The sequence below is a fragment of the Carya illinoinensis genome, chromosome 10 (assembly GCF_018687715.1).
Source record: "Carya illinoinensis cultivar Pawnee chromosome 10, C.illinoinensisPawnee_v1, whole genome shotgun sequence".
Lineage (NCBI taxonomy): Eukaryota > Viridiplantae > Streptophyta > Magnoliopsida > Fagales > Juglandaceae > Carya > Carya illinoinensis.
This window is the reverse complement of record NC_056761.1, coordinates 663,405-733,546: the sequence shown is the minus strand read 5'-3', so window position 1 is coordinate 733,546 and position 70,142 is coordinate 663,405. Positions and strand designations below refer to the sequence as shown.

General features: G+C 35.3%; 5 protein-coding genes across 9 annotated transcripts; 4 read left to right on the top strand and 1 right to left on the bottom strand.

Annotated features, from left to right (window-relative positions):
• The first annotated feature begins 9,693 nt into the window (after positions 1 to 9,693).
• LOC122279643 (pleiotropic drug resistance protein 2-like) lies at positions 9,694 to 18,519 on the top strand. The gene is made up of 20 exons (XM_043090393.1): positions 9,694 to 10,631; positions 10,737 to 10,857; positions 10,979 to 11,067; positions 11,361 to 11,445; positions 11,559 to 11,849; positions 11,947 to 12,037; positions 12,253 to 13,153; positions 13,289 to 13,449; positions 13,538 to 13,641; positions 13,786 to 13,951; positions 14,042 to 14,128; positions 14,955 to 15,091; positions 15,232 to 15,564; positions 15,758 to 16,048; positions 16,152 to 16,235; positions 16,610 to 16,743; positions 16,833 to 17,060; positions 17,235 to 17,406; positions 17,578 to 17,832; positions 17,944 to 18,519. The coding sequence occupies exons 1-20, from the start codon at positions 10,273 to 10,275 to the stop codon at positions 18,211 to 18,213; spliced, it is 4,359 nt and encodes a 1,452-aa protein (XP_042946327.1). The 5' UTR covers positions 9,694 to 10,272; the 3' UTR covers positions 18,214 to 18,519.
• A 491-nt stretch (positions 18,520 to 19,010) lies between these two features.
• On the top strand, positions 19,011 to 21,239 carry LOC122279713 (tyrosine-protein phosphatase RLPH2-like). The gene is made up of 4 exons (XM_043090495.1): positions 19,011 to 19,689; positions 20,094 to 20,161; positions 20,504 to 20,683; positions 20,894 to 21,239. The coding sequence occupies exons 1-4, from the start codon at positions 19,116 to 19,118 to the stop codon at positions 21,062 to 21,064; spliced, it is 993 nt and encodes a 330-aa protein (XP_042946429.1). The 5' UTR covers positions 19,011 to 19,115; the 3' UTR covers positions 21,065 to 21,239.
• A 2,767-nt stretch (positions 21,240 to 24,006) lies between these two features.
• LOC122279710 (1,4-alpha-glucan-branching enzyme 2-2, chloroplastic/amyloplastic-like) lies at positions 24,007 to 48,674 on the top strand. 4 transcript variants are annotated; one of them, XM_043090489.1, is made up of 23 exons: positions 24,020 to 24,203; positions 24,351 to 24,534; positions 26,117 to 26,274; positions 27,162 to 27,442; positions 28,395 to 28,493; positions 29,385 to 29,427; positions 31,714 to 31,773; positions 32,323 to 32,403; positions 38,647 to 38,763; positions 39,262 to 39,345; positions 40,268 to 40,389; positions 40,581 to 40,700; positions 42,002 to 42,131; positions 42,297 to 42,407; positions 42,993 to 43,121; positions 43,848 to 43,951; positions 45,273 to 45,417; positions 45,917 to 46,064; positions 46,212 to 46,312; positions 46,502 to 46,579; positions 47,435 to 47,590; positions 48,051 to 48,125; positions 48,224 to 48,674. In XM_043090489.1, the coding sequence occupies exons 2-23, from the start codon at positions 24,408 to 24,410 to the stop codon at positions 48,329 to 48,331; spliced, it is 2,577 nt and encodes an 858-aa protein (XP_042946423.1). In that variant the 5' UTR covers positions 24,020 to 24,203; positions 24,351 to 24,407; the 3' UTR covers positions 48,332 to 48,674. The 4 variants fall into 4 exon arrangements, with proteins under 4 accessions (XP_042946426.1, XP_042946425.1, XP_042946424.1 ...); XM_043090490.1 differs by having other exon boundaries at positions 24,019 to 24,534; positions 26,189 to 26,274; XM_043090491.1 differs by lacking the exons at positions 48,051 to 48,125; positions 48,224 to 48,674 and adding an exon at positions 47,713 to 48,007 and having other exon boundaries at positions 24,010 to 24,534.
• A 405-nt stretch (positions 48,675 to 49,079) lies between these two features.
• Positions 49,080 to 52,741, bottom strand: LOC122279712 (growth-regulating factor 3-like). 2 transcript variants are annotated; one of them, XM_043090493.1, is made up of 4 exons: positions 52,366 to 52,741; positions 52,057 to 52,284; positions 51,059 to 51,401; positions 49,080 to 49,782 (listed from the first exon to the last, which is right to left on the bottom strand). In XM_043090493.1, the coding sequence occupies exons 1-4, from the start codon at positions 52,649 to 52,651 to the stop codon at positions 49,332 to 49,334; spliced, it is 1,308 nt and encodes a 435-aa protein (XP_042946427.1). In that variant the 5' UTR covers positions 52,652 to 52,741; the 3' UTR covers positions 49,080 to 49,331. The 2 variants fall into 2 exon arrangements, with proteins under 2 accessions (XP_042946427.1, XP_042946428.1); XM_043090494.1 differs by having other exon boundaries at positions 52,057 to 52,242.
• Positions 52,742 to 63,701: 10,960 nt separating this feature from the next.
• Positions 63,702 to 65,693, top strand: LOC122280138 (apolipoprotein A-I-like). The gene is made up of 4 exons (XM_043091120.1): positions 63,702 to 64,092; positions 64,873 to 64,983; positions 65,130 to 65,210; positions 65,360 to 65,693. Exons 1-4 carry the CDS (start codon positions 63,856 to 63,858, stop codon positions 65,441 to 65,443), a joined length of 513 nt encoding a protein of 170 aa, XP_042947054.1. The 5' UTR covers positions 63,702 to 63,855; the 3' UTR covers positions 65,444 to 65,693.
• The last annotated feature ends 4,449 nt before the right edge of the window (positions 65,694 to 70,142 follow it).

Sequence of the window (70,142 nt, the reverse complement as noted above, 5' to 3'; positions counted from 1 at the left end):
TGTTGTGCTGTTTATATTGAGTAATGCTAAATAGAAGTTTTAAATAGACAAATTTCATACAAGTTATTTGTAATTCTCACTCTCAGAGCATGTTTTCTCGTATAACGACCGCATTCAAGGGCTTAAATCCGATCGTTTGATTTGCTTTTCAGCACTGGTCAAACACTGGCATGCACTTGTCTCGGTCCTAAAGCTTCCCATGCTTTTTGCTTGCATATTTTCGATTTTCAGGTAGCACACTAATCTTGCCAGCTTTGCATATTGGCATCGGAAAAATCTAGTTGCAAATATAATTATATATTAATATGTGCATTAATGTAATGTGATTGGTTAAAAAATAAATTTTATAAAAAACAATGCTAATTTAAATTTTGAATATGAAAGAATCAGTATTAGTATGCAGAATAATGCACAAATTTACTTATACGTAACAAAATCCATTGACATCACAATCACGTCATTTAGGGTGCAACTTCCTTATTTTGTTATTATTAGTTGTTTTGACTTATTCATCCATCTTAATTCTTATCCTACATCAATTATGTTATCTAATTATTCTCGTTTGCTTAGCATTTTAAGTATCTTTTTATTTTAAATAATGTCAAATATAGTTATGTATTATGCAGGCATTGTATACTTTTTTTTATAAAAATAAAATAAAATAGGATTCATTACTAAAAAATTAATTTTTTTATATAGATTTTATATTTACTTCTTCGTTTTTAATAAGAATATAGTATTTACGGATTCTACGACAGTAAAAATCATTTATGTTTCACATTTTATAGCGATTGCCTATGTTAAAACTAAAATGGAAAGGCACATAAAATGCTCCTCATCGACCATTGTGATTAAATATAATAAAACTGAAAGAAAGAAAAACAGAAAAAGGAAAAGTGGCTTGTCTTCCCATTACGGTGCTTCAAAGTTAAAAAGGAAAATAAAAACAAAACATTATATAATTTCTGTCTGACTATGTCCTTCTTCCTATGCATTTGTCGGCAAAAGAGAGGAATTTCGATTCTCATCCATTAAATTATACATATGATCACAAAAAAACAAATGCAAGAGGTCAGTGCGGGGTAGTGTGGATCGTGGACTCAATCATCCGCCTTCTCACTGGCCAGAAATTCAATGGGTGGGTGGGTTAGAGCATTGGGAATGGCCTTATCATTCCCGGATGCAAATCTAAATTGAAGAGAAATATTTCAAAAAATATCTATATTGGTCTAGTCATATTTTTCAAGTTTGATATTTATACTACAGTAAATATCAGCTCTTCTTTATATTTGAAGAGCTCCTGTATATGAATTAAGAAAATATTTTATCATTTTTTTACCTCACTTTCACTCAATTTATCCCCACCGGAACATATACTTTTTTTTTTTTTCTCTTTTTTGATTTCTTCATCGTGATATTTTTCCCCCACTCTTCTATCACTTCTAAGTTCTTCCCCTTTTTCTATCACCTTACAATTATTTTTTATTGAATAGTTAGGTTGAGAGAAAAAATAATTAAAAAATAATAATTTTATTTTTTAATAATTAATATATGAAGTGTATTTATAAAATATTAAAAAACTTATCAAATATTATTAAAATAGATAATATTATATTATTATTTAGAGTTTAAGATAACTAGTCTAATGTGAACTAATCTATTTAGAAGTCTATATTACAGCTAAAAGACCACATTAAAATTCTATTTCAGACTTGATAATAGTTAGCCCATTGTCAATGCTCAAGTGGCAAAAAAAAAAAACCGAAGGAACCGACCGCTCAGAAAAGAAATACGGGCTTGGTCAATATTGGACTAGACTTGTTAAGGTTCGGTTCAGTAAGTGAGATGAGAATTTTGAGTTTTAAGATAAAATATTAAAAAATTATATTTTAATACTATTATTATTTTGAGATTTAAAAAAGTTAAAAAAAAGTTAAATTATTTATTATTTTGTACGTAGATTTAAAAAAATTATAATGATAAAATGAGAATTTAAAATTTGAGATAAAAATTTTATGGTGTCAAACAAAACCTAAATCACATCTTGTACCCCATCTTTCTGTCAGTTCGAAGGGAAGCCTCAACCCTAAAAGTCAAGGTTTCACTAATTCACTTCAAATCATGTAATATATTTATATAGAGGACCAACATATTTGAATATTTCTACGTGGGTATAATTCTTTTCTTACAAATCATGTAATATATTTATATAGAGGACCAACATATTTGAATATTTCTACGTGGATATTATACTTTTCTTACAGTCGAAGACATATTGCTTGATGCTTTGGTCTAAGGTGGACCGACTATATTATGAAGAAGATGAGGTAGAATTTTATAGCTTTTATAACGATTGATTATTTTTAGTAGATAAATAGTTTTGTGTGCTCAATCCTAGTAGTGAAAACTGACCCATTCGGTGTAGTTTTTGGGTAAAATTGCCGCCGACCAATGAGAGAGAAAATAGTGGAGCCATTGACCTTAACCAGTCGATGGGGATGAGAACAATCGGCCATCGATTCCAGCAGTTCTTTAACGGTTTACGGTCGGTTCTCGATTCCCCCCTAACAGCGTCATTTGTCACATAGAGAGAGAGAGAGAGAGAGAGAGAGAGAGAGAGAGAGAGAGAGAGAATGGAAATGGAAAAGAAAAAGGAAGAAAAATATGATATATTATCTAAACGATGCCGTTTGCCGTTCTATTTATTTGTTTTTGAATCTTATAAATAAAATAACGACATTTGATTTAATAATAAACGACGTTATTTTATTTGTTTTTAAAACATAAATGCAGGAGTAAAACGACATTATTTTATTTAAACAATTAAACTTAAGTGAAATGACATCGTTTCATATTGATATAATTTTTTTAAAAAAAATGTATTATTACATCGGCCGATTCAAGCCTTCGGCAGCTAGTCTGAGTCGGTCACGACCGATTCCACGATTTCTTATACACCCTTACTCAATCCTATTTATTATCTGTCCCATTAAAACAAATGGAGAAAGTGATGTATGGATCGTGTCACCTTACTTTTGACATGGAATGTTTCAATTTCTCTGGCGTTTTATTTTCTTTAATGGGTTGAATTCCCTTGATCTTGATGTTCATGTGTTTTTGGTTCTGTGACTTCCTTCAATGTATGTGAGATGTCTTCAACTATGGTCCATGGATCTGGTTTAATTCTTTAGAATGACTTCAATCATTGTGTGCGGTGCGACTGCTAAACATAAGGAACACCCAACTATTATATAACTACTTGATAAAATATTTTTATTAAATATTTTCTTTTTTTAAAAAATAAAAAAAGAAATTTGTACGCTTTTAAATTAAAAACTATTATCCTTTTTTTATAAAATTTTTAAACAGAAATACTTTGCAACGGTTCATCCAACATTGAGGCATTAACAGCCCTCCAATAACATTTTGCCACATCAGCAATTTCATATAAATTACAATAGGCTCATCACACTATATGATAAAACACATGTTCTCCTCACCCGTTCCTAAATTGATTTGAGCCCCATTCAAAAAACCATCGCATGATACCATCATCAATCTCCCATCACCAATTTCATCACCCGTCAAACACATTCCATGCACCAACCCTCCATCTTCAAATAGTCATCTAAAAAAGCGTTAAACCACCAAAGAAGAGAAAAAGAAATTAAAATACAGTTACAATTTGCATCAAACAGTCCTCTATAAGCTTTCATGTACAGAATACGTTTACAATTTGCAATTTGCTAGTATTAACAAATTTTGTATAATAAAGAACATGATATATAGATACTTGCAAGATGATGTTTGTATAATATATAGAGACTTGCACTCGAAGAAGCAGTAGATGATCCTGGGCATAAAATACATTTACTGCAATTTTGGGCATAAAATACACTTGCAATAAAACACAAGCAAATAAAGATGTTGATCTTGGATATATAAGAATTAGTCAGAAACATGCATGTAGTACTTGATTTGGCCAATCACAAACAAGCAGAGAAGGCGATTTTCATGCACCATGAAGACTTGCAGTGGAGAAAGTCATGTATTGGTTTGGAGAAGATGATACTCTAGAGGAGATTTTCTTTCCTTGTGATAGGAGGCGAATCGATTTGAAAATTTCAAATTTCATGTGTGGCTACATGATAATTAATATAAGATATTTACGTGTCACTCATATATTAAGAGCTATTATTTGAGATATAATGGACTGACTGATTATTAGATTTTTCTCATTTTCAAAAGCTCCGACTACTCTCTCAACGTACCGTCTCTCAAATTCTCAAGCTAACAGCCTTAGCCATTTTTCAAGATATTAAAAAAAAAAAAAAACACAAAAAACAAAACAAAACTGAAGTCTGTTTTTCAGGGCTTTAACAACTACATCGTAATTTTTAAAAAGCATCCATGACGGTCTTTCAATGTCCTCTATAATTGCGGCACTGAAAACCACGAGGGGTCACCTCGTCGACTCAATTTAAGAAGCCTTGAGTTTAAATTATACATTAAAGAAAAAAGATAGAAAAGTCCAAAATATATATATTATTTTAATGAAACGTGAAAGATTCCTTGAAAATTTATAAATATTTTTATCAATAATTTCGGGAATCTTAAGATTAATTAATATTAATAATTTTGGTCGTATTTGGGATACTTACATCTGGGATCTACCTACGTTGTTTATTTAATTTGACAAATAATCCTTTATATAATGAATTAATCAGAAAAGATTAATCCTATAATATATATATTTTTTATCTATCAGTATCAATATAAAAAATACATGGTAATTTCTTAACTTAGATAATTTTTAATTTGAAAAACAAAATGATAATTAAATATATGTTTTGACTTTAGTGGCAGCGTATTGAATCAATTACTTGATACCTTTCTATCATGAATCCGTCAAATTGGACAGATTTTTATTATTATTTTATTTTATTGACAAAGTCGATATGTAAAATATATCTTTTATAATATTTTATTATTATTATATTTTCTAAGCCTAGCTACGCACAGTACCATATATAGAACGAGAATGGCTTTTTTCTCACTTAAGTTTCATTGACTGAGGTGATTGGCTTGTTATTTTTACTATTACCATTTGAGCACCATCAAAATAGACTGTTAGAAGGGTCGTTGACTTTATTATATATTCTTCCTCTTACGTATGTATTTGTTGCTTACTAGCTACCTACTAGCATTGTGTCACGCATGCATGTATATTGTCTTTTTCTTGTGATTATTTTTACCCATTTTTCATGCATTCCAATATATATATATATATTAGCGTTTTGGCACTGTAGTACTGAGATTAATTACTATATATGTCCAAGAACTGATCATCAGTTCAGACCCTTGAACTCGAAGTACGTACGTACTGAGACTGTACTTGCACTTGGCACTATTTTACAATTGAATAATGTTAGATATAGTGATCAGTAATATAAGAGAACTAATATTTGTTTTTTTATATGTATTTTTAAAATCATAATTTTTAAATATTAATTTTAAATATAAAGAAAAACTCTCACATTTGATTATGCATTTTTGAATCAAATAACAATAAAATATTTTTATTTTTTTAATTATTATTTTTATATATTTTATAATTAACACAATGTGTTCAAAAATATAAATTTCATATATCTAAATATTACTAATTTTATATATCAAAATGACTACTTTTATCAATAAATATTAATATATATTAAAAAAACACTTTGTATCATTAACTTAATATATCAAAATCATATTAATACAAATTTCACAAAATTGATTTTAATGGGTAGGAGAGAGAAAAAATAGTAAAATAATGTTTGAAGAGTGAATTGTGGTTCTTCAAACTTGAATAAATACTATTCATAATTCTTTAAAATTTTGAAAATACATAATCTAATATAGACTAATTTAGAGAGATATTATTCAAATATGAAGATAAATATGAAGATATATAGGCCATTGCCAATGCTCTAATCGTCGCATAATTTTTTAAAAAATAGTAAAATTTATTATTAAAAATTTAATTTTTATGTAAATTTTATATTTATTTATTTTTTAAAAAAATACGCAACACTAACATATTTTATATTATAAATAGAAAAATTTTACTCATTATCACATATTATATATTATTATTTTTATTCTTTTAACAAATATATGATATGTGAATGATGAGTAAGAAAATTATTTTAATTTAAGATGAATAAAATAAAAAAATTAAGAATAAAATAAAAATAAATATAATGTATAGATGATTATAAAATTTTATAAATTATTCTAAAATATAGATATATGGTTGTCACTAATGCAGCCTACATAGCTAGCTAGGAGAAAGCCAGGGCCTAATATTCTTTGTAGTTTTAAAGAGATTAAGTATGGATAAGGAAAATATTTTAATTAAGAAAAAATTATATAAAAGTAATTATATAAATTGATGTGATTTAATATAATTTATTAAATAAATTTATTTTTATTATAAATAAATTTAATAGATTAGATAAAATTATATTAATTTATATAATTATTTTATAGATGTAACAATACTCAATAGATAATCCATTAAATATCCATTTAATTTATATATTATTAATTAACAATGACTCCCCTCGGTACTCATCGATCGAGGTTGAACTTGAAGCAAGCAAGCTTTCGGCCTCAGTATTCATCGTGGCATTATTAAATATTGGAAAATTTTATGTGCAGTAATTTTGCAGACTCTTTTGTACACTCCAGTGATATAATTGGTTGTATATTAAAAAAAATTAATCCAACCAATTATATCAGTGAAGTGCACAAAAAATATATAAAAATAACTGTATATAACATTACTCTTAAATATTGATACGTACGTTACCACGTGAACTCTACGGTCAACTCAAGCCGATCACTTCATATAATATTATATATGCCAATACGACAACTAAATAATAATTATATAGACCCAAGATGTGGGATTGAGTCAAGAAAATGTTGCGAATATTGTGTTTTATTTTTTTAAATATAACACGATCGATGAGTGCGATTAAAGTTTCGTTTAAACTAAATTAATTGAATGAATTAAGTAAATGTACGTTGAATGTAGAACATGATCATGCCTCGTTTCATTTTATTTTTAATTGTATGTTCCCAATTGACGAGCTTTTCTTTAAACACACCCAAACCATCATACAATATATATATATATATATATATATATTTATATGTAAGTTTCCCTCCCGCATATTCCATAGGATCAGTTAATAACAAAGACCTTTACCAGACATTATAAGAATTAAGTAGTAGTGATCATATTGTTTAAGTAGCTACATGATTGAATCAAAAAATAGTTTTTAGAGCCCAAATGTATTGACTTTAACTGTTTGTTTTAATTAGTAATGGTCGTACAACGTATATTAATGTTGTTTATATGAGTAAATATATGAGTGGACCGATTCTTGATACACTCTCCACATTAAACGACACTATCTTCTCGATTGATAACACAAATATGAAATATAATATGAGTTGTGTTATACACAATTCCTTTTATGTATTTTTTTAATATTTTATTAATATAATTGGTTAAATTAATTATTTTTTATTAAAAAAATAACTCAACTAATCACATCAATAAAATGTATAAAAAATATACAAAAATGATTAGACATAAAATTTTTAATATAAGATAATATATATGGTGGACAACCTCAGCTACCAAAAAAATGCTTATACGTCAAGAATAGTATACAGTTTTTTTCTTTCAATTTGGACTACCAAAGAAATGCTTATACGTCACGAATAGTATACAGTTCTTTTCTTTCAATTTGCTCTGCCAAAACATACGTCTTAATTATACGTGTATGATCAATATTAAACTATGTATTAGGTGGTGGGTCGCAGTTAATTAAAATCTTATTCGAAATTATAATGAATTGAAATACTAATTTAAATCCCAAATAATCTTAAAAAGTATTCAAAAATACAAAAAAAAAAAAAAAAAAAGGAAGAAAAACGGCGCGACCCATTGGCTTGGTGGCTCTTTCAAGAGTCTGACAGTATATACTATACAGGACCAGAGCGCGATCGATTGAGTTGAGCCGATGATGCGGATGTGTTCCGTGTTGGCAGCGTATTTTCAACACCAACAGTGACCAATATTAAACACGCACATGACGGTCTTTCTAGAAACACAATACTAAAATGTTAATAAGAAAAATGGAAGTTCTAGATCTTTGGACAGGTGTAATAATTAATGCTCCTTTATAAATGAATAATGATATATATATAAATTTAAAATTTATTATAAATTTGTTATTAAAAAAATAAATCATATTAAAAAACATAAAAAATATGTGATGATTTGTACGTGAGAGAATGAGTAGTAAAATTCTATAAAATAATATAGAAATTCGTTTTTATTTTTATTTTTAATGAAATCCACATTTTTTTTAAAAATCAAAAATTATACTCACCTTTACGAAATATAGAAGCCAAAAAGTTAATTTTAATAAATGAAAATATTTTTTTAAGATAGAATTTACCGTTTGTTCAAAATATAAAATTAATAGAATTTTACAGTCGCTTGCGATGCGAGAGATGCTTCTAAAAATTTGCGTGAGAGTGAGGGAGAGAGGCGAAAGAGACGGTTGGGTTGATATCTAATCCTATAAGAATATTAGTAGTGGGTTTAATAAATTTGAACTAAAATTTAATTAAAAAATTTATTTTTATAAAATTTAGTTAGTTATTTTTTACAATATTAAATAATAAGTTCAACAAATCTTTTACTATTTTATTAAAATATTAATTTTAAACTTTTTATATATTTTAATTCTAATTATAATTTAAATATGATTATATTAAATATTAATTAATCTTCTAATCTAGTTAGCCGATTTTTAATTATTATAAATGAAAGTAAGTATATAACGTTATTTTATTTGAAAAAAATTAAAACAATTATAACAAAAATTCAAATTGGGCAACATACGGTAGATAATTGGTGGAATTGGGCAATAGACGGCAGAGAATAATATTTGGCTACGCAGGAGAGAGACGGTAATAGCAGGAGGAAGTAATATTTTACTTTAAAAATAATATTTGACTAGTATTTTTTCTTCAATAAATTTGACCAACTATCTAGTTAATAACCAAATTTATTGTAGATTTATTGAGTCTATTATAACATAATATTTCACATTTTAATTATTTTTTAACTATAATTTAATTTTATTGAATTTATTATTAATGCTCTAAATCATCGTTGAACAGTAACCACATCGGGAGGTGCAACCCAAAAAGAGAGGAGGCCACCACGAGGTTACTATCGACGTGGAGGAGAGGTGGCTTGTTTGCATTTCAAATACTGTGTTAAAAGTAGAAGAAAAATAAAAACAAAATAAAGCCACGTGGAGGCTTGGTAGTAGAGTGGTAGTAGAGAAAAAGTAAGGTTAATCATTTTCTAATTAATAATGTGAAAAAATGATAAAGTTACCTCTTATTAACAACTTGTATACAGTTATTTAATAAAATTATATTAATTTTATTTTGACTTTTTTTATTCGATGTATTAAAATATAATAAAAAGATTATTATATTTAAAATTGTTTATAAGTTGTGAACAGGATGTGACCAAGTCACGCGGCTAAACCGACGAGCCGCAGAGCTTGCTTTGAGGAGAGAGTGATCAGATACAGTGAGAGAAGCTTGCGTTGTGTTGCATGGATTCAAACTGAGAGAGAGAGAGAGAGAGAGAGAGAGCGACCTAGCAGCGCGCGCTCCATCAAGTTATTAACCTCATCTCTGCGTTGACCCCCAGCTCGATGAGTTGATTTTTCGAGTTCCTTAATAAAATACCCTCCTCCTCTCCTTCCTTTCTCACCATAGTTTGTCCTCCACCACCCTTCCGTCCATTTCGTCCACCATTTCCGTCTTTCTTCCACCACTTTCTCCAAAAAAGCAACTCTGAAATAGCTTCGGGAAGAAATCTAGAGAGAGAGAGAGGTTTGGTGCATGGATAGGGAGCCAGTTAATTTCGGTAGCAAGTGAAGCTCTAAGAAAGACAAAAATATTTCACGATCGTCGGCGTCGTCGGGGGAGTTTGGTTCTGCGCACAATAGATCCAGTACTTCTGAACGAACAAAGATTTCAGAAAAAACTCGAATAAAACAAACATAAACGCTATTGTCTACATTCACTCGTATAGTTGGCGTGATTCTACTACGTATCGTAAAGCCCCCTAGGACAATAAGAGCTTAGCTTTAGGGTGACGAAAGTAGATCGCTCGTAATGGCGTCGGCTTTGGCTGGAGACGATCTCGCCCGGTCAACGAGCAGCCGGAGGAGCTGGAAATCGGCCAGCTTCCGGGAGGTGTGGGCCCCGCCGCCGGACGTGTTCAACCGGAGCGGGAGGCAGGAGAGTGACGAGGAGGAGCTTCGATGGGCCGCCATTGAGCGGCTACCGACCTACGATCGGCTAAGGAAGGGGATGCTCAGGCAGGTCCTTGACAATGGCAGAGTTGTGCAGAATGAGGTGGACGTCGCCCATCTTGGGATCCAGGACAAGAAGCAGTTAATGGAGAGCATACTCAAGGTTGCGGAGGACGACAACGAGAATTTCCTTAGGAGACTCAGGGACAGGACTGACAGGTTCGAACTCTCTCTCTCTCTCTCTCTCTCTCTCTCTTTTTCGTTTGTTTGGTTTAAGGTTTAATTAAGGTCTAATTTGGTGGGTTTGGCTTGGACTTCTTGCAGGGTGGGGATTGAGATTCCTAGAATTGAAGTTCGGTATGAGCATTTATCGGTGGAGGGGGATGTGTATGTTGGAAGCCGATCGCTTCCCACTCTTCTTAATGTCACCTTGAACACAATTGAGGTATATTTTCGATTTTCCTTTTCGTAATTCAACCTCTTTATTCAGTTTGTTAAACACTGTGATCAAGCTTTTGCCGATAATTGTTTCTGATTTTATGTTCAACTTGTAATGGTGACAACAGAGTATCCTCGGGTTAGTTCACCTCGCTCCATCCAAGAAAAGAAAAATTCAGATACTTCAGGATGTTAGTGGAATCGTCAAACCATCAAGGTATCTTTTTGAAATGGCTGTTGATTTCAGCTCTCTCTCTCTCTATCTCTCTCTCTGTTTTTTCAAATATGATATGGGAGTGAACTTGCCAAGATAATGTTTGTGGATATAAAGCAAACAGCCATGATGGAAAAATTAACAGCCTTTCGGAAATAAATTTCATGCCTATATATTGAGCCTGCTGCCGCCAACCCCCCCCCCCCCCCCGGGGGCTTTTTTTCTTTTTTGTTAATAGCTAGTGTTAGATAAAGACAGAAGTAGATTGCTCTTATCAACTGATATGGTGATTCCAGGATGACTCTACTTCTGGGTCCTCCAGGCGCAGGGAAAACAACATTGTTGCTTGCACTTGCTGGGAAACTTGACAAGGATCTAAGGGTTTGTGTTCTTTCCGATTCTCTTGCTATTTTTATATGTATCTCAGTTTGCATAAATCCTCTGTATTCTAGAATAATTTTTTTAACCCAGAAATTAAATTGAATTCGATACAGGAATCTGGGAGAGTCACCTACTGTGGTCATGAATTGAATGAATTTATTCCACAAAGGACTTGTGCGTATATCAGTCAGCACGATCTACACCATGGAGAAATGACGGTGAGAGAGACACTGGATTTCTCTGGACGTTGTCTAGGGGTTGGCACAAGATATGAAATGTTGGTAGAACTCTCAAGAAGAGAGAAAGAAGCGGGAATTAAACCAGATCCTGAGATCGATGCATTCATGAAGGCCACAGCTATGTCAGGCCAAAAAACTAGTTTGGTAACGGATTATATTCTTAAGGTTCGCAGTCTCTCTCTCATGTTGCCACATCTATTTTTGCTTTTGTTCATTTAAGAATCCAATTTAAGATAGCTGACGTCTTTAGAATCTTTAACAGATACTTGGATTGGATATCTGTGCCGATATTATGGTTGGAGATGAGATGAGGAGAGGTATCTCAGGTGGGCAGAAGAAGCGTGTGACAACCGGTATGTTTTCCTTGGCAATGCTAAGTTTTTTATAATGGAAATATTGTTATTATTCTTAGACATAGGATAGGTGTATCCAGTTCAAGTACCTGTTGCTTATATAAGACTACATATTGTTCCAAATCGAAATAGTCAAAGTATTGTTGTCCATAACATCAACAGTGCACCAATCCGATTGATTGTTTAATTTGTTTTATTATTATCACTGGGTGCAGGGGAGATGTTGGTTGGACCAGCAAAGGCTCTTTTTATGGATGAAATATCGACGGGGTTAGACAGTTCTACCACTTTCCAGATATGCAAGTTCATGAGGCAAATGGTTCACATTATGGAAGTGACCATGGTTATTTCTCTTCTACAGCCAGCACCAGAGACATTTGATCTTTTTGATGATATCATCCTTCTTTCAGAAGGTCAGGTAGTCTACCAAGGTCCAAAAGAAAATGTCCTTGAATTCTTTGAGTACATGGGATTCAAATGCCCAGAAAGGAAAGGGGTCGCTGACTTCTTGCAAGAAGTAACGTCCAAGAAGGATCAAGAACAATATTGGTTCAAGAAGAACCAACCTTACAGATACATCTCAGTTCCTGATTTTGCGCAAGCCTTTGGCTCTTTCCACATTGGCCAACAGCTTGCAGCTGATCTTAGTGTTCCGTATGACAGATCTAGAACCCACCCAGCTGCATTGGTCACAGAGACATATGGTATTTCAAACTGGGAACTATTCAAGGCTTGCTTTTCAAGGGAGTGGCTGCTAATGAAGCGTAATTCTTTTGTGTACATATTCAAGACTACCCAGATAACAATCATGTCCATAATTGCCTTTACAGTGTTTCTTAGGACAGAAATGCCAGTGGGAACTGTAACAAATGGAGGAAAGTTTTTTGGAGCACTGTTCTTCAGTCTAATTAACGTGATGTTCAATGGGATGGCAGAGCTGGCAATGACTGTTTTCAGACTTCCTGTCTTCTATAAACAGAGGGATGTTTTGTTCTATCCTGCATGGGCTTTTGGCTTACCCATTTGGGTTCTCAGGATCCCTCTATCGTTCGTGGAATCAGCAATATGGATTGTTCTTACATACTATACAATTGGATTTGCTCCGTCTGCTAGCAGGTAAATAGGTTTTTAATCTCCTCTATGGAAAATCGATTCCCCACTTGGCACTTACTAGATGTTGGAATTTGTTCTTCAAACTCACGTATATTTACTTGTTTTTTCGTTGACCCATCTCTTCCTTTATTGCTTTAGGTTCTTCCGACAGTTCTTGGCATTCTTTGGCATACATCAAATGGCATTGTCCCTCTTTCGGTTCATTGCTGCACTTGGGAGAACACAAGTTGTTGCAAATACACTGGGCACCTTCACCTTGCTGATGGTTTTTGTGCTTGGAGGGTTCATTGTTGCCAAAAGTAATTCATCTCTTCCAGTCTAGCTGTTAGTGTACTTCAAGCGTTAATTTACATGATAGAAAATTTGAATCTTCATTTCCTTGTGCAGATGACATTGAGCCATGGATGATATGGGGCTATTATATTTCTCCTATGATGTATGGACAGAATGCCATAGTTATGAATGAGTTTCTTGATGAAAGATGGGGTGCAGTAAGATACTTTCGTTGTTTAATTATCTTAACTCGTTGAATACCGAATTGCATCTACGTTTCATACATGAATATGAAAATATAAGCTTGAATTAGGCATTTTCGACATCATATGAAAATCATATCAAGTTTTTCTGTGTTGCAGCCCAATACAGACCCCCATATCAATGCTACTACCGTTGGACGAGTCCTGCTCAAGTCCAGAGGCTTCTTTACTGAGGACTATTGGTTTTGGATTTGTATCGGAGCACTTTTTGGATTTTCTCTTCTCTTCAACGTGTTATTTATTGCAGCATTGACTTTCCTAAATCGTAAGTTATCTCGTCCCATTTCTACTCGCTGTTTCATTTGTAAAATGAAACTTTGGAGTGACAAAACCTTTTGTGGAAAATAAATTTCAGCTTTGGGTGATTCAAAAGCTGTCGTCGTGGGTGAAGATAATAGCAGGAAGAATAACAACACATCTGCTAGACAGCATAGAACAGAAGGTTTAATCCTTTACCTTTCCTCTTCTAATACATGATCCCCTTATTCCACAGCTTCTGCTGGAATTCAGTCAAAGTTAGCTCATAAAATAACTAATCGTTAAATGAGAGAGAGAGAGAGATCTTAAAGTGCTTGTGGCAGTTTTGACATTTCACCGCCTCTCTGTGCAAAATACAGTTTGCTATGCGAGTAGTTGTAACAACTTTGAGCAAGAGAGCTGGTAGGGTTACATGCATTAACATAACGTTTGAACTGGAGAAAACCAGATGGTATAGGGGTAGCCCAACATGAGCCAAGATTAGGCCAAGGACTTTACATTGACTCTTATCTTATTTGTTGGAATAGAACAATCTTTCGAACTTTGAGGAATTTCCTACCTGTGTCATTTATCCATCTCTTCCCCAGTTCTCCTAAAAGGAAGAAAGTTCAAGAAAAAAAAGGCCTTTGATTATGCCCAAGACATATTTGAGAAGAAAGCAAAAGACATAAAGGTTGTTAGCTAACGGAAAATCTGAATCTGATTGGATACGAAGTGAATTTCCAGGGCACTGCAAAATCTTCAGGAGAAAAAAAGCTTACATGTTTATTTTGGTTAGAGAAATGATATTTGCAGTCGTGGTTATGCAAGCGTCGTGCAGTCTCTTTGAAAAAAGTGAATTAATACGGGACCCATATGAAAAAAAAAACTAACTTTTTTAATCGTGGATCCCACTATTTTTCAAAGCGATTGCACGGTATTTATATACTCCACGACTGTACGTAGCATTATAGTTTTGGTTAAGTGACGTTATCTTCTTTTATACGCTGACATATTGTGAAACGTCACAGGTATTGATATGGCTGTGAGAGGCTCTTCAGAAATTATTGGTGCTTCAGATGATGCCCAAAGAAGAGGAATGGTTTTACCCTTCCAACCCCTTTCAATTGCATTTAACCATGTCAATTACCACGTGGATATGCCTGCTGTAAGTACCTCATTTTTAATCATTTCATGCTCTGACAATATTGATTGAAGTTTTCTCTAATATTTTTTAAATTCTTTTCATTCCTATCAAAATTACTTTTTCTCCAAACGGTGATGTAAAAGATTGGCCTTTCATACCAGGAAATGAAGACTCAAGGGGTTGAAGAAGATCGTCTTCAATTGTTACGGGATGTTAGTGGTGCTTTCAGACCAGGGATATTGACGGCACTTGTGGGTGTCAGTGGTGCTGGGAAGACAACCCTTATGGATGTGTTAGCAGGAAGAAAGACCGGTGGCTACATTGAAGGAACCATTACCATATCTGGTTATCCTAAAAACCAATCAACATTTGCCCGGGTCAGTGGTTACTGTGAACAGAATGACATTCATTCACCGCATGTTACTGTCTACGAATCTCTCCTATATTCAGCTTGGCTTCGTCTCTCTTCAGATGTAAAGACACAAACAAGAAAGGTATGTTGCATGGTTGTCTAGTTAACATTAATCTCTTTCTAGACCATTATGCACAATCATTTTTTTTTTTCTAATCACCAGAAGATTGGAATCCTAGTGTTTAAGGATCCAAGTTTGCTTACCCAAAAGAAAAAGGATCCAAGTTTGGAGTGCTTTCTTCAAATTTTTTTAAAAATTTCTAAATGTGGTATAGATGTTTGTGGAAGAAGTTATGGAGTTGGTTGAGCTTAAACCACTAAGAGATGCTCTAGTCGGCCTTCCTGGAGTAGATGGTCTTTCAACAGAACAAAGGAAGAGGCTAACAATAGCTGTTGAGCTGGTTGCTAATCCTTCTATCATCTTCATGGATGAACCCACATCTGGTCTGGATGCCAGAGCTGCTGCTATTGTTATGCGTACAGTGAGAAATACAGTTGATACTGGGAGAACTGTTGTATGCACAATCCACCAGCCTAGCATAGACATTTTTGAAGCTTTTGATGAGGTACTGCCCCCATTTCTTCACGTTGTCGTTAAAAGTTATTTATTTCTTTATTTTCTATGCATGATGTAATATATTTTCTACTTTGACATTGTGCTTGTTGCAGCTATTGCTAATGAAAAGAGGAGGACAAGTAATTTATGCTGGACCTCTGGGTCGCCATTCTCACCAGCTAGTAGAATATTTTGAGGTATCTGTTTCATGTGTTTTTTTATGTTTTCTTACCTTATTAATCAAGTGATAGAGTTAGTCGGTATGTCTGATGCCTATATATAAGCTCTTCATTTCCGCCTTCCACGAATTCCTAACAAAGTCTTGGCTTCAGGAATCTAAGTGGTATAAACTAGGAAGTTTATATATATATATATATATATATGTATGTATATGTATGTATATTATTTTTCGGATGAGTGAGTGGTTTCAAGGGGAGAAGAATGGGGATGGGGGCATTCGAATCACTGACCTCCATTTCACGAGACATGCAATAACCGATTATAATACCTCTTTAGAGTTGACTGACAAGTGTTTTGCTAGCCTGTGGCTAATTTCTATAAACTATGACAGGCTGTCCCAGGGGTCACTAAGATCAAGGATGGTTATAATCCTGCTACATGGATGCTTGAAGTCAGTGCTCCTGCAGTCGAGGCTCAACTTGATGTGGATTTTGCTGAAGTTTATGCCAACTCCTCACTTTATCAGTGAGTTATAATGAGTTATTTTGATAATTATTGCTTTCTGATTTTGCTGGGATTTTATGTTTCTGATTCATCTCTTGACACTCTTTCAGGAGGAATCAGGAACTCATCAAAAAGCTAAGCACTCCAACACAAGGCTCTAAGGACCTCTACTTTCCAACCGAATACTCCCAACCTTTCCCTGTTCAGTGCAAAGCTTGTTTCTGGAAACAACATTGGTCTTATTGGAGAAATCCTCAGTACAATGCCATCCGGTTCTTCATGACAATAGTCATTGGTGCATTATTTGGTCTCATCTTCTGGAACAAAGGAGGCAAGATGTAAGTCATTTTGTTGTTATATATTTAATTATCTAGACTTCTATCCTTTGGAAGGGTGCATGAAATATGAACCGGAGGTCAGAAAATTGATCTATTCAAGTGCTAGGAGCACCCCTGGTTTATCTGCAAGTTTTTTAAGTATCAGAAATCAACTCTGATTATTTTGTAAAACAGGGCCAAACAACAAGATCTGATGAATCTTTTGGGAGCCATGTATGCTGCTGTGCTTTTCCTTGGAGCCACCAATGCTTCTTCGGTGCAGTCAATTGTTGCCATTGAAAGAACTGTTTTCTACCGTGAAAGAGCAGCTGGAATGTATTCTCCACTGCCTTATGCATTTGCTCAGGTAACTTTAATTCAGTTCATCTCTTTTCTGATTGGACTGTAATTCTGAACTGACACACACACAAAATATCTTGCAGTAAAGAAAACTTAACTATGTTCTTTAAAGATATGGTTCAAGCAATGAAACTCTATTAAATCATACTTTGACCAAAAATCTGTTGAAATTATGCAGGTCTCCGTAGAGGCAATTTATGTTGCAGTTCAAACTATTGCATACACTCTTCTTCTTTACTCCATGATCGGATTTGAGTGGAAGGCAAACAAATTCTTGTGGTTCTACTACTACATATTCATGTGCTTTGTCTACTTCACACTCTATGGAATGATGATTGTTGCACTGACACCAGGACATCAAATTGCTGCGATTTGTATGTCATTCTTCCTCAGTTTCTGGAACTTGTTCTCTGGTTTTCTCATTCCCAGGCCGGTATGTGTTTTTTCAAACCCAAGATATGTTGCATATTGCACAACTTTTCACGGAACTTCGAATCTCTCTTTGCATATGGAACTCACGGTTACCTACACATTGCCATTGCAGCTAATCCCTATTTGGTGGAGGTGGTACTACTGGGCTTCTCCAGTGGCTTGGACACTATATGGCCTTGTGACCTCTCAAGTGGGTGACAAAGACTCCGTCCTTGAGGTACCTGGAGTTGGTGAGGTACCGTTGAAGCTATTCCTTAAACAAAGCTTGGGTTTTGATTATAACTTCCTTCCAGCCGTTGCCGTGGCTCATCTTGGTTGGGTTCTCCTCTTCTTCTCTGTATTTGCCTACGGCATCAAGTTCCTCAACTTCCAAAGAAGATAATCAGCTTCACTTAACTCATGCTCTGGTCTCGGAATTGCTTAAATAGGATAGAATTTGTGTAAGTAGTTATTGAAGGGGAATTTTTATTTTTCTTTCTCTGTATTTTCTTCTTGTTAATTTTTTTTTTTCATCTCGTGTATTTTCATTCTTTCCGTCGTGGTTCTCCATAAAAGCAGATGTTATCCTGCAGTAAAATCCAGGCAACCAAGATGTTTGTAAATGAGATCTTGTTTAACGCTTTCATGAAGACCCAATATATTATTTTCGCACCCAAAAACTTCAGCATTGATTGCTTGACCTAAGTTATACCTTTTCTCTTTGCATGGTGCATATTCTCTTTGCAAAACTAAATAAGAGTGAGAAGTCGATAATTATACAATTTTATTCTCTCTTAATGGTGATTATACAATTTTGTTATTGATTTTGAAGTTTTGTGTAGCTAATCACATTAATAAAGTACGTAAAAAATTTACAAAAATTACTGTACATATAATTTTTGTTATTCATGCTTTGTGATGTATAAATGATTTTCAAAACATTATTTTATAGGAATATAAAGATAAAGAAAATAAAATAGTGATAAATGAAGAAATAAGATATATTGAATTTAGAAATTTTAAAACTTGATACATTAATTTTTAAGAGTTGATATATGAATTTAGGAATTCTAAGAATGATACATAAATGAACTAAAATTCTAAGAGGTGAAACGAAATAATTATAACAGAAATAATGTATGCATTTATAATATACAAATATATGGTATAACAATTGGAAAGAAAAAAAAACCCTCATCTCCAACACCACCTCAACGTCGGGTATCTGTACAGACCCAATCCCGAAAGAACACAAACCTTTAAATACACGCACGTACGAAAATTTCATAAAAGAAAAGTAAACAAATGACAGACCTAAAATCAGAACCCAACTTCAGCTGCTCCTCCTCCTCCTCCTCTACCACCACCACGACCAGCAGCAAGCCCAGAGTGGTGTGCTGCATAGGCGACATCCACGGCTACATCAAGAAGCTCCAAAACCTCTGGTCCAACCTCGAGTCCCTCATCGACCCGCAAGAATTCCGGACTGCCCTCGTCATCTTCCTCGGAGACTACTGCGACCGCGGGCCCCACACCCGCCAGGTCATCGACTTCCTCCTCTGCTTGCCCTCCCGTTACCCCGACCAGACCCATGTGTTTCTCTCCGGAAACCACGACCTCGCTTTCGCAGCGTTCGTCGGAGTCTTGCCTCGGCCTCCGAGGTTCGAGTTCTCCGAGGCGTGGAAGGAGTACGAGGGCAATGAGGAGAGAGAAGGGTGGTTTAAGGGTGACGGGTACGAGTGTATGCACCTGCAAGGGAGGAGGTGGGGTGGAACTATTAAGGTTAGGTTTAACGCGGCTAAGGGGACAGAGTATAAGGGCTCGATCTACGATGCTGGGCCCACTTTCGAGTCCTATGGCGTTCCTCACGGATCTGCTGGTACGATCTGTTCCATTCTTGTTTGGGTTTCATTCTGTTTATTGGAAGGTATATCTGATTTGATTGGTCGCGGTACTCTGGAGTTTAATTTGTTTAATCCATTCTTGGTTACTCAATTGCGAATGCGAGTGATTATGGTTCATAGTTGTTCATATTTTCAATATGATTTTTCTTGCTGTTGTTTCGTGTTTGACTAGTTATGATTTCGAGCTATCCATGGACAATTGGGATACTGGGCTTGATGGACTGCGAATGGCGATTCGTAGTTATTTATTCTGTGGTTTATTGGTTCTATTTTTAGATATTCAATGGTAATCGATGCTCGTATTCGATTAGCGGTCGCGTGTTAATCAGTCCTGTTGCTGTCTTATTGGGTTAAGTTTCTGAACTTCAATTGTGCACAGATTTGGTTAAGGCAGTTCCTGACGAGCACAAGAAGTTTCTTGCTGACCTGGTTTGGGTTCACGAAGAGGTCAGGCTTGTTTGGGTTCCCCTTTTCTTGTTCTTCAAAACACCTGATGAGCGCCGGCAATATATGATGTAACCATGAGAAGGGTTTTTTTTCTTTGCCCCAATCAAAGATTTCTTATAGCCACACACATTGGGGTGGGACTGTGGAGAAACACTGTGCGCTATTCGATCAAAATCTATTTTAAGAACCGCTTCCAACTTCACAAAAAAATCTCATTTATATCCCAAGAAAAATGTTCAAGACTAATCTTGGCAATTGATTATATAGTGGAGTGAATTATGGGAGCAACTTGCTGAATTAGTGGGTTTTGCTGTCTTGGTGATGTGCGTTCTATTTTTTCAGGATGATGTTTGTTTGGAAACTGAGAATGGAATCCTACACTGTAAGTTGATTGCTGTGCATGCTGGTTTGGAGAGAGACAAAAACATCAAAGAGCAGCTGGATTTCTTGAGAGCCCGAGACACCCGGGTTCCTAAGGTAGAGGCTCTTAGCGGGAGGAAAACTGTATGGAATATCCCAAAGGTGATGGTTCTCAGTTTCTTTTTCCTATCTACTCAAACAAGACTTTCTCCTGCTGCTAATTTCTTCTAGGATAGAGGTTACTTTGCTCAGTCATTCCTGATTATACAGAACGTTGTTTTTGCAGCTTTATTGAGATATAAATTATGGTGTTAGAATCCTTGATATGAAGTATAACTGAAGTCTAGATATTTGGCATTTGGTATCTCACAGGAACTGACTGAGAATCCAACCATTGTGGTAAGTGGTCACCATGGAAAACTCTACGTTGAAGGCCTTAGGCTGATCATTGACGAAGGTGGTGGATATGAGGAAAAGCCAGTGGCTGCAATCGTGCTCCCCTCAATGAAGATTGTCCGTGACACCGATATTTTGGCAAATTAGTCCTCAGGTTTATGGTAAACGGTCATAATGCAGTATCTATATGCTTTCTTTCTAAATTTGGCAGAGCATAAGATCGAAAATGGAGGTCACTCCTCATCATTAGCTGATGGATGCTGGTTATAGAGACGCAAGGATTTAATGTTATAATGGAATTGGTGGAATAAGTTGAATATTAGATATAGTCATCACAGATACATATATTTATATATAAAAAAAAAAAAAGTCATCACAGATACATCAGAAAGTAAAAAAAGAAAAAGAAAAAAAGATACATCAGAAAGAAAGAAAAATGCCATTGATCATTCTTTTGATCATCATCTTCTCAACGTCTACTTGGAATGAAAGACAATTATAAATCCACTTTGTTTAAGAGCAAAGATGTTATAAGTAATGTAATTATGAATCTCATGGAGAGTTTGATCCTAGCTCAGAATGTCCGTGCTTGTTCGGATAGATATCACGTTTGGTTAAACAAATGAGATGAGATGAGATGTTTTAAATAGTTATGAATAAAATATTGTTATAATATAATTTTTGAATATTAATTTTGTATTGAGATTTGAAAAAGTTAAATTGTTTATTATATTTTGTATGAAAATTTAAAAAAATTGTAATAATGAGTTGAGATGAGATGAGATGAGATGGGATTTTTAGTTTTGATTAACCAAACAAGGTCGAAACTGTTCTATTCACTAAAGTTTTTATTTGTGGGCCTATTTCCTACTCATCGGGCGAATCCAGAAAATTGAAGTTGGAGGCAAAATTATAAAAATGTTTTCTTTGGGGGAAAAATATATTTTTATAGAATTTTCCTTATATAAAAATCTTTAAAAAATAAAATTTTTATACTCTTTAATTTTAATTCATGACCAAGAAAATAATCAACATTAGTAGTGCAGCACATAACTTTTCTCAGTAAGTTTTTCCATCCTGGTACTCTCTCTCATATTCCTTTGTCTATGCAGATTGCAGAATGCTAGGTCTGCCCTGTCTCTCTAATGTAATAGACTTTTGCTACCCCCTCTATTATTTTAGAAGGCAATTCACAGATATTGTACAGAAAAAAATGTTAGATGCAAGCACCAGGTGTAATCGGCTTGCAAGCGGCGTGTCTACGTCATTTAGTAAAACGGTGTGTTTTTCATCTATTTTTTCTCGCTCTCAGTTTCCTCCCTTCCTCCCTCCCTCCATTTCCATCTCCGTCTGACCTCTCCATCTCATTTCCTCCTCCCTCTTCCTCTCCATATCGAAATCCATCCATTTCCATCTCCTCAGAACTATCTCCTCAGAACCAGTTCTTTTATTTCCCTCCTCTCTTTGCTTCTCTCAAGTTCGTGCTTGCCATTCTCCTCAGATCCCATTTCCTCTATTTCTCTCCTCAAATCCATCGAAGGCTAGCTCTCCCTTTCTCCTCCCTCCGAAAAATTCTCTGTGTCCCCCTGTTATCTTCCCCAACTCCCTTTGAAGACCAGAAAGTGAGAAAGGGGCATTCGTTTCAATTTATTTTTGTTTCCTTCGAAATCTCCTTCCCCTTCATCCCGAACCCCGAATCGTTTTCGTCTGTCTTCAACAAAGCGAAGGTTGCGATGGTTGTCTTGGTCATCAAATTCCAGGTCTTCAAGCTTCATCTCGCAGTAATACTTTGGCGCTCGTCGTGATCCATGGGGGTAGAGTGGTTGTGGGCGGTGGGATTTTTTCTGATAATGAAATGTGAAGAATCGGGACGTTTGAAACCCTAGCCTCTTCTTCCCCCATCTTCTCTCTCAACTACGGTTCACAAAATTAAAGTAAATTTTGAAACCTTGAAACATAGTCCACGGAGTGGCTCCTCTTTTGGAGTTGTCCTCCGCTAGAATAGGCGCCTCCAAAGAATGGGAAGAAGATGGAATGGGCAACATGAACATCTTAAAAACTCGGGCAACAGCTTAAAGCTTCAATTAATTCAATTAAGTTGGACAACATGAACACCTTAAAGTTTCAACGATTCCAATAAAATCTATTAGAAAGCTATGGCCTCCAAACAATCTTCTCTGCTATTAATCAAAGCCAACTGACATCGTGTAATAGTTTTCAGATAATTAAAAAAAACACACAAAACCCTTTAGTTGAGAAGCTGCGAGCGAGCGATGGAGAGAGATAATGGAGAGCGAGTTGGTCGAGCTTTGCATCGAGGCGGCGTGCCAGAGCAGAGAGAGCGTGGAGAAATGGCGGAGACAGAGGCAGAGCCTCGAGCGATTGCCCTCTCAGCTCGCGGACCCTTTAGTTGAGAAGCTGCTTTTCGGAGAAGCTGCAACGAGGCTACTTCTCGATGCCTATAACTTGGATTGAAAGGGAAGAAGGCTGCGATGAGGTTAGTTGAGACTTGGCTTTTGTTCTCTTTGAACGAAATGGAAAGTAGATGGCAAACATGGACTTTAGAGAATAGCAAGTGTGTGAGATATTTATTTATTTTTAATAGATGCTGACGTCAGCCGATTGCACGACGACTGTACGTAGCAAAGCCCTTGTACAAAATAGGTTAGGGAGGTGAGTTATAACTTATATGCTTGCAAACATGGACGAAATTGGACCGACGTTATAAGGAGAAGGCCATTTTTTTTTTCTTTTTTAACAGTTCATAAGTGTGCATTGCGTAACGTCCGTACTATCATTTCCATAAGGATTTTTATTCGGTCATGATTCAACATTGAATGGGTTTTACTCCATTTTCTTTTTCTATTTATTACTCAAATTAAGTTTCCTATCATTATTAATAAAGTACGTATATATTAATCAGAGAATTTAGTGAAAATCATTGTATTAACATGATTACTTTAATATAGTGATTGGTATCTTATCTTATCCTCTCATAAGATTATTCACCAATCACCCAAAAGATCCTTTTTTCTTTTTTCAAAAAATGGGGATATGAATCTGCCGTTTAGGGCGCCTCTTGATTTTGACGGGGATGGTATATTCATATGTGGATGTTATGCTCCATCAAGAGTAGGAGAACTGTTTTTTTTCCCGAAAGAAAAGGAGGGGGGAACCCCACGGCCTTTCGTTTCTGATCTGCAACGACACCAGAGGTGCATCTGGTAGCCCACGATATACCGTGGTCTGCAAAATCCAAACGATGGACGACGCAAGATCAACCTCGGTAGGTCCCACCCCATACAATCCTCTACTTCACATGTAGCACCTTCTCCATGCACATGCGCCACTCTCTCTCTCTCTCTTCACGCTTCTCTCGGTGCCCGCGACTCAAAAAACACTCACCAGTACTCTCGGTTTCTCTGTGGCTCAGTGCATAGCCTAGACACTTCTCTCGGTTTTCAAAGCTCTCAACAAAAATACTAGCAAAATGGTCTACTCAATCTCGGCGATGCGATCCCCGTCCGTTCCATCGGTGTGCAACTGGTGTCGATCCACCTCCAATGGCATTCGCAATACTAATATCTCCCTCTTGCTGAAGAAGGAACCGTTTTATCGTAATACAACTGTCTCTATCAATCTTTTTTATGTTCTTGCTTTCGAGTTTCTTTCTTTCGTTCTCTGTTCTGTTTGCCTTACTGCTTGATCCTTTGATGCTTTGAGCTCTGGCGTCTTGATTTGTTTGCTTATATAAACAACTTTCATACAACTTTATAACAAATGCAAGGAGTATATTCTAGTTGCCATAGTGATATTGAAAATGATACTGTATTTCATTTATGACGGTGACATGCAAGTACGGGGAAGTCTTCCTTTTGATTGGAGGGTAGGTTGCTACAAATAGTAACTTCGATAATTATGTATGTACTATGTACGATTGGATTCTGATTTCTCTTGTGTCTTCTATGTTCAATCTCGAGCATTTTTTCACTGTAGATTGAGGCATTTTCGGTCCATGAGAGCTCTGTTTGAAAAGAGAGAGAGTTAACGAAATGAAAAGAAAGAGAATTAAAATACAACGGACTTATTGGTCCAAATCCTTATAGCTATTGGCAAATAGTAATCGCAGTATAGAAAGAACGATATGCGATTATTACGTAGCTTAAGGTGTAACAGGCAGTGCAGGAGCTCGCGCACTAGTGGCTGAATCCGACTTTTGGACGGTTCGTGCTACTCTCAGCAATACGCAAGTGTTTATTTATAACGTATATAATACATACGGACGCGCATATATATACTTCAAAATATGTATATATATGTATATATAATTTATATATACATACACAAATTTGTTCTACAGACTTCGAAATATATAGAACAAATTTGTTGTAGGTACCAAATCGTGATTATGAAGGACCATTATTACCTCTCAATGATATAATTTTTTCCTACTTGTAGAAACTTCTTTTCCTAAATTAGAATATGCACGGAACCTCTTTATTAAGGAGCTTTAGAGTTAGGTACTTTCTTCGAGTGACAAATCAAGGCTGCAAAGGTGTATGATCCAACATTCTAGGCACCCGGTAATTGGAAATGAGGTTTTAGGCTCAACCTTGGTGGTTACACTGGCGTGAAATTATACTTGTGGAGATGTTAACTGAGTAGAAATCCGAAGGATAATATTGTTAATGGTAAAGGTGCAAGTTGCAACTTGTCAAGCTTGTTATTTCAACCTCAACAGAAATTTGGAAAGTTTGAAGTTGCTCCAAAAGCTGGCGGGAACTCCATGGACATTTAAATTGAAGAACATGCGCATGAGATGACCTAGATTCACACCGAATGCCGGATATGGCATCATTCTCATTCCTTTGGTTTTTAAGCTGGGTAGTTACATCTTCCGGTTGTCTTGAGTTATTGAGATTTTGTTAAATTAGGATAAATAAGGGACAGTTCTCAGATGTGCATTCTTAACGGCTGCATGCAGTGCTTCTTCTTCATGGTTGGTTTCCACTAAAATTGATATTTTTTACTTTTTGACCTGTAAAATTGAATAGTTAGTATTGATCAATTTAAATTCTGAATGCATTATGTTGGGGCTCATGTTGTATTTTCTATATTTATTTTCAGATGATGATTTTCAAATATTGCTACTGTTTCCTCCTATCATAAATATAAATCTAATTTGATGAGTGTTTATAGGGAAGGTCTTTGCCCGAATGTCTTCTCCTGATTCTGATTCCTCATCTTTAAATGTTGCCACATCTAATAAAGTCCTAGTTCCTGGCGGCCAGGGAGATGGTTCTTTATCCTTGACAGATCAGTTGGAAAACCCGGAAACAGGTCTGGAAGATCACCTGGTATGTGAGTACATGCCCAGATGTACAATAAAGGCATATTATGTGCATACATCTACCTTTATGGTGGCAAAATTTTCCTGTGCTTGTGTTTTTAATGTCTTATACATGCTGTAGAAATAACGAGAGACTAGTTTTTTACTTTGTGAACGATAATGACAAATTTTTAAGGGATTGATATGGAGTACTCTTCCTCTATGTACAATGTATACTATTTTGAGTGAGAGAAACAGCAGTATTTTTAATATTGTTATGGTTTTTAAAATTAAGCATAGTGTTTATTCTTAATGCAATTCTTGCGGACATATTCATATTTGTGAATAAATCCAGTAGTTCATTCTCAAACCCATCACATGATACTCCCCACAAAATTATGAAACGCATAGTGTTCCGTTAAATCCAAGCTGATGACTCCTGTAATCAAGAGACAAGAGGACTAGAATTTAAAGGCTCATAAAACCTGGGATCTTCCCCCGTATAGATGATTAAATAGGAAGAAGCAGGATTTTCTGTAGCGTCCACATCAGCCTGCCACATGCTGTGTGTCTCACTGATGGGTGCTACAAGTTCTAGCAGAGAGTTTGAACCACCCATACCCAAATCCTCCCCAACAGAGTCTTCTCCTATACATGTTAATTTCTTTTTTATTTTAAAATCACCAACTGGTTATTCTCGCTGGTGGCCATTAAGGCTAAGTACTTTGAGTTATCTGCAAAGTAGCAGATACGGATTCTTGGTATTACAGAAAAGCTTAGAGGTTTCATTAGATCGGTGATTATGGTCATTTTTCTCTGAATGCCTTCTTTGCTTTAAAATTCTCAAAGCAGAATTGGTTTGTTGACAATCTTTACGTGCTTGAGTTAATTTTCTTCTGTCTCCTAATTATCTAGGTATTGCATGATGTAAATGATCCAACTATTGAACATGAAAAGAAGCTTGAGGATGAAGAAAAGTTTGTTGAACCACCCAGTAGATGCCATGAGATTGATAATGAGCAAGATTCTGCTTCTTCAACATTTGCAGGTGAGGCAGCATCTGCTCCTATTGATGGGACAGAAAGTATAGAAGAGGATGAAGCTAGAACAAGAACCATTCCCCCACCTGGCACTGGGCAAAGGATATATGAAATAGACCCACTTCTGAACAATTATCGCGAACATCTTGACTACCGGTGAGATGCATTTTGATCTTCTGCTTATACAAGTAATACACTGAGACAGAATGTCTGAGCTACTAAGTGGCTAAAGGGTGCATAATTAGTTGCTTCAGGTCATGAACATTGTGGCTGCAGTTATCAACTTTCTGTTGATGCCTATGTGTGTTTCTTTTGTTATATCTTGCTGGATTTTCTTGCAGTTGTGTCAATGTGTTCCTGAAAAGGTGTTAATGTTCACATGGAGTTATTGCAGTTTGTCATTCGTTTTGAGAACTTGTTAATGTAGATAGAGACTTGATTCAATTTTAAACTGAATAGGAGTATCCATAGAACTCATGCTGAAGCATCAGACTTAGGTTATGTGAAGAGTCCTTGCATTTGTGATCTTGTTCATAGACAATTAAGCATGTCAACCGTGAACCTTTAAAGCAGTATCAAGAGAAGACATTTTTAACTAGATATTCTGATTTAATTTAGCTTTTTGGAGCCCCAACTTAACTTCCTCCTTTTACTCTATTCATTCACCAGAATGGAAGCTAGATTTAATCTCACCTCTTCTCAGTCACCTGATTATATTGCTAGCCATTTACCTTTTGTGTTGTTGGTTTCTCCTGCACTAGCTTTAACAGCTTAAGTGGTGAGGTAGGTCAAACCGTATTCAGAATTTTTTTTTTTAAGGGTCAAACACAGATGGCTAATCACTCTCCATGATAACCCAAAGCTGTGAATAATGATGATTATTCTTCATTTAAAAGTGTGACTCATAGATTGTGTGGTTTGTATAAGTAAATACTTGAGGGTTATTCTTACCTAATGGTTTTTTTGTTATTAATTTTAGTTGATTAAACAGTTCTTTGTTTATGTTTCTTTTGTTTTCCCCCTAAATTCTTGACATGCTCAATAATGTCCAAGGCAGTTGTAAAACTTCAATATATATTGTATGCCAATATATTTTTTTCAACTACAGTTATGGACAGTACAAAAGACTGCGTGACACAATTGACAAATATGAAGGTGGTTTGGAGGTATTTTCTCGTGGTTATGAGAAATTTGGTTTCACTCGCAGGTATTACTAGATGACCATTTTGGAAGGTTGATTTTTTTTCTCAATTCTGTATGCCCTGAATTCAATTGTTTTCATATTGTGCACATTTCTCTTAGTTGTTTGTGATCTGTTATTACTTGTATTATATTTTTCATCTTCGTGGAAGAAGGGAAGAATAAGAAAGTATTAGTATTTTTTTTCTTCAATTGATCAGAAGATTAAGCAAACATTTTGCCGAGGTAGAGAAGAGCATAGAAAATCCTATGATGTGGCTTATTATTTGTATTACAAACCTCCTTTTCTGGTGTTACGAATTTATTGTCCTTTAGTTCATTGTTAAAATTCTCATTAGCTTGCTTAAAAGATTGTTGATTAGGACTATCAATTCATCGTTGCGTAGACTTATTTAAGCATGATTAGTATTTTTTAAATGCATCTTACCTTTGCTCAACACTCCCTGATTAAAAGACCATTTGAGTATTTATTTCCAAGTGCTGGGAATGCAACATATGTTTGGCTCTGAAATAAAAGAAAATGGTACGTGAGGTTGCTCCATGAACCTTCGTGTGATTGATTTTGATTTGCATAGGAGGGGTGGAGCTCATAATTCAAATTCATCTTGGGTTTTTGATAGATTAGCATGCTTCTTCTAGGTTAAACAAAAGATTGGTAAGCAGACCAATTTATTCTGCATGTGAGTGACCTTTGGCAGAAAGTATATCTATCAAATTGATACCCTCTTTTCCTCGTCACGGCATAGCTCTTTCATATATAGTTTATATACTCCTAAATTCAATTGCGTACATCTTGTGGATTAATATGTGCACCTAGTCAGAAACTGCTACCGTCTCTCTCTCTCTTTTAGTAAAGTATTATTTCAGTTGATGATTATAATATCAAATGCTTTTCCAGTGCCACAGGCATAACTTATCGAGAGTGGGCACCAGGAGCTAAGGTTTGTTTGACCTCAGTTCTGTTTTAGGGAGATTTTGTTTTTCTACTATTTTTACTTTTACTAAAGATTTATTTCCTTTTTTTATATATTTGATTGAAGGTTTTATTAAAAAAACATACAAAAAGGTGGAGCCCTAATACAGAGGAAGTGTACAAGAGAAAAACCTTACTATAAATAAAAAAAGAGTTGCGAACCTGCTCAAAAGAACAGGATACTGAAAAATAAAGTTTTAAGCTGGAACCAGGTTCTGCCTAGTCTAAGTACCGGTATTACAAGAAGTATGGGTGCAGGCATCCCTACCATGCTCATGACTGCAGTCAAAGATATGGATGAACCGATGGAAAATTTTATCAAATGTAATTTGGAGTAGTGTATCCATCCTTTTATTAGAAAAAAGGGGGTAACATTATTGAGATGATTGAAGTCAAAACTTCTAAGATCTCTATGCACGTATTACCTGCAATTCAGAATGGGTTATTTAGCAATTATACAAAAGGGCATCCAAATATCCAAGTAAAATTTGAGCGTAGGTTGGCTGGTTGGAAAAGGTTATATTTATCCAAAGGGGGGCGGCTCACTCTTATTAAGAGCACTTTCTCAAATCTTCCTACGTACTATTTGTCTCTATTCCCTCTTCCTGCTAGCATTGCATGTAGAATGGAAAAACTTCAACGTGATTTTTTATGGAGTGGAATAGGAGAGGAGTTTAAGTTTCATTTAGTGGGCTGGGATAAGGTGTGCATTTCCTTGAGAGATGGCGGATTGGGGGTTAGGAATGTGAGGATTCTTAATAGGTCTTTATTAGGAAAATGGCTTTGGCGATATAACAATGAGAGTGGAGCCTTATGGAAAGGGGTGATAGATTTGAAATATGGTTGTGAAATGGGGAGTTGGTGTACAAAAGAGGGAAGGGGGTCCTATGGAGTGGGGTTGTGGAAGTTCATACGGAAAGGATGAGATTCTTTTGCTAGTAATACTCGATTGAGCTTGGGGGATGGAAGAAGGATACGCTTTTGGAAGGATTGTTGGGTGGGTGACACAGTGTTGCAGGAGGCTTATCCCGCTATTTACAGTATTGCAAGGGATCCAGATGCCATGGTAGCTGATTTGAGGGTAACTATACAAGGTTCACAAGAGTGGAATATCAGCCTAAATAGGGAGGTACACGATTGGGAAGTGAACATGCTGGTGGATTTTTTTAATTTGCTATATAACATTCCTATTGCTGCCACAACTGAAGATGTGATGATTTGGAGACCTTCGAGGAAAGGAAAATTCACAGTACGCTCGTTTTATAATTCTATTACTGGGCAACAAGGACATTCTTTCCCCTGGAAGAACATTTGGAGGACTAAAGCACCAACAAAGGCTGCCTTTTTTGTTTGGACAGCAGCCTTAGGCAAGATACTGACTAATGATAATCTGAGGAGAAGAGGCCTTGTTATCACGGACTGGTGTTGTATGTGTCAGAAGAGTGGGAAAACGGTGGATCATCTACTTTTACACTGTGAGTATGCTAGAGACATGTGGAACTACCTTTTCAGCAAGATGGAAATAGCATGGGTGATGCCAGGCCGGGTGGTTGATCTTCTGGCATGCTAGAGAGGTATTACTGGGACACCACAGATTGCAGCTGTTTGGAAAATGACCCCTATTTGTATTCTTTGGTGTATTTGGAGTGAACGTAATGAGAGACTCTTTGAGGACCATGAACGTTCCTTGGAAGAGTTTAGGAGTTTCTTTTGGAAGACTCTATTTATGTGGGCTATTGGGTTGGATTTAAATGGGCTTAGTTTTCATGATTTTCTTGTAACTGTTACTAGTTCTTAAAAAGGTGTATGCTTTTGTATACCTCTAGTGTACTTGGGCTATGCCTATCCTTTTATCAATGAAATATCATATTACTTATCAAAAAAAAAAAAATATCCAAGTAAAGGGGAGAGAGTTAGAAATCAAGCTCTAAAGTTGAATCATGAAGTCTAAGAAGGAACCTGAGGCAAAAGAATAAGAATAAAAACTGAATGAAATATGGGCCTTGAGGACCCATTTTGAGCGTTATTTTGATAATTTGGATGAGCATGTTAAAAGTAGCTTGGCTTTTTTAACATTTTTCACAATGTAATTTGGGGAGGCTTGTGTGAAGATATTTATGATAGAAGATCTTCATAGTCATAAATATCAAATGCCTTTCCATAACTAGTGGTTCTTGAGCAGCATATTGAAGTGTTAGCTTATTGTTTTCTCCTCTTACTTACATATCATGTCGTCATTAAATGCATTTTGCAGTCAGCAGCCTTGATTGGGGATTTTAACAATTGGAATCCTAATGCTGATATTATGACCCAGGTATTATTCCTTTCTTCTTCTTCTTCTTTTCACTCATTAGTAGGAGGTTGGAACAACCTATATTTACATTATCTAGGGAATCCAACCACAATATTTATATTTACATTTTCACTCCTTTCTTCTTATTATTTTTTATTTTATTTTGTTCTTGTTAAAATGATTGAGTTGTTCTACTTATCATACACCACATATTTGTTATAGAAAAATTGAAAAACAGATTAAAATAGGTGTGGTGTGTGGCGTCTGGAGATGATAAGTAGAATTATTTGGTATTTATATATAGGATTTTTAATAAATGCAGTTGGGTAGGATTGGGCATTCCACCTTCCAACCTGATAGCAGTCGAAAGGAAACTTCCTCTTCTGAAAACTGAGCCTTGGGGAGGGAGGGGAGAAAGAATTGAGGGCCAGTAACCATGTTTTAAAATCAATTGACTTTTATGTTTGCTCGCATAACTCTTCTGTTCTCTTCTAGTGTGCATATTTTTTTCCTTCTTTGTTTCCATTTTTGTTTATGTACCCCTTGCAAACTCATTAGTTATATGAACAGAACGAGTTTGGCATTTGGGAGATCTTTTTGCCAAATAATGCTGATGGTTCTCCACCAATTCCACATGGTTCTCGAGTGAAGGTAACATTCTTCTGTAATGAATCTGCTCAGTTGAATTTTGATGATTCAATATAGTGAGTATTTAATGCTCTTTGAACTTTTTCCCTATAAATATTTTTTTTCTTTTCTGAATTGACAGTATGTAGTTAGAAATTGGTTATGACCTATGTAGAGTGGATCTTTCTTAGCATACATGTAGGTTTCTATGTGTCTGTTTGGCTTGTTATTTGTGCAAAATCTTACCAGATGAGATGATGCTATGTGTCTTATAAAGGCTACTCCCCAGCACAGTGAGTTTTGAGTATCACATGAAACCTGGAAAATTATCCCCTATCAAGAAACAGTTTTGAAAATATTATGTGTTTTCTGCTATGATGGATGGCAAATTAGAAATGTTGAAAGCCGTCGTGATTGAATCAAAATCCTTTGAGGTGGTAAGGGATGGCCGTTGGGTGTCTTTTACTGAAAGAGGTTGGAAGTTTGTTAAAAACATGTGTTTGGAATTGGCAATGGCACGTTGGTTCTCGTTGCCTTGGAGGATTGTTTGAAGGGTGGGAGAAAGGAATTTTATACAGCTCATTGCAAGGGAGATAGGGGCTTTATAGCGCAGAGGTGCTCAAACTACCATGGTGCTTTCATGGCTTTGGTAGAGTACAAAAGGGGTGGTTGCCGCAACTACATCTTTATACCAGAGGACAGAGATGGTAAGGAAGTTGATAGAGGTGTTGAAGGAGGTTGGTAGAGAGGGTTGCAATACTTGACCGGCACCTTCTGCAACGATTGTTGATGCTTCTACACGGTCTTACAGGGATGCTCTGCAACAACCAAGGGTCCTTGTCCAAAACCGTGAACCTGCTAGGCTGGGCATAGTCTTTGATAGACTGAAGGGAGCTGCTGCCACTTCTGTAGGGGCTCTGAATCGAGAGGGGAGTGGCAGGGGACCTGCTGGGCTAAATAAGGAAATGATGCTTTAGGCACTGAGTGATGTACAGAAGGCAAGTGGAGGATTTGCAACTTAATATAAGTTGGTTGCAACGGTTTGTAGAGGAGGAAGAAAGGGTTGGGCTAGGCTTGGGCTTGGGAGATGGGTTAAGTGATGGGAATGATAGGGGGCCCAGGAAGGTAGACTTGTCAATAGGGAGGGAGAGGGCTCAATTGGTCTTAATGTGGTGTTGGGCTCAAACTTAGTTGGACCCAGTTCTAATGGGCCTTTCAAGCAGGCCACATGAGTGGGTTTCAACTTGATGGGCATGAGCCCGGTAGCGTAAGGCCTCAACCCGTTACCAATAAGTCCCAACCCATCGGGTATAATCAAATTTGGAAAATCCATAAGGAAGGTAGACCCACTTCCAACGATAAAATCATAGCCCCATCGGTGAACACATCGGAGGCACCACACCCAGCGCCAGTGACTTAGACAACGTCGATGACCCAGACAACGCCGGCGATGGTGGTGGAACAGGTTCTACTGTTGCGAGAAGAGGAGAAAGCTGTGTTTCGGCCTCCGAGCGCTTTTTTCCCTGATTCGTGTTCACAGACTTTGTTGACACACACCATAGAAGTACCACCTCCTCTGGTGGAGGTTTCTCATGGCTCTGTCGTGCATCTTGAGATGTTATCGGTGGATGGGAATGAGAGGGTGGAGGACAGCTTTGAGGAGGTCTCTTTGAGGCACTCAGATGGTCCTGTTGTGCATCTTGAGCTGCTCTCAGAGGAGGGGGTTGAGAGGAGGGTGGAGGACACTTTGGTGGAGTTTTCCCCAAGGCACACGAAGGGCAGTGTTGATGTTGTGATAGTCCCTAACACCCAAGTATCTACTCCTCCTTATGATGGGCATAAAAACGTGGGCACAATGGTAGAATGGGAGGGTGGAGTGCAGTTTGGGGGGGATGGGTTTCTTGTTGATGGGGATCCAATTCCTTTAAGCTGTCTATCATCGAATGAATTCGAGGTTTCTGATTGGGTGTTTTGAAAGGTTAAGGATATTCAACATGTTGTGGGTATGGAGTGTGAGGAGCAATTTTTGGCTCTTTTCACGTCCATTGAGGCAGGTCATTCTCAGTCCAAGAAATCTGGAACTAAGAAACAGAGGGAGCTCAAGAGACTTAAATGGTCATTGAATGGGGGTAACTCAAGCCGTGAAAGGTCCAGAGGGAAGGGGATAGCGATTCCTTTATGAAGCCGAAAATCGTGTCTTGGAATGTTCATGGGCTGAATGAAGATAATAAGCGACTGCGCATCAAAAACTTGCTTCAGGGTTGGAGGGCGGACATTGTTTGTTTACAAGAAACCAAACTCAAATTGGTGATTAGAAAATTAGTGAGAAGCGTGTGGGGCTGCCCTTATGTAGATTGGGTTTATCTGGCTTCGAACGGGGCTTCGAGTGGTATCCTTGTGATGTGGGATAAAAGGGTGGTGGAAAGAGTGGAGGACTTTGTAGGGGAATTTACTGTGGCATGTTCCTTCAAGATGGTGGAGGATAATTTCTTGTGGGCTTTTGCAGGTATTTGTGGACCGAATGTTGACAGCACCAGGAGAATATTGTGGGAAGAACTCGCTGGTATTTACAGCTGGTGGGACCTTCCATGGTGCATTGGTGGCGACTTTAATGTCACAAGGTTCCCTAGTGAAAGATCAGGAGATAGTCATTTACGCCCAGCAATGATTGAATTTTCAGAATGTATCTTTGACTTGAATTTGGTGGATCTTCTGCTTATAGGTGGGCCCTTTACCTAGTCCAATAGCCAGACGTGGTCTCAGCTGGACAGATTTCTAATATCACCGGATTGGGAAATTCATTTTCCGGAGGTGTGTCAAAAGAGGTTGCCGCGCCTATGCTCGGATCATTTTCCCATATTACTGGATGATGGCGGTATTCAAGGAGGGCTAAGGTACTTTAAATTCGAAAATATGTGGCTTAAGAGTGAAGGCTTTTCCTACATACTTGCAAGTAAGCTAAAGGCTTTAAAGAATGATCTAAAGCTTTGGAACTTACAAACTTTTGGTGATATAGGGGAACAAAAGAAAGCATTATTGGAGGAGTTACAGAATCTTGAGAGGACAAATGAGAATAGAATCCTTGCCACAGTTGAAAATGCTAGAAAAGCTGAATTGGCATCAAAGTTGGAGAGAGTGATTTCCTTAGAGGAAATCTCTTGGCAGCAGGAGTCAAGAGCACTTTGGTTGAAAGAAGGGGATCGAAACACAAAATTCTTCCATAGAGTGGCTAACTCTCATAAGAGAAACAATACTATTGAAATGATGAAAATCAATGGTATAGAATGCACGGAGGCTCCAGTGATCTGGGAACATGTGGTAAATTTCTTTGAACACGTATTTACAGAACAAGAGGGGTGGAGACCAAAAGTAGATGGATTGAGTTTCGACTCTATTGAGCCCCAGACGGCGGCTTGGTTGGAAAGAGCTTTTGAGGAAATTGAGGTATATGAGGTGGTAAGAAGAATGGGGAAAGATAAAGCACCAGGTCCAAATGGATTTTCTATGAGATTCTTTCAAACATGTTGGGAGGTAGTGAAAGGGGAAATTATGAATGTGTTCTAGGAATTGTTCTTGGCTGAAAAATTCAAGAAAAGCATGAATGCCATTTTTATTGCTTTGATCCCGAAGAAGCCTCAAGCGTCAGAAGTGAAGGACTTGAGACCTATTAGCCTCATTAATGGGGTGTATAAAATCATCTCCAAGGCGCTTGCCAACCGGTTAGGGGAGGCCATGGGTAAGATAATTTCGAAGCCACAAAATGCTTTTGTAAAGGGTTGTCAAATTTTGGATTCTGTTCTAATAGCCAATGAGTGCCTGGATAGTAGATTAAAGTCTAGTAATGCAGGTATCATTTGTAAGCTAGTTATGGAAAAGGCATACGATCATGTAAACTGAGATTTCCTTCTTTACTTGTTGAAGAGATGTGGTTTTGGGGAAAAATGGTGTTCATGGATTAGATGGTGCATTTTGATGACAAGATTTTCTGTGCTGATTAATGGCAGCCCGGAGGGTTTTTTCAGTAGCTCTCGTGGCCTAAGACAGGGTGATCCCCTATCCCCACTTCTCTTTGTTGTTGTCATGGAGGCTTTGAGTAGGATGACAGCGGCGATGGTGAGAAATGGTTTTATGGCTAGATTCTTAGTTGTAGACCCATATAGGGGTCTGATCAAGATCTCCATTTACTTTTTGTAAATGACACTCTTAATTTTCTGCGAGGAAGAGCAAGATCAGATTAGGACACTGAAGGCACTCCTCTTATGCTTTGAAGCATCAGGGCTAAGAGTGAACTTTGATAAGTCAGAATTAGTACTAGTTGGGAATGTAAGTATCACCCGGCAGTTGGCCAGCTTACTTGGATGTAAGGTGGCTTCCCTTCCTATGACTTATCTGGGATTACCGTTGGGAGTTGCCTCACTAGCCTTATCTATTTGGGATACAATTATTGAAAAGATAGAGCGAAGATTGACAATGTGGAAGAGATTGTACTTGTCTAAAGGAGGCCAGGTGACTCTAATCAAGAGTACGCTCTCTAACTTACCAACTTATTTCTTGTCTATTTTTCCAATTCCAGCTTGTGTGGCAGCCCGGATTAAAAAACTCTGTCGTGATTTCTTATGGGGTGGGATGGGGGACGAACACAAGTTTCATTTAATCAGCTGGGATAAGGTTTGCAGGCCAACTCCGTCAGGTGGGTTGGGGATTAAGAACTTGAGAGCGTTTAATCGGGCCCTTTTGGGGAAGTGGCTTTGGAGATAAAATATGGAACCATAAGCTCTTTGGAAATTGGTGGTTGATTACAAACATGGTAGCTTATGGGTGGGTTGGTGTACTAGAGAGGGGAATGAGACATACGGAGTGGGGGTTTGGAAACACATAAGACGAGGGTGGGGGGAGTTTACTTGCCACACTAAATTTGTGGTGGGAGAGGGTACTCGTATAAAATTTTGGAGGGACATTTGGTGCGGGGAGGCTCTAAAAGACTCATTTCCATCCGTTTTTCGAGTGGCCTGTGACCAAGAAGCTTCAGTGGCAGATCTTATAGTTCATTCAGAAGACCAAGTCCAATGGAATGTCACATTTAGTAGAGCAGCCCAAGAATGGGAAATAGACAGTTTGAGGCTTTTTTTAGCCTTGTGTATTTTGTTAGACTACATGGTTTGCGAGCCGATGAGTTGTGGTGGACACCTGCTGGTAAGGGTATCTTCTCGGTTCGCTATTTCTATAAATCTCTTACACTTCTACTTGATTCTCACTTCCCCATGGAGAAGTTTGTGGAGGAATAAGGCGCCCCCCAAAGCACTCTTCTTCACTTGGATAGCGGTCCTAGGTAAGATCTTGACAATCGATAATCTGCAAAAGCGCCGGGTAATTATGTCAGATTGGTGTTGTATGTGCAAAAAAATTGGCGAAATAGTGGATCACCTCTTGCTACATTGTAAGATTAGCTAGAGCCGTGTGGAGCGAAGTGTTCAGTCGATTACATTTAAACTGAGTAATGCCTGCTACAGTGGTTGAGCTATTGGCCAGCTGGACAATTCTGGGTGGTGCTCCACAAATCAAAGCAGTGTGGAAGATGGTCCCCATTTGCATTATGTGGTGCATATGGTGTGAGCATAATGAGAGGACATTTGAAGATAAGGAGCGGTCTTTAGAGGAACTTCAATCATTGTTTTTCCGCACTTTATTCCTTTAGGCCATTGTTATAGATTTTAATGGCCTAAATTTCATGAATTCCTTGCTTCTAATATTACGAACAGGTTTATCTCTTGTATACCATCTTGTGTACTTGGGCTTTGCCTATTCTTATTAATACTACCGTTTACTTAATATATATATATATATATATTACGTTTTCAACATACAGATATGTATAACAACAACATGGAAGATTGAAACAATCAAAGCAAACACCATGATTCTTTAGTCAGTGCCTGAACTAATATCTTACATTACTTTTCTTTCTTTCTTTTTTCTTTTTTTATTTTTGATATTTCAAGTTTTTAGATAAATGACCATTGTTCATAGCAGCTAGCTTAAGCATTTTGTTATTGTGCCACCTCTCAGATAGCCTTAACCGTTCTACTTACAAGTTCCATAACTCCAAATATGGGACTGGCATTTCACACGGCAGTTTCCAGCTCAAAAACTTAGCTGGCAATACTACCATCTCAGTGACTCCTAACCACTATTTATTAGTAGTTATTTGAATAATTTTCTTTTTAAATGGAAGTGCTGTAAAATAACTATCTTAATCTTGAACTGTAGATCCGCATGGATACTCCATCTGGCATCAAGGATTCCATTCCTGCTTGGATCAAGTTCTCTGTACAGGCTCCAGGTGAAATCCCATACAATGGCATATACTATGACCCGCCAGAAGAGGTTTGGTTCTGCGATGTTTTCTTTCCTTCTTTGTTTGACTTAAAAAACAGCAAAATTCAGAATTTGAAATTTCGAAGTGCTGATAAATTTTGGGCATTTTGATTGGTGAAACATTTCTTCACCTTTTGAACAAAAATGATAGTTTTGAGGAATCCAGGTAAAATAGACACAGCAACAATAATCTGCAGTAATTTGGATAGCATTTAATAAGGTTCCAGAGCATTGGAACCTAATATGATTTTCAACAACTGTTATAGTGGCTCCTGAGTCCTGAGTATCGATGCCAATCATTCTAACTGGAAGTATGTCAATAATTAACACAACTCATCAGCTTAGTTGCCTTGTAGGCTGTATAATATCCATTCATGGTGAATGCTTGTTTTAATATTAACAGAATTCATATGTTAAACTGACTTGAATGTGCGTAGTGCACTCGAGTACGTTTAACATTTCTACCACTTATTCTTGGGTTTAAATTCTCTTGTTCACTTCTTACAGGAAAAGTATGTATTTAAGCATCCTCGGCCCAAGAAACCGAAGTCAATTAGGATATATGAGTCACATGTCGGAATGAGTAGTACGGTGGGCATCTCCCCATTTTCTCTAGCTTGTAATAAATTGTTATTCATCTCTAAGATGCTATTGTATGTAATAATGTCGTGATTTTAGAGCACTTTGGGAAGTTGCTTTCTACTAAAAGAATTATATTGAAGCTAATAGCATAGTATCCTAGAGCAATCTTACTCTCATGTACAAAGCTTAGATACAGCTTATCCAGATTATATGATTGACCAATCAATAACTTATAGTGCATAAAAACGTTTGTTTACAGTCTTTGATAAATACGTTTTTTTTCCTATAGGAGAGTCTTGATCCAACATACAGAGGGTATGTACTGGGACATTGAAATATATAAAGTGCTGCTCCAAGACTATGCCAAGAAATGATTTTCAATTATGATTGCGGCACTATTACTTCAACTTGAAAGTTAAAACTCCATTCCCAGAAGCATATTCTTATTACATTTATGTTAAAACATATAAGCGGTGCCACTACTAAAAATAAAATCTTCTTGTTCTGTGTAGTTATGGGCTAACATCAATGCACCAAATGTTTTGAATTCTTCATAGAAATAAAATTACCCAAAGAAATATTCTAATATTCTCTTACTAATCAACCAATATATGAAATTCTTCAAATGTTGATCCTTTCTTAATAACCATGATCATTGTTGCCCATTATTTCTGGCTCAAATGGTACTTCTATGGAGTGGAGGCAAGGTCGTTGGTGTGCAAGCCACTCTGTGGTGAAATGAAGAACTATGTTCTGTGTCCTTTTTGGTTAAGAAGCCACAATCTATTGCATGTATTAAGGTTTTAGCAACTGATACATAGAATATTGTGACTAGACTTTCCTGCACATCTTCCTTTTTCTTCCACTTGGATAGTCTTTCTTTTGTAATTTTCTTTTATGTTTCTCACAACCTTGTCAACTGCAAATGTAGGAGCCAAAAATAAACACATATGCCAACTTCAGAGATGATGTGCTGCCACGCATCAAAAGACTTGGTTATAATGCTGTTCAGATCATGGCTATTCAAGAGCATTCATATTATGCTAGCTTTGGGTAATATTCTTGTAGCTTCAACATTATGACCTCATTTTTTCCTCTTTGTTTGTTGGCTCTCCAGCATATGCTTTCATTATAGTACCGTGGATGGGTAGATGTGATCCCTCTATATTTTGGTGTTAGTGAATCATGTTCTCTTAGTTGCAAGATTATTGACAGATATACCTGAATTTTTTCATATGCTGCAGGTACCATGTCACGAACTTTTTTGCCCCTAGCAGTCGGTGCGGAACACCTGACGATCTCAAGTCTCTAATAGATCGGGCCCATGAACTAGGTCTGCTTGTTCTTATGGATATCGTACATAGGTAATGTGGGATTATAAGGCTAGTACCGTTTGCTAATAACATCTCTATGTTGTTCATGCTATTGCATTTTGATGAGTGATGTGCTTTTATGGTGCTTTAACCCATACTAACACTAGTATAAACTTATAAATTCGGAGACCCATACAACTACATGAAAATTGATTAAAAAAACATATATGTGCGCATAGGAACAACTCATTTATTGAAGGACTCATTCAGCCAACCTTGGGTAGCTTGGACCAAGGTCTTGTTGAGTTGAGCTGTAGATTTGTGTCTTCTAGTGAGGTTGAATGTTGTTAATAATAGTTTGAGGATGAAACCACATACTGCTTAGATGCTGTAATGTCATTTATGCTGCTTAGATGCTGTAATGTCATTTATGCTTGATTTTCAAATTTATCCTTATTTTTAATTGTTTTCATCTGATAAAAAAATATTTTAGAAAATAATAAATTGAGAAAACCTTTACTTACTGGCTTTTTTAGGGTATTCAGATGTCATGTTTCCTCAATTTTAACATATTGATTTCTGACATCTTTGACAGAATCGATATATCAAATTACAAACTTTTATGGCTTTTCCCTATCTGATGCTTTTCAATCTGAGTTGGACTTCACCGTCTTTTCTTTGACGTGGCTCAGAAATTGTTCCTGATGGCATGCGGTGCCTATTCTTTGAAAAATCCACATATTCATAACAATAATCTAAGGAAGTTTGAATGGGAGAGTTAGATAATAAATGCCCCTTTTTGTCTTTTTTAAATTGTGGATATATGTCATGAGACAAGAAAAAGGGAATCAAGAAACTCATAACAGCGCAAGCAAGTTTACTTTTACTGATCTCTACTAACTATTTATGAAAAGTTCTTATTACAAAAAAAAAAAAAAAAAAACTATTTGTGAAAGGCAGAGGTTGAGCTAGTCTCGGTCATTTATCTCATATCTTATATCGTCAAATTCATCCTCAGAATGTCTTCCGTAATAGCTCATTCAATATCTGCTATATACTCAATCTCATGTTTTCTTCTCCCATTCCCTAACTTCTCTGGGTGATGCAAAAAAAAAAAAAAGGTGTAAATGAAAGTAGCTTTCAAGTTCCCCAGCGTGTTGTATGATGAAAATAGTGTTTCGCAATTGTTGGTCAGTTTGATGTGCTACCGTACTCTTGACTCTGATACTTTAGGTATCATTAATTTTGTGATATGCATCCCAGTCAACTTTCTTTTTCCCTCATGTTATGTTCCATGTATGTGACATCACTTCTGGCCTTCTTATGTTTGCCTGCATATTGAATGAATCCAGCCATGCATCAAATAATGTGTTAGATGGGCTGAACATGTTTGATGGAACTGATAGTCATTACTTCCACTCTGGGTCACGTGGATATCATTGGATGTGGGATTCTCGCCTCTTCAACTACGGAAGCTGGGAAGTAGGTGCTTTTTCATCGTACTTTATATTAAATAATAATGATGAATTTTAATTGCTTTTTCAGCATACTTCTTCATAGTGTATATATATATAATGATGAATTTTGCTTTTATTTTTTCATACTATCCTATAGCTAACGGGGATTAGATTGCTCTTCTTAATATAGGTACTAAGGTTTCTGCTATCAAACGCAAGATGGTGGTTAGAAGAATATAGGTTTGACGGGTTCAGATTTGATGGTGTGACATCAATGATGTACACGCACCATGGACTGCAGGTATTATCTATATGCTTCAGTGATGTACCTTTGTGTTTCTTGTTGTGATATGATGAGCTGGTTACATGCTTTAAGAACAATTTTCATGCTTCAAAAATAATGTCTAACTACCAAGGGGGACATACAACATAAATAACGGAAATAATTTGTAAGGGATCTATTTGTACATGTTAAATCACCACTTGTCTCAAAAGTCTAAACTAATGGGAATATGCGAATTTAATCATCTAATCATTTTTTAACACACCCTCATGCATAGGTCAAACCCCGCATTAGTAATTTGACCTAACACATAGAATATTTGATTTAAACGAAAAGTACAGAGTGGAATCAGGGATCGAACTCAAGACCTTTGCTCTAATACCATGTTAAATCATTACTAGTTTTATGAGCTTAATCTGAGCAAAATAGTTCATAGTATATTTTAATAATACTTTTTGAACTACATTTGACTACCCCTAAAAATTAGCTATACATTCAGTTGTTGATAGATCCCAAAGTACGGATTGCATAGTGTACATATCTTATTGGTGTTCTATTATCATTAGTTTACCTGACAGTACCTTTCTTCTGTTCTTACCTTAGGTAGCTTTTACTGGAAACTATAGTGAGTATTTTGGATTCACAACTGATGTAGATGCTGTGATTTACCTGATGCTGGTCAATGATGTCATTCATGGACTTTTTCCTGAAGCTGTTAGCATTGGTGAAGATGTATGTCATCCAATATGAATTATATTAAGCACCTTTTTCTGAAAGTCATTTTTCTCCCTTGGAAGTGTCTGATGCGGATTTACCAGTTTCCTTATATTTTACCTAAGACCATCTTGTACAGAGAGCAGTTAGTGTATATCTTACCTAACCATGAATTCTCAAAATTTCTAGTAGCTTGCACAGTCATCTTGATGAAGCCTACAGCTCAAAAGTAACTGCTCCATATGAATTGTCTCACTTCAGACCTTTACTTCCATTTAGTAAAAAGTGCTTGTTTACTATGTTCAACTGTGAATATTCATCTTAGTGATGCAAATTTTTTCTTTATACAACTTTTCCTGGTATAATTGATTGCTTTGAATGTCCATTTCATCATAATTCCTTTTGTATCCTCTTAATGGTTAATGGTTGGCATCTGCTCTCTGTACAAGGAGGATAGTGATTTGGTTTGGTAAGGAGATTTGAATTGGGCGAATCTGAACTCTTTCGTAATGGGAATATGAGTACATTTTGTAGTAGTCCTTAACGACCAATTTCACCTTTTATGGGTATGTTGGGATGGTGAAAATGAGCCAAATGATGCAGAAAGGGAGAATAGTCTGAAGAACAGAAAAGTGGAAGGATACAAGTAGAAATTATGACTCTGAAGTCTCAACTTGATAAGATGAGACTGTTAGTCCTTCTCACTGGCTGTTCTGCTTAGCTTGAAAATTCTGTTCTCTACAGGTCAGTGGAATGCCAACATTCTGCATTCCTGTTGAAGATGGTGGTGTGGGCTTTGATTACCGCCTTCACATGGCGATTGCTGATAAATGGATTGAGCTTCTCAAGTACGTTGCTATAAGTAACCAGGAATTTGTCTTTGTAGATTTGTCTTCATTTATTTTTTGAGTCATAATTCATATTCAAGTTGAGAAGATTCTACTTAACCTTCAAGCTAGAATTCCTTTACAATCAATTGCCATCAATTAACGTCAGAGGGCATGAAAAAGTAGGAATAAGAAAACGAGGAAGAGACTCAGTACCACTATGAAGCACAGGCACGGAAGCAAAACTTGCTTATGGTGATTGATGTGCTGATATAAAAAGTCCCAAAGATAAAGACACTTGTGGGCCCAGTGTTCATATGTAGATTTACTTGCAAATCTATCATATGTTTGAGACATGCATCTTGTTCCTCCATCTCTTAGTGCATACTTTACCATATCTATATATCACTTTTGCTGCTTAAAACTTTGCCTCGGTATTTTTTATATGCCATTGTATAATTTGTGCTCAATTTAAATCCTTTCATTATAAAAATGAGAGGCAGACACGTGCTAATCCCTTCAATTACGTCTACTGTTTGATAATAATGTATCCTAGGAGGGTTGGAGAGGTATCCAGGAAATTAAGCATGTCCTCCTAACAGTGGACAGAGAGCTAGGAAGTGTCAAAGATCTACAGAAGAGCGTAGAAGTTTTAGTGTGCGTAAGCATCAATTCTACATAAGGTTTCTTGTGTTGGTGAAGGCGGAAGATTGTAAGGTAATCGAGTGGGATAAGCCCCCCAAATCTGTAACGTATATGGTGGTCTGGAATTTACTTCACTATTCTTGTGATTTTTAGATATAGTCACAAACTTCCTTCAAACACGTCAACATGGAGTCCCCAGTCAGTAGAAGATAGAAACAAAGTTTTATAAATGTGATGTGGGTTCTGGTGCTGTGAAATTTGTTAATACACATCTCTGAGTTTGGAAGGATGCAGGTTGGTCGTGCATGAAAAGAAATGCACCAGAGCATGGATCAGCAACACTTGTTGCCTAATGTTCAGTTTTTTTGTGGGAAGCTAACATCAAATCGTGCCCTCTCTCTAGCACTCTCAATTGATTCCTCTCTAAAAATAGCCTATATTTTTTCCTTTTTAAATGTCCAAATATAATTGCTCTGGCTCAAAAGTCTGATTTTTGTTTTCTTTCTCAAAATGACATTTTTCTTTTACATTATTACAAGTGATTTCATGTACTTGTTCACTTTCAAATAAAAGGTAAGCCAAAAATCAGAAAGCTAGCAATAAAGCAAGCAGAGGGAGAATACAACTTCTGTGGGACATGGGGATTATATGACTTAGCAAATGTTTTTTTGTGGCCTTATTATGGATATGTTTGCAGGAAGAGGGATGAGGACTGGAAAGTGGGTGATATTGTTTACACGCTCACCAACAGAAGGTGGTTGGAAAAGTGCATTGCTTATGCAGAAAGTCATGACCAAGCTCTTGTTGGTGATAAGACAATTGCATTCTGGTTGATGGACAAGGTAAGCTCTTACATGTACCATTCATAATGATTTCCTTCTAAAATTGTATTGATGCAATTTTAAAGAAAAATCTTTTTTTTTTTTTTTCTTCTATATGAGCTTTCTACATGTGAAGATCGGTACCTTGTGCAGCTATGCCTAAATGAGAGCATTATCTGGTAACATATGTTAAGTAAAATAATGTCATATATCTGCGATTTTTGGTTGTTTATCTTGACATAATTAATACAGGAAATTTAATTCCAAGTTAACATTTGAACAATATATTAATTACCATGTTGATTTTTTTTTTTTTTTAAGAAATAAATCAGGCTTGGTGATTGCATGCCATTCTGGTATATAATATTGTTAGTTATTTTTACAGTATTTTTGAAGAAATTTATATGATAAACACAAAAGGTTAGGAGATTTTATTTGTATGGTTAAAGCTTTGTTGCTCATATACTGGTGCATCAATACGTTCCCATGCTCATTCCAATCTTCTTGATCTCTGTTTCAGGACATGTACGAATTCATGGCTTTAGACAGACCAGCAACTCCCCTTATTGATCGTGGAATAGCATTGCACAAAATGATCAGGCTGATTACTATGGGACTGGGTGGAGAGGGATATTTGAATTTTATGGGAAATGAATTTGGACATCCTGGTAACTAAAAGTCAATGTCTTTGTACTCTTCTCAATTTATTTTATGATTCCTCTTTTTGTTTATGACTGTTAAATTGAATCAATGTCGGTTTTCATTGCTCTCAACAGATGTAGATGTGATACTATTTTTTCATTTTCCTTTTTCAGAGTGGATTGATTTTCCTAGGGGTGATCAACATCTTCATGGTGGTAAAGTAATTCCTGGGAACAATTTCAGTTTTGATAAATGCAGGCGAAGATTTGATCTTGTAAGTTCCTTTTTGATATGCCTATCATCGGTTATCACTTACCTCTAAGCATCAGTTTTTGGTTAACTGAGATTCATTCAAGTCACAGTAACACTCTGCAGTGAAATATGCACTTGCTTACGTTCTTCTTTTTGTGTTAAATGTAACTTGATATATATTACGTTTGCGCTTATTGATTATATGCACCAGGGGGATGCAGATTATCTAAGATATCATGGAATGCAAGAATTTGATCAGGCAATGCAGCATCTAGAAGAAACTCATGGTGTAAGTTCTTTCTTTGCTTAAATATAAAGCTGTATTCAGTTGCAGAGGTCCTAATTGTGTATTTGTCTATCTACTTGCCTGTGTTGATTCTTATGTTAGGTAAGCTTGTGAAACCCCAATAATATCTTGTGAGAAGTAAGAAGCCTGAGATGATGCTTTGTGTGATATTATCTATTGACTGCTGTTTCGAATCTTGGTCAAAAGTCCCAAAACCACTTTACTCCAGCTCTAACAGCACTTGCTCCCCCTACAAGAATAGGATGAAGGTTGAGGTTGCATTTCAAGAGCCACTGAGTGCACATGAAACTTACCGATAAAAAAATCTATTGTCCTTATTATCTGTTTCATATGAAAATTAAGATTTTGCTTGGTTCCACTGAAATGATTAGAAGAAGGGAGGGCAAATGGAGAAAAAAAAAGAAAAAGAGCGCCTTTGGAATCCTTGGATTCCTGGAATTTGTGACACGCTAGAACATTTAAGGCTTTTGGTATTTATTCCATGTCCCTTTATCATTATTGTGGTGATTTATTCATTTAGCTATCACTTTAACTTTGCCCTTATCAAATCTAATTTCGCATATCCAGAAAGAGTTATTTGTCACCCAAATCAGGTGATTTGGTTTCTTGCGGGGCAAAGGTTTATTACGGGAAGTAGTCTGTGGGATATAGTTCTTAATACATAGATTTACATGATTTTAACTGTTCTGAAGTAATTGGTTATTGTATGCCAGATTTGCATAATTTTTCATTGGTATTTGAGAGCTGCTTTCCCTGCAGATCTATGCTACTCGTGGCATTAAGTGGTCCTTTTATTTTCAGAATGGAAAATGATTCAGTGGTTGACTGTTGATGCAGTTCATGACTTCTGAGCACCAATATGTGTCACGAAAGGATGAAGGAGATAGGATTATAGTCTTCGAAAGGGGGAACCTTGTCTTTGTCTTTAATTTTCATTGGAGCAACAGCTATTCAGACTACCGAGTGGGCTGCTTGAAGCCAGGAAAATATAAGGTATCATATTTGTACCTTTTCACTCGGCGGGTGTTTTTTATGGCTTAAAGAATGTGAACCTAAAAACTAGATACCTTTCTGGTGGTCATTGCTATTGGATTTTTTGAAAGCTGCATCTTCAGGCACCCAAGATCTTGGCAACAATTTAAATTAGAAAATATTGGCGATGGTGGTAATGCGTTGGAAAAGGAGCAGGCAAGACAGTTTGTGCACAATTGGAGATGCGAACCATTACCATTTTGAGCGGACAATTGAACTTTGCAAATGCATGGGCATGTAGAGCGCATATCTGTCCATGACGGCCTCTGTTTTGTGTTTTTTCAATTTTATTTTATTTATTTTATTTTTTATTTTTTATTTTGCATTTAGAGCATACTTCAATTTTCTGTTTCCTTCTCAAAGGATGATTTTTTTTCTTTTAAAAATAAATAAATAAGCCATGCTGCATCCCTTCTTGCAGATTGTTTTGGATTCAGACGACCACTTGTTTGGAGGCTTTAGTAGGATTGATCACCGTGCCGAGTACTTCAGCTCTGTAAGAAACTTCTCTCAGGACGCAAATTTAGTTCCACGTTTTTCTGGCTTTCGCCCGTGGTGACCAAGGGTATTGAACTTTGATGGATGCCTATGCAGGACGGGTGGTATGATGATCGGCCCCATTCTTTCCTAGTATATGCACCATGTCGAACAGCGGTGGTCTATGCTCTAGCAGACGATGGACTGGAGACTGTCAAACGCTGATTTGATTTCAATCAACCTTTTCCCCATGCAATGTTTGTCTTGCTGCACTCTTGGATATGGCCCTAATACCTAATGGCTACTAGAAGCATTTCGATCCCTGTAAATTTCATCCAAGCTTGCAGAGACGATACATGAACAGGAGTAGACGTAGAACTTTCAGCACACAATTGCATATCATTCCGGAGCACAAGGTAGACCAATCCTAGGATCATATATGCGGCATTCTGTATGTATTATAAGTTGGGATCAATAAGAAGAAAAAATAAAGCAAAAAACTATATCAATCACACACGAGCACAAGACTTGTGTTGTTCGGCAACGTGTCACATCCACAGCTTCATAAGATGTTATTCTTATTAAAGTCTAATATACTATAAAGCAATACAATATGAGCGCCCTTACAAAAGTACAATATGTGTGGCGAAATCCTAACTAGGATAATTAGTACATAAACCCTAATTACATGTCGGGTCGGATCGAACTAGTTCAAAAACTAAATCGAGTTTAAAATTTTGAATATGGACAAGCCTTGTTAAAAATCCACCAAGAAAATTGCAACAAATTATTGTTAAGTTAATCATCAAATCGGATTTAAACAAAAACTAGGCTGCACACCTTAAAAACCCAACATTATCTCGTAAGCTAAAGCTGAATTATTGTACGCGCCGTGGATGTCAGCAAGACTTTAAATATGGCACTAAACACTAATAATGTTAATGCTCTGATCTTTATAACGAGGCAATATATCTGGTCGGAATAGGTGCATGTATATTTATATCCTCGAAATAGCTATATATCTGGTCTGATCTGCAACAGCGGCTGATCCCAGAGGATTTTGCATGCCCCGGGATCATGGCCCAGGTTCCATCTCACTCATTTTCTTTGGGATCTGAGACAAGAGATGGTACCAATTTTCTTGCAGTTAAAACAATCAAACACAAAGTTCTACGCAACTTATACAAGAGCGAGTTATCACAAGGACGTAAAGACTCGATCAAATTCAGGTGCCAACAACGCTAGCCTGAGAGGCAGATGCACGGGGCAGTTGATGAAGAACACTCGTTGGCGATGATTTGGACGTTGAAGATCTCAATGCTTCTGCTAGCGGACCCCCCATGGAAGTCACATGATTTGTTGCCCATCCAGCAGCAGCCCAATCCATATGTAGTTGCCCTGGCTCTGCATTGCCATCCCGGGAGCCTGGCTCCTCTCCAACGCCAGTAGACAATTTCAACGACACGTCCGACGATGGATTTCCGGGCGTTGAAAGGGAGTGGCAGGTGGCAGAGTTCATGGGACTCGCATTGCTTCCAGCATTATCGTATTCTTGAAGTGATCGCGGCCAGTCATCGAAAAAAGGGCGCAGGATATGGCTATCAGATCTACCATCTGCAGATTCCTCATTTTGGGCTTCAAAGAGGCCCTTGTTATCAGTTTTGGACCCTGCGAAACTACGGACGAAAGTACATGATTGGGCAAAAAATCAAGCCGAGGACAACATAAATAAAGACAAAGCTTGGACGACACAACAACGTCTATTCAAAAGCAATGGTTGGCGTCTTTTTATACGGAATCTCTTCCTCAGACATGTTTTGCCAGGCCTTTATTGCGTCCTGTTGTAGAGAATAGCACATGGCTAAAAATCCGGCATTGATATCCCACCAAATCCAATTGTACAATCTAATATGTATATTAATACATTTATCTCTTTCGTTTTATTTAATTTATTAACGTGCTCTTTTGAAGCGTTTGTTAAATGGATGATAAGTGACTGACCAAATCTGAACCCTTGAAGTTAATTAATGCCGAGCTGATTAAATCACGTAAGAAGCTCGTGCTTCCTTCAGAAGGTTTATAAGCTAAGTTGCTGGATTGGTTACACGTGTTGGCATCTCTTGTAGCATATATATATATATATAGCTATACGGTGTAAACCCTAATTCAATTTCATTTTTGTACATATCGGCCGTTCGAGAGACAAGCATATGAGAGAGACAACAGAGAGGGAAATTAGGGTTTCGGGAGTTTCCTTATAGAGAGATGAAATCTGAGTGATTTCTGTGAGAGTTTTGTAACTCTAAGTGTATTGAGGCTTCTCTGTAAAGTATTGTTCATTAATAAAGAGCTTTGAGGCCCATTTCTGTCGTAGACGTAGACCATTAAGATCGAACCACGTATATTAGTGTGTTCTTTCTTTGCTTTCATATCCTTTATTGTTTATATCTGTTTCTTGTGACTTTTTTGTGATTTTCTTTGATAGATATTCATCAGTTTGTTAATCTGTATAACATACTGTTTAATATCGTGGTGAATATTGGTAATCTGGTCATCTATTAGTATACTGCTGTTTTTAGGGTTGTGATTGATATCAAACTGAGGTTATTGTGATTATTATTGTGATTATTACGTTTTTGTTTGGATCTAAAACAGAGTGTTTATCTTTAAATCAAAGAGAAAGGTTTTATAAAATAAAACATTTGATTCTTTTATCATAATAACATTAAACCTTTTGTAACTGTAAAAGGATTATTTTATAACATACAATATAGAAAGAAGATCTTTAAAGGAAAAGCTGTGTTATTATCCAACTGTTTATATAGTAATTTATGATGGCGATATATAATACGCTTTGGTATCTTATAATTGATGCTCCATCCTAATTAAGTTTTTGGAAAATCATGTAAATATAATAATTAAACCCAAAAGAAACAAAGATTATTTATCTACCTTGGATTAAGCTGGAGGAGATCAATACTGGAAGGGGATGGTCCTGAAAGTGCAAAATGGATTGCACCAGCCACCGTTTCCAAGGGCAGAGCGGCAATGGGAGTGGTGGCTTTGAGAGTCTCACCACCACTAAAAGCTGCGGTAGCAGAGTTAGTGGTAGTGATGGATGTGGGGATTTCCACAGGCTTTCTTGAACGGTTTCGGCCTCGATGCACGTGGCGCTCACAGTACTTCTGACCAGCCACCACTTCCCTCGAGCACCGCCATTTTTTGCCGTCCGTTCTCCGGCAACGCCCGGGCTCTGGATCCAGGGCTGCTCTTCCCCAGTACCGTGATTGCAGCACTGATACAAAATGTTCAACCACAGATAAAGTTATGCAACAGAGGCAATTATTTATATATATACATATATATTAGACATGCATACAGCAAACAATTAATATGTAACCATGGCTACACATTTCAGTAGCAAATCACGAATGAGATAGATTTAATAAAATCAGAAAGTACTTGTCAAATACGGTAGTTCTTGCTTCTGTAATAATTCATGCAGCCGATCCCGAACAGTTCGAGAAAAATCATGACCGAGGAAGGGAAGAAAAATATATAATTTTCGCTACGCCCGGGCAACATGTCGAAGCACCGAGCATGGTATTGTAATCTTATGCAAAAGTGTTGAAAAGGAATGAATGAAATAAGAATAAATAAATAAATAATAGTCCAAAAGCATTCAAATAACATCGTATTAATTTATAATTTTTTAGAGTTTCGTTACCTATAAATAAAATTGCATATTAATTTTTATGTAAATACTAATTTTTTTATATTTAAAATTTAAATTAACATTATTTTTAATAAAATTTATTTTTTATCTAATTATATTATATTAATATATATATTAATACACAATTATTCTTACTAAATTTTTGCTTCTTTCTATCCTTATTGGCATAAAAATACTGCCTTGTAAAGTACGAAAAAGGATACGAAGAACTTACTAGTAGGCTGATAATGTGGGTAATGCTGAAGAGAGTGATGCAGGAAATATGGAGTATGAAGAAGGCTCTTCTTTATTGGCTGGAGAAGTTCAGGAGGAACAGCAGCACCTGCCACCAGGTACCTGAATATCAAAGCCTGCTGCTCAAGCTCCTGCCACTGAGCCAAGCTAAAATAGCTACCTATCCCTAGCAGACAAATAAAAACAGACCCAAAAAAGATCACAGGGGCTAAACACATCAAACCAAATTAAAAGGAGAAAGGTAATTGAGTAGAAAGGCCAGGAAAGAAGAGGGGGAAATTAATCTTACTGGGAAATCTGGTTGCACCTAACTCTGAATCAGGAAATGTTGACAGGGAGCTGATTTTGCTGTTGTGTTCGGGTGCAAACAAAGGGAGAGCAGAGCCAGATGGACGTGGCTGTTGTTGATGGTGCCCAAGGAAGGGTTTTGGTACCGTTGCAGAAGGTTGTTTCTGTAACTCAGGCTGATTTCTCAGTTCCTTCAGATGGAAGTCCATGGAAAGAGAGGGGAGATGATGTTTTAGCTGCTTCTGGTTTGGTCGGTTTAAATACTCGTTTTTTGGTGTGTTGGGCATTTTAACAGAGTTTATAAAAGTATTCGTAGAGGTTGCCGTGGGTTCTTTTATATCTTTAGCAGATACCTCGGAGAGAGTTCAAAAAAAAAAAAAAAGATACCTCGGAGAGAGAGAGGGAGAGCGCTCCTGACAGGAAAGCCTGCAAAGTTTGTTTAACACCTGGAGAGAAGCCTAGGGCACTTGAGCAAAACACAGTCAGACGAGACAGTTGAGAGAAAAAGAAAACTAGAATATAATTAAAAACTGGAACAACTAGATAATTAGAGAGAGAGAACAGGAGGAAATCATCTGCAATCTGGGTAGAACTTAGAAGAGAGGAGAAAAATTAACGAGTGCACATGAGAGTGAAAAGAGATCCTGAATTATTTTTCTGTTTGCCTTAAAACTTTCCATTTATACATGTAATGAATATTAACCATGGCGCAGGAACGTGATGTCAGACTCATATTGCACTTCCATTGCAGCCGACGTTACAGTTCGATCGAATCGAATTATGACGAAGGGACTCTAATTTCGACGTAATATTTTATATTTACCGATATATTCTGTTCTTATTCAAAAGCTAATTATAAACCTTATCCCTTGTACTGACTGATCTCTGTGTTCTTTGGTTTTCTCCCCTTCTTAACATGTTTTTTGTTTTTGTGCTGTTGACTGTCATTTCAAACCCATCACATGATGCCTACATCCCCTATGATGTAATTGTCTTTAGGCTTTGTTTTCGAGGTTAATTTTAAATAAGAAAAAATATGACTGTAAGTATAGTTATACATTAACGTGATGAGATTGATTAAAAAGTAGATTTTATTAAAAATAATGTTAATTTAAATTTTAAGTATGAATAAATTAGTAATGATATATAGATTAATATGCAATTGTGTTTATATGTAGCAAAACTCTTTAAATAATATATTAATCTCTAAATAATAAATTTAAATATAAATAAATTAATATATTAAAAAAAAATCTATCCACCCTTTTTATTTTTATTATTTTTTTATCATGATAATAGATAATAATTTTATAAATAAAATATAATAAATTATTTTTAATTATTTAATATTATATCATAAGATATGAGAAGATGATAAAAATTAAAATAATGAGTAGTATTCATACACATATATAGTGAGTTGTTTAATCTATTTTAATTTTAGGACACAATTAATATGTTAGGATAAGTGTAGTAAAGTTATACAGTAGATGTTAGGATACGTTGTTGGATAACATTTATTTTAGTAATAACGTTAGTGGTACTACTACATTTTTCTTCCAATGAAAAAAAAAATAAAAAAAAAAAGGGATTCTTTAACTACTTTATCTGCTTCCAAAACTTAATTCAATAGATCAGAAGGGTATCTTGCAAAGGCACCTTGATCGGATCACTATTTGTAGTAAAAGAGGTTCACCCGCTCATGTTGCTCGCCACTCACCGTTACTCCATGATGTTAAATGACTCAGTTTATAACTTATCTAAATAGGAATTCATGTTATGATTTGATTGGATCACTATTTATATAGATAAGTTAAGATATGTGAACCTCTTTCAACTTTTGACAAAATATTTTATATATACATCAAATTCTACATATATATTTATAGAGATAGAGATAGAGATAGAGAGAGAGAGAGTAACAGCTGGTGAAGTACCGGACATGACCATAATTACAGCTTGGTGTGACATTAACCATTTCGGTTGCACCAAATTAAGTGACTAAGTAGGGCGTAGGGTGAGGGATGTTGGTGATAGGTTTTAAATGCATGCATGCAGCTGATCTGCACAACCCTTAATTACTACTCACCTGATCATGTGTGTGTCGGATCAGAAAAGTTATGAGAATGTCATAAGAGTCGGGAATTAGTTCAGAAGTTAGGAGATGATAGAAATGGAAGTTTGTTGAAGAGAGGCTGAATATGTACGAAGCTACAGTAAATTATTAATTTAAGAGAACTGTTATAAATATAAATAAATTATAAATATATATTTTGACATAATTTTATATAATACGTTAGATTTATTTTAAATTAAAAATAATTTTACAATTTAATATATTAATTAAATTATATTAATTTATAAATTTAATTTTATATAATTTTTATGTGACTAAAATATTTTTCTTAATTTAATTACACATCCTGAGGGTAAAATACATTTCCCAATCCAATCCTTGCAAAATCAGAATCAACATTGCCAATTCCTAAGGAAGACATTAAATATGTCTTTTAAGGCATTTACACCCCCTCACATCTAACCCCACCACCACTACTACCGCCACCATAAACACTTGGATCAACTGAATGCTGTTTGTACGGATATTTATTCTTCAACACGTTTTTTCTTTTTTAAATAGAGTATTAATAATATATGCATATAATAATGATTTTTATAATTTAGATAAGTCTGGTACAAATAAAAAAAGTATTAAATTTTTAATAAAATCTAATTTTTTACGGTGACTATACAAAATTTATTTATTAAGTTTTACTATATATAAATATAGTCGCGTACTAATCTGTATACAAAAACTGATTCATTCATACTTAAAATTTAAATTAACATTGTTTTTAATAAAATTTACTTTTTAACCAATTACATCATATTGATGCACAGATTAGTATACAATTATACTTACAACTATATTTTTCTTTATTTATTTGAAACTTACCACTAATATTATTATATATCTTTTTGGTAGTACTACTATACTCTCTTAATTTGTCTATTTAGTGTGTCTCTAGTATAAATTATATTCTTTTTTTAATTTTTATTTCAAATATTTTTAAAAAATAAAAAATATCAATATTTTAATAATCATTACATTTATCATTAAATTAAAAAATTAAATGTATGAAAGGTGAAAATAAAGAAGCAAAATACCATTATTCGTAGCTTTTTTATTCTTGTTTTTGGAAAAATAAATAAAGAGGGGGCATCACATGTCTGACGGTCTCGGACGTCTCTGACACAATTTGTCAGAAAAATGTTTGCTGGGAAGCGGGCAGTAAGGTCAGAGGAGGCCAGCTTCCTCCACGTGGGCCCCTTTACTTTATAAAAGCTGGGCACGCGAGCTCTAACCTCACGTGCCTTCACGTGTCTTATTTTCACGAGGTTTGTATTTACCGTTTCTGTTCGAAAATCATTTTATCTTATTTTATATTATTATTATAATTTTTTTAAATTTTTATACAAAAAATAATAAATAATTTAATTTTTTTAAATTTTAAAATAATATTATTATTAAAAAATAGTATTTAAATAATTTTTTATTTATTTTTTATTTTTTATCTAAAATTATGCCATCTCATACCTGATTCAAACTAGCTCAATTTTAAATGTATTGATGTCTTTGTCACTTTTCTTTTCACATATTTATATTATAGTAAAACAAATTAAACAAAAAAGAAAATAGCTATATATACAGTATTCTCATTAATGAATAATGAGAGGAGACGTTTGATTATATAATTTAAATGAAATGTTTTGAATAATAATAAATAAAATATTATTATAATATAATTTTTAATATTAATATTATTTTAAAATTTAAAAATGTTGAATTATTTATTATATTTTATATAGAAATTTAAAAAAATTATAATGATGAAATAAAATGAGATGAAATAATTTAAATTTTGTTAAACAAACGGGACAGGCATTAAATATTAAGGCAAATTTTAAGATATCAACCTTTGACCCCAACCCCATTGAGAACAAGTGCAGTGAAACTACATGGAATGGATCGTGTAGACTTAGTTCGGAGAAAAAAATGGAGACGTCATTGTCAAGGTCATTAAAAAATCTAGAGTGCTCCTTTGAATCTTTGGCTAGGTGATAAAATGCAGACTCATGGACCTTACATTCACTACAAGAAAAACGGTTGTTAATAGTTTTCGTCGTTATAAATTGACTGCAAAAAGCCGTTTTTTTTGTAGTGATTAATATATATAGATACACACACACACACATATATATATATATATGGCTTGGCTGTAGTATCATGAGGACGACGTGCCAAGGAATTATCTGCTACACTAGTTATAAAGGATGTGTTTCATTACCAGCTGTGATCTATCACCTGCAATTAGTATATCAATAGCACTGTATACCTGAGACACTTTGGATGTTTAAGTCAACAACTAATGAGGGATATTAATTTAAGAATACTCAACTAGATTATTAGAGGGTTACATGTTGTATCTATAAGTGTAGAGAATATTGAATGATTACTATTAATCCATCACGAAATTATCTAGTCACCATTTTATCTATATCCACAACGCAAGAGTCTATCTATAGTAATAAACAGGATGGCTAGAGTCTATTCACAATTCACAACTCTTTTAAACAATTATCCTTTAAGAAAGATGAGCCTTAGGCCTTAGCTCAGGCTAGACTAATATTGACTCCTCCATCAGTTAAGATATATCACAAAATATTAATCCCTCCGGCTTGATAATGCAAGATCCATATTATTCACGAACAACATTTAACGAAATATGATTCGAATGCCTATGTATATTCAAATTCTAAAGAACATTTATATCAAAGAATAGTTGATAATTTTAATCTGGCCTAATTAATATATAATTAACACGACAAGAAAAACACAAGCAAGATATATATGGGCCATGTTAGGTTCGACAACAATGATGAGATTAATGGAGTCGCATATCATATCAAATAGCTAGGCTTGATTACTTGTGAATAATAAAAAGGGGGCTTGCACGAGACTTAATTTTTAGATGTGTTGGTCTATATTATTTGTGAATACTTTCTTATTGCATTTGGTCTCATAATCACTCTCACTCGTGTACATAATACTTATTCATATATCTAGCAAGCATCTTGCTACCATGTACTTTCCAACCTTCATTGCTGCTCGTTTTGAAACCAAGTGTCATAATAAGTTCGCAAAATACAGATCGGATGACCTGTGAAGGAACCAATCTCATCACATTGTCACACGACCAAAATTACCTATTGGGTACATTTGGTACAGACCATTTGGACACTTTACAGGCCCGCTTTCTGACTGGTAAGTTTCGAGCTTTGAAACACATTGGCCCAATAATTTCCATCTCTGCTCTTAATTTTGTTACAAGCTTGCATGCACTGAAACCGGACCCATCTTGACCCCAAAAATTATTGCTCCTTATCTAAACCACTCCCATCGTCTTGCTGCTAATCATTATCCATACAACTTAAGATTCAGTTAGCTGGACGTTACAATCAAAATAGCTGTGATCGATGTTTTCGGAAAATTGACAAGCTCCAAAAAATAGGCGCTGGGCTAATTCTTCCCAATTCCAATAAATGCAACGTATAAATTGACAGCTTAATTAGAGAGAAAAACCAAACCAAAAGAAAAAGAAAAAATTAATGAAGAAAACAATAACAACAACAAATTCGAGTAACAAAGGCTAGAGTTGCAGGCTACCCTGCAGGCCGGCTTTGATGATATCACATTCTGGGGAGACGCTAGAAACGATAACTTTGGCACAATTAAGTACTGCTAATTAGGATTGAAGCTGCACTAGTACTTTGTGATCATCTTTTTATTGAAGTTTTCATGTAATGGAGTAGTACTTGGCAATAATAATACAATCGATCAAATGCAGATCAAGCGATTCTGCAGCAGTTACACGATCGAACAGTACTGGATCAAGTAATGGAAGTTAGCCATTGGACACGATCCTGCATGTTACGATTAATGGATTCATTCTGAATCCTTATAAAAGGCCCAATACGTTCGAAATGATCATGATACAACCTATTAAGTACTCATGTGATTAGGTAAAAAAAAAAAAAAAGTAGTCATGTGTATGTATGTTTTGGAAAAAAAAGAGACGAAAAACAAATCCTTTTGCAGAAAAAATTAGAGAATGCCGGGTAGAAATTTCAGGGTGAATGATAGTTTGTAGCCCCACGTTGATCATAGAGAACCCACCAACTGATCTGCATGCATGTCATGATGCATTACTTAGTTATGCCAAGGTAGAAAACACTAGTGATATATGATTACGACAATCGGATCAGAACGAAGACATACCATTCATCTAGACTATAATTCTGATCATTTTAAGACACCCTACAATCTTTAAAGATCCTTTTTTTCTGTGCTTTATTATTTCCTCTGAATAATCAATAAAGATGCTGTAATTTCATCTACCAAAACATGATGGTCAGGACAATAAGGAGAGAGTGACGGGTGATGCACGTATATACGCATGAGCCGTGCCACTGTTTTTTTTTTTTTTTTTTTTTTTTTTTTTTTTTTCTTTTTTCCTTCTTCTAAGCAAGCATACATATATTAAAAAAAGAATATTACAAAGCATCTAAGTAGGATCTTTTTCATTGTCTATTAACAAAATATTAGAATGAATAAAATTTAATGAAATACTACTAAATAAAGAGTTTATAACTGCTCATTAACTGAATGGTAAGTCAATTTTAAAATCGATCAATCTCGTTAAAGTTTCAGTCAATATAAATCTTTAAAAAATTTATAATATCATCTAAAATGGTAGATATTTATCAAATCATTTCACCTTTATAGACAGAAAGAAATAACCAACTGCCACTGTCTCTATAATTGCATGACTACTTACAATTGGACAATTTGGACAAGGGGGATTTTTTTTGTATATAAACTGGATAAGTATAGAATATTTTTGTTTTTATCTAAATGGAACCATGCAAGCATCCGAGTCACAAGGCAGATCAGAATCCGAAAGATAATACAGTTGGCCAAAACATAACTGCCACCAAACAAAAATTATGAATTTATGAGTCGAAGCTAGAAGCTGACAGTGATGTTGTAGGCCGGGTTTTGCATGCAAGACCAAAATGTACATTCCACCCCCCGGTATGCAGAGTTTTGAAACCATGACGTGGGTCTGACTTGACAGGTCATTAATTCGAGAGCACAAGCATGAAGCATGCATGCCTGATTGCCTGCCTCCTAATCCAATGCTTATGATGGCATTAGCCAACAGTTTTGTCTTTGCTGATAAATTTATCATTACCATAACACGTACGAATACCACTATAGCACGCCGAGGAAGATTCCTAGGGCCGGCCATTATTATTTGATTAGATGATGATCTGGCTGATCAGATCGTGACCATTGAATTTCCTGGTTTAATTACTTTCTTTCTCTTTTGACCTAGTAGCTAGGAATTTTATGCTAGCTAGAGATTATAGTGAAAAAAAGAGTTGGGTGTGGGGATAATAAAGGTCGAGATTCTTGCACCGATCGAAGGCCCTCCCAAAGACCGGAAAGGAAAGCTTGTAGCTTGGGCTGCCGCATCAAGTACTAGTACTGCATGCCTCTTAATTCCTACTTTGCCATTTGGCTTTTGCGGCTAATTTCTTTCTTTTATTATTCTTATTGTGCAAGCTGCCGGCGTAGGTGACCATTTCGCACCAAACATTACTAGAATAGTATTTCGACGTGTCATTCTAAACTGATCTTTTAACTCTAAAATTTATTTATTTTTGTTAGAACTATTCTAAATTGATCACCGGCCACGACAATCAATTATAGAACGTTGAAATCTCATCAATCCAATATTTCAGTGTGGCCAAAAGCTGTTATTTGAGTTATCATGTTATGCAGTGCATTAAATACCCAACCGTACGTGGGAGACATCCAATGCTGTCAAGTTTGACGACGTCGTTTGAGGAAGACTTTATTATAATGATTAAAATTTAGCCAACCGTACGTGGGAGACATCCAATGCTGTCAAGTTTGACGACGTCGTTTGAGGAAGACTTTATTATAATGATTAAAATTTAGCCAACCGTACGTGGGAGACATCCAATGCTGTCAAGTTTGACGACGTCGTTTGAGGAAGACTTTATTATAATGATTAAAATTTAGGCCGGCACCTCGGATCCAGGCTGGATGGCATGCAGCTCCTTCACAAAACTTTCAGCCTTCGTCTTCCTCCCTTATAGAGATCGATCCCCCGTATATTTTTCCATTTAATTCCTCACCTCAAATTAAGTCGCTACATTTTTTTAAGTCACTATTATTTTAATTACTGTTATAATTAAAAAAAAAAAAACTCATTTAAAAAATTATATATGTCAACAAATATGATTGATTGGAGACATAAAATCTTACTATATATATGAAAGGGTAAGATTCATGTTGTATAGAAACATAGTATTAATGTCGGTTTCCATAATCGACAAACAAGTATTGGCAAACCAAACTGACATGGCAGGACTGGAAATGCAGTAGAAATTATGACAGGAATGACAAAGCTGCTGGCAAAAGAACTGAACTCGCTGGCTACTTGCAGGTATAAGTATGTGATCAGCGTTAAAATACCAACAAAATAGACCAACTCACTCAGATGCCTTGTAAAAAAAAGTTAATCTTTTTATGTTTTTTTAAACGTAAAAATATCTTCTTCTTTTTTTATAAACAAATTTATTTATTTAAATTTTATACAAATCATTCTTATATATAAACATTTAAAGTCGTCCTATACTCACTGAGAATGTTTGTAGCACGAGGTTGGGTTTTGATAAGATTAAATACCCTTTTTTTCATATATTTTTAAATATTTAAAAAAGTTTACAATATGGTTAAAAAATTATTACTTGAACACTGAAAAAAATGTCGGTAAAAAGCCTAGATGCCCAAAATGAGACCCAAGCAATTCCAAAAGCATTCATGAGTGTGGCTGTGCGTGTGCCGTGTGTCAGTCACCCAGTGGGTGGGTTACCTATCAAGGGTTGCTTGAAGTTGCGTGCACCAACAACTTTTAAGGAAAATTAGAAACAACCTCGTCAAAGTCAGGTCCGATATATATCTGCAATTTGGTAAACTAGAGGAAAATTAATAAAGTAAATTAAAGAGAGAAAATTGCTTTAGTATTTTCTATTAAAGTGGATGTTCATATTCCATCCCAATGCATAATTGACTTTTTCATTTTGAAATTATTGTTAAAAGCTGTTCATCAAGTGGGGTTTATATAGAATTGCGGAGACAGCTGTTTATAACCAAAAAAGTGGGCATTCATATTCCATCCGTTTTAAAAGCCGTTGGAAAACTGAATTTTTAACTTCCTTAATTTTTTTTTAAATACAAATTTAATAATTGATCTTTAAGTTTAAGCATTCTTAAAAAATACCTTTAAATTTGTAAAATATTTTCTTAAAAAATATTAAGCATTATCTTGAAGTAGTCTTTAACAGAAGAAAATTGTAACAGTCATAAAAAAAATTATATAAAAAAAAATTTATAAAATATAAGTTTTATATTATACGTTAAATTTTTTTTATAATAAAAAGAACTGCTACAGATATCAAATAAATATATAAATAGATGTGATTTTATGAAATTTATTAAATATACGTTATAATAAAAATAAATTTATAATCTAACGTATAATATTAAATCATATTAATTTGTGAGTTTACTTTTATATAATACTTTTGTGATTAAAGTATTTTTCTACAATGAAAACAATTTTACAATTTAATATATTAAATTAAATTACGTTAATTTGTGAATTTATTTTTATAAAATCTTTATTTAATTAAATCATGCTTAATAAAAATGTTAAGAGGTCATGCAACAATGGACACGTTAAAAAATTTAAAATAATAATATAGTAAAAGTAAAAAATTAACAAAATCAAGTAACAAAATAAATCAAAACTCTAAAATAAAATTAAAAATAAAGAAATAAAATTAAATAACCAACAATAATAAAAACCTAACAAATTTTAAAACTGATTATAGAAACAATAAAATATAAAAAGACAAAAATAAAAATATAAAAGCGAGAAGGCATGGGAATTCCCTTCCACTCCAGCTATCGAATGGAGGACTTCTCTCCTCAGGGGTATTATCGTCTCTCTAAACCAAGGCACTCTTGTCTGGTTCGATAAATGGACATCCCCGACACTCCATCCTAAAGCGATTTTGATACAGCTTAAGGGCATAATTATGTATCAAACTCATTTCAACTAATCTAAAATTAATTATTAATGTTACTTATTATTTTATCAGCTTCTTGACATATATCTCAAGTATTTTATATATCTAAATATATTTTAATAAAATTTATAAAATATTACTAATTGCGTATGAATTTAGATCATTTAAAATTATCTCAATACTATTCATAAACCACTCTAACTTATTCGAGAGGGGCATCATATAAGTGAGCTAACATATTTTAAAGCTTATACAAAATTTTAGGATACGCTTGGAAAGTGAAATGAGATAAAAATTTTATGAATAGTAGTAAGATAATTTATAAATAATAATGAGATAGTTTAAACTTTGAGTTGAATATTTTTTAGATTTTAGAAAAAAGAGATAAAAAGTTAAATAAAAAATATTATAAAATTAAAATATTTTTAAAAATTTATTTTTATTTTGGAATTAGAAAAAGTTGAATTATTTATTTTATTTTTTATTTGAAAGTTTGAAAAAATTGTAATGATTAATTAGAACAAGTTATAATTATTAGTTTGAAAATATTTATATTTGAATTATATTTGAGAATAAGATATGATGAGATGATATAATTTTTTTTTTTTTCCAAACAAGCCCTTGGTGTATGCAAATCTACTTATGAATATGCAAAAACTTTAATATATTTTTGGTATTTATTTGGAAGCTTTTTCTTTTAGTTAAATTTTTTGTGCTAGTATTTTGTTCTTCTTTTATTTCATTTATTTTTGGTTATTTTATTTTGATGTACATACTATTTTTCAATTTTTAAAAACTTTTAATTACCTTTATATTTTTAATTTTTGAATCCATCCTTACACATTTTGCCACATCAACATATTTTGTGCAATATTTAAAGATGGGAGGACCAATTTGTAACCATAACATTTTATAAACCGAGGACTATTTTTTCAAGACTTGAAAACTTCAATCCAAAGATATTAATTTGTCCTTTCGTTTAATATATTTTCTCTTTTATTGTTTTCGGCTCATAAATAAGTCATAAAGAAAAGCTACCTGGAAACTCATTTATCAATTCCTTTTGTTTTTTCAAGGCCGGACTTGTTTATATTAAGTACTTAGCAACAGAGAACCCCGTCATTCAAAGGCAAAGGCAAAGGCAAGAGAGAGAGAGAAAAAGAAAAGCAAAGAAAGAACGAAAGAAAGATAATAAAGAGGGGGATTCAAGGAAGAAGAAGAAGGGTTTCTGTGCAGCTGGGTGACCATGCAGACAGACGAGCATCCTCAACACTCGCAACAGTTAGTGCTGCACAACCCAGGAAGCATGAGTTTCAGCAGCAACTTCTCCAGAGAAGACGAGGAGATGTCAAGATCGGCTCTCTCTGCGTTCCGGGCCAAGGAGGAAGAGATTGAGAAGAAGAAGATGGAGGTCAGAGAGAAGGTTCAAGCGCATTTGGGCCGAGTTGAAGAAGAAACCAAGCGTTTGGCCACGATTCGTGAGGTATGTCAGATAATTACATGTCTGATACAATATCACATGGCCATGAAAAAATTAAAAAAAAAAGCTAAGATTTTTCCCGCTTTGTTGAAATAAGAGGATCAAGGGTCTCGAAGTTGCCTAGATTTATGATCTTAATGAAACGCTTATGTGAATTTTAACGACTACCGGGAAATTCACCCCTCTTTGTAATTATTCTATTAATTTTTGAGAAATTCGAAGCACTTTTTTCGCTTATATCTTCCCTGCTAAATTCAGATGTGAATTTATTTTTCTAGAAAATTTAGATTCTACCAAGGAATTTTATTTTCTTGATATTGATTTCCATGAAACTTTACATGAAAGAAAGACTTACTTAGGCTCAAACGGTAACCAAAAGTAAGGTTCTGGAACAAAATTCATAAAAGATTCATCTTGCAGCAGGGAATTTTCGTAAGTGACCAAAAAACATTAGAAAGCTGCGTTTTTCGTCAACCTTTTCAAGGCAAAGCAATATACATTAAACATTTTTTCCTCAGTAACTTGATAGTTCAAAATGCCTCACTGAATGTAATTTGAAGTTGGCCATTCGAATCATTTAAGCCAGCCAAAAGCCTAATATTCAGCACCATTTGTAGGTTGTTTGTGGTGATATTGACCTCGGTATTGATATATACTAGATAGACTTTAAGTGGTATACATTGGATATTGAAGTCGGCCGTGTACAATTATTGTTGTGAAAAATGTAGGACTTTCTTTCTTTCTTTTTCCCCTGATGATAAATAAAATTTATGGAATTACCAGGAGCTTGAAGCGCTAGGCGATCCAACGAGGAAAGAAGTTTCATCAGTCCGTAAGAAGATTGATGCAGTGAACAAAGAACTAAAGCCATTAGGGCATTCTTGCCAGAAGAAGGTAAGACTTCACTGAATACACCAAATTTGATCGCTATTAAGTTTCACTAGTCATAGTATATAGCAGCACAAACTCCTTACTTGATTGGCATGTCAAGTCGAATCAGAGTCTCTGAATTTTCAATTTGGGTTTGTCATTTGGTACAGGAGAAAGAATACAAAGATGCTCTTGAGGCTTACAATGAAAAGAACAGGGAAAAAGTACAACTCATAACCAGGTTAATGGAGGTCAGTAAAATAACTTTCTAGTTAAAATGACTTTTGTTTTTATGTTTGAAAGATTTCGTACTTAAAATGACAGCATATGGGTCATTATGTTACTTCGTTCTGCCGCCTAACAAACTTACCATTTTGGCAATGATTGTTAATTTGAGCAGCTGGTGAGTGAAAGTGAGAAGCTGAGGATGAAGAAGCTGGAGGAGCTGAGCAAGAACATTGATTCATTACAGTTAACTGATTAGGTTTGTGTAGGTTTGTGTGATGTATTTAAGTCCAGTTTTCATATTTACAAGTGGGTGTTTTCGGTTTGGTGTATTCTATGGTGTCTGTTTGTTTCATTAGCATCTCTTAAAACACTTGGCTGATTTTAGATGGGAAATACCCCACAAACACCTTTTTAAGGGAAATGCCCTACCAACAGCTTTGTATAAATGTATTTGGATCTAGCATTTTCTTCTCATTTTTCTTTATGTTCAACTCTGTTGTTCCCTATTGACGTCCACTTTAATTTGATTTGTTGCAACCTCCCCCAGGAATGGCTTCTAAAGCGCCACAAAATTTATTAGTTTGTAAACTAGTTGGAATTTATAAGGCAGTGCTTCAAAAAGTGTAGATGTTAATGTTGATAAAGAAGTATTTCCCATGAAGAGTCTTAAGTAAGAGCTCAGAGTCACCAATATAATATCTACGGTAAAGTAGAGCAATCTCATGAGTATATGACATTCATTTTCTCTCCGAGCTTACTTCCAAGGCACTCTCAATAAGGGTACATATCGAGGCTCTCACTTTATTTTTAGAATAGTTTGGATTCTTCAACGTTAGAAAAGTAATGGAGGTTTCATGTTTTTCAGTGACTCGTGTCGTGTTGGATACTCCCCATTACTAGAGAAGTTGTGTTAATGTGAGCAGCTAGCAGTGACGGTTGAGGCTATCAACAAATGAGAGGACTCAACTTGGTAACTACAAATCATCATGATTCGTGGTTGGTAGGATCTACTGAGTGATATAGGCTATAATTTCTCGTTTCGAATCGTAATGCGATTGGGATTGAAAGACGGGGAGCTCCCTTACTCTTGAATCTGAATGGTCAGTACTCAAGGGAAATAGATTCACTGGAGACATTTAACAAGTGATTGCAAGACACATAAAAAGCGGAGCGACTCAATCACGTTCAGCATAGCAATTGAATGGATAATTAGCATCGTCATCTTCAATTGGGCTTGGTTACCCCCTGTTGAAGATTTGTATTTCTTCCCTCCCAAATAGATGGGTTGTGGGGGTGATGAAAGCTGGGTCCCCTAAAATAGACGAAAGTTGTCATAAGTGAAATCATTTATTAATTTGAAATTTTGATTTTTTTTTTTTTGAAATTTGTTTAAGACAAACCTAAACTTCGCCACGTTTTACAATGGGCCCATGAACATGCAACCATGATGAAGCCAATAAATTACTAGTAGAGTTGCACTGCACTTCGATCACTCTCTCAAACTGCCAATTCATCTTTTTGGGTGCTTTGTTGAGTAAGGCCGGCTTTGGAACCCAAGCAAGTTCGTCTAGTCTTTTAAGATATAATGTGATTTTTTTAAAAGAGTAATGTTACATATAATCGTGAAGTGTGCAAATGTCGTATAATCGCTTTGAAAAATAGTGGGGTTCAAAATTAAAAAGTTAATTTTTTTTTTCATGTGGGTCCTGTATTAATTTACTTTTTTTCAAAGAGATTGCGCGACGTTTGCATAATCACGATTATAAATATCATTTCTTTTTTAAAAAAGAACAAATAAATGTGAAGATATTCTCCCTCTAAAATAATGGGTGCACGCTTATTTATCAAACTCACAGTCATCACCCAGGTATAGATCTGGGGTGTTGTTGCTTTCTATCCACCGGATAGCCTGGCCAACTGTCTTAACCACTACAACAACCAGCTTATTGAAAAGCATTCTTCTTCTCTTCAGTCCTGTCTATATTAGGAAAAAGCATGGTTGACTGTTAGATAAGGATGAGAGAGAGCCAAAATTCCTGCACTAATGATGCCGCTAATTCTCCCACTGAAACTCCAAATCAAATGTGTATACGTGCGGCAGTGTGAAGCACAACCCGGACCGTTGTATAATTGTTATTATCAGCAATGATCCATCACACCAAGCCATTTTTGCATGATCCATCACAATTCACAAATGACACTGTTTTATGCAGACTTTCTAATCATCGTAACCAGATTATCCTTTTTTTTTTTATTGGCACTAGGTGTTCAAGAACAAAATTCTGACTAATCCCCAGCCAAATGCCTAAAGATTATCCTTTTTCTTAAAAGATCTTAAGCTCGTCACTTTTCCATATAAGAGCATATATATATTCCAGTATTTTCTGCACTTAAAATGCAGATGATAATACCATACTGCATGGACCACTCCCCGAACAACAACCGATCAACAAAGAATTGGTTCCCTTGATCCTAAAATTTAATTTCAGTGGAGGTACTATCATATATATTGGGACAAATTAATGTCTACCTTTAAAATTGTCTACCTTTAATGTCAAGATGTTGAGAAATCATATGTTAAAATGGAAAACGGTCAAAACACGAGATGGTTATGATGTAACTTCCCCAAGCTGTGATATCCATCAATGTCAGAATTGTACCTCATCTCACAGTTATTGTACCATTTCCAGTTCCATTTTTATGTTACTTTTTAAAACATTCTGGTCCATAAAATCTGTAAGTTTGACAAAGTCTCAATCCGATCAGATCAGCTCCTTTGTTCAAATAACTACTCCAATATACATGCTTTCGTACCAAACAAGCTCTCTTTTTTATATAGAGAGAGAGAGAGAGAGAGAGAGAGAGAGAGAGAGAGAGAGAGAGAGAGAGAGAGAGAGAGAGAGAGAGAGCAAAAACTACAAATTTCAATTTTCCAGTTTCAAATTGAGTTGAGCCCACCATTGTCTAGTTGTTGATGAAGCGCTTTCAAAGCCTTTCATGGGCCCAACTTGTCTGGGCTCTAGAAACGGAGGGATTAGTGAATAATTGTGAGATCTATAAGCTCAAAGGCCCTGCTTTAAATTTTTTTGTATATATTGTTGGCGATGGCCTGCTTTGAATTATGATGATTTAATTCTACGAGGAATAAGTTTATATCACGACAGGACATATTTAATAATATTATTTTCTCTTTATTTTCCCCCTTTTTTACGTTTGAGGTCTGGGATTTTCTTTTTTAAGAAAAAAAGAAAATTTTCTCGCTCTTTCTTTTCTCCTACTTTGGTGGTTCTTCATATCTGTCTCATTATGCAGTTTCCCATAGACGTCACCGTTCTTAAGGCCTAAAAACCATGCTTTGCAAAATTTCTCATCGGCATTTACGTCTGCAGTACTCCACACTGTATAAATATTTCAGGCCCGTTGAAACAGCTTTGGACAGAGAGAGGTAGGCCGATCAATTATTGCTTTTTGTCTAGTTCTAAGTATAGTCTTTATATTAACGATTTGTATGAAGCCTCCTCGATATGTCCTGTAAAAAAAAATAAAAATGATGAATATAATTATATATAATAGTAGAGAACTCATTAATTTAAATATCATGTTTTTGTCTAAAACACAATGCATGCATGTTGGATAAGAAGCTAAAACAAATTGTTTTGTTTTTGTCGGGAAGGTGCTGATCGACGGTGTGCTTGCTGATAACTGTACGTTCAGTACTGTTCATCTTGTATCGTCGTTTTATGCAGTATGGAGGAACATTCCGGACTTGATCTCTTCAAATATATATGAAGCGACAAGGCTCATTTATGTCCCCATAACTGGAATATATAGTAAATCAAAAGTATCTGGACAAAAAACATCTGGAATATGTATGATAATGTTCTTCTATTTATGTTCCAACCAAAATCTATGCATCCATTTCTGTATCTTAGCCTTAATTCATTTATATTATATTTTTAACATTGTCCATTCTTCTGAAGCAGTACCTCTCGATCTTGACCAGATGAAGTGAATACTCCGAGAGAGAGAAAGAGTGGTGTTGTTTTTCCTAGCTACCGAGGAGGATTTGCATGTCTCCTGTTAGAGTGATTCATCTGAATAGAAAAATAAGAGTGCCACTTGGAGACTTTTGTACTTTTGTGGGCATCTAATTAGTACAATAGAGGAGACTGCACGTTGAGAAGAGTACTGTGAAATGCGGAAACAAACAACAAAACCTCTCTTTTTAATTCATTGTGGAGAAATTGAGGTGGGCTTTCCTTTCACACTTCCACCTGCTTTGACATCAATAAATTAAAAAAAGGTTTATCTGCTGGTAAAAAAGGAACAAAATTCTCCGCTGAAAGGGATGGTATTTGATATTGTTTTCATCATGATCTCTCCTTGTCCAGTGAAAATACTATTTTATTTTATATATAATTGTTTAAAGAGAAATGATATTTATTGTTGTGATTGTGTAAATACTACACAGTCTTTTAAAAAAAAATAAATTAATACAGGACCCAAATAAAAAAAATTAACTTTTTAATCGTTGACTCTATTCTTTTTCAAAGTGATTGTGCAGTATTTACACATTTTATAACTGTATGTAACATTATTCTTATCTAAATAGTTATTTAATTTGGACTTTACAACTAAAAATAGTTATTATTAGTAAATGATAACTGCTACATATACATAAATTATCTAAAAGTAAATATATAAACTAACATAATTTATGTAATTTGTTAGATCTATTTTATATTAAAAATGACGTTATAATTTAACATATTACATTAAATTATATCAATTTATAAAATTATTTTATTTATAATTAAAATATTTCTATTGGTGAACAAAGAGTAGATGCAAGTCAATTTTGCTCTTTTTTGTCCCTAGTGAAATTTATTTTTATTTTTACGTAATGGATTTTTTTTACTGATGATAATTAGAAATAAAATTTTGATAGATAGAGC

What these genes read in the sequence shown, in the direction of transcription:
- LOC122279643 (XM_043090393.1), top strand. Translation starts at nt 10,273, where the DNA reads ATGGCGTCGGCTTTGGCTGGAGACGATCTCGCCCGGTCAACGAGCAGC. An exon ending in TCACCTTGAACACAATTGAG is followed by an intron (nt 10,858 to 10,978) that starts GTATATTTTCGA and finishes TGGTGACAACAG; the next exon opens with AGTATCCTCGGGTTAGTTCA. An exon ending in AGCTAGTAGAATATTTTGAG is followed by an intron (nt 16,236 to 16,609) that starts GTATCTGTTTCA and finishes AAACTATGACAG; the next exon opens with GCTGTCCCAGGGGTCACTAA.
- LOC122279713 (XM_043090495.1), top strand. Translation starts at nt 19,116, where the DNA reads ATGACAGACCTAAAATCAGAACCCAACTTCAGCTGCTCCTCCTCCTCC. An exon ending in TGGTTTGGGTTCACGAAGAG is followed by an intron (nt 20,162 to 20,503) that starts GTCAGGCTTGTT and finishes CTATTTTTTCAG; the next exon opens with GATGATGTTTGTTTGGAAAC. An exon ending in CTGTATGGAATATCCCAAAG is followed by an intron (nt 20,684 to 20,893) that starts GTGATGGTTCTC and finishes GGTATCTCACAG; the next exon opens with GAACTGACTGAGAATCCAAC.
- LOC122279710 (XM_043090489.1), top strand. Translation starts at nt 24,408, where the DNA reads ATGGTCTACTCAATCTCGGCGATGCGATCCCCGTCCGTTCCATCGGTG. An exon ending in CACATGGTTCTCGAGTGAAG is followed by an intron (nt 32,404 to 38,646) that starts GTAACATTCTTC and finishes CTTGAACTGTAG; the next exon opens with ATCCGCATGGATACTCCATC. An exon ending in GCAGGCGAAGATTTGATCTT is followed by an intron (nt 46,313 to 46,501) that starts GTAAGTTCCTTT and finishes TATATGCACCAG; the next exon opens with GGGGATGCAGATTATCTAAG.
- LOC122279712 (XM_043090493.1), bottom strand. Translation starts at nt 52,651, where the DNA reads ATGCCCAACACACCAAAAAACGAGTATTTAAACCGACCAAACCAGAAG. An exon ending in CCCACATTATCAGCCTACTA is followed by an intron (nt 51,402 to 52,056) that starts GTAAGTTCTTCG and finishes ATTTTGTATCAG; the next exon opens with TGCTGCAATCACGGTACTGG. An exon ending in CTCCTCCAGCTTAATCCAAG is followed by an intron (nt 49,783 to 51,058) that starts GTAGATAAATAA and finishes TTTCGTCCGTAG; the next exon opens with TTTCGCAGGGTCCAAAACTG.
- LOC122280138 (XM_043091120.1), top strand. Translation starts at nt 63,856, where the DNA reads ATGCAGACAGACGAGCATCCTCAACACTCGCAACAGTTAGTGCTGCAC. An exon ending in GGCATTCTTGCCAGAAGAAG is followed by an intron (nt 64,984 to 65,129) that starts GTAAGACTTCAC and finishes CATTTGGTACAG; the next exon opens with GAGAAAGAATACAAAGATGC. An exon ending in TCATAACCAGGTTAATGGAG is followed by an intron (nt 65,211 to 65,359) that starts GTCAGTAAAATA and finishes TAATTTGAGCAG; the next exon opens with CTGGTGAGTGAAAGTGAGAA.